Source organism: Pagrus pagrus (assembly GCF_965226575.1).
Source record: "Pagrus pagrus genome assembly, chromosome: 23".
Taxonomy (NCBI): Eukaryota; Metazoa; Chordata; class Actinopteri; order Spariformes; family Sparidae; genus Pagrus; species Pagrus pagrus.
In genome coordinates this window covers 19,654,253-19,726,341 of record NC_140205.1, presented here as the reverse complement: position 1 = coordinate 19,726,341, position 72,089 = coordinate 19,654,253, and the positions used below count along the sequence as shown (strand labels likewise).

The 72,089-nt window shown below is 41.9% G+C and overlaps 1 protein-coding gene across 2 annotated transcripts; it reads left to right on the top strand.

Moving 5' to 3' along the window:
- Positions 1-29,173: 29,173 nt before the first annotated feature.
- On the top strand, positions 29,174-66,841 carry net1 (neuroepithelial cell transforming 1). Of its 2 annotated transcripts, XM_084345909.1 has the most exons (11): positions 29,174-29,446; positions 42,527-42,590; positions 53,069-53,131; positions 62,478-62,585; positions 62,715-62,879; positions 63,396-63,458; positions 63,694-63,867; positions 63,971-64,228; positions 64,337-64,507; positions 64,764-64,950; positions 65,059-66,841. In XM_084345909.1, exons 1-11 carry the CDS (start codon positions 29,304-29,306, stop codon positions 65,496-65,498), a joined length of 1,836 nt encoding a protein of 611 aa, XP_084202035.1. In that variant the 5' UTR covers positions 29,174-29,303; the 3' UTR covers positions 65,499-66,841. The 2 variants fall into 2 exon arrangements, with proteins under 2 accessions (XP_084202035.1, XP_084202036.1); XM_084345910.1 differs by lacking the exons at positions 29,174-29,446; positions 42,527-42,590; positions 53,069-53,131 and adding an exon at positions 59,400-59,681.
- The last annotated feature ends 5,248 nt before the right edge of the window (positions 66,842-72,089 follow it).

Below are 72,089 nucleotides of genomic sequence, written 5' to 3'. Positions count from 1 at the left end.
CACTCACCGTTAGCTTAAAACACAGCAGAATTTTGAGCTTGAATTTCAAAATGCACCATGGGAGTGTGAACTTTTCAACTTACATTTCTGGCCACAGTCTTGATCTTGGTTAATCTTGTGCACTGATGATTAACCCACGACCCATTCAAGCCAAATGCCCCAAATATAAGTAACCTAACATGTCTGTGACGTAAATGATAATACTTTTACTTCGGCACCAGCAGCACCAAAATCACAGTCTTACCTGCCTTCTCTCAGATTTCCTCTTGAAAACACACACGCACATACAAAAATGCACACACACACACACACACACACACACACACACATACTAACAGACATTGTGTTGACTCAGCACTTTGCTGCTTGGTGTATTGCTGGTGTTCCTGGAATCTGACCAGGTTTTGTGAATGGCTGAGCGGGCTGGGTGTGGCACTGCTGTACCTTTGCCCTGAACTGCAACAACATCACATTCATAAACGCTTTATCTCCTCACACACACCTACACACACAAGCACACACACACGTTGTCAACTTTATATCTTCATCCAGTAGGCTGACAGGTAGGGGCTGCATTGTTTTCTGCTCTGTTTTGTTATAACTCACCTGTGTGTGTGTGTGTGTGTGTGTGTGTGTGTGTGTGTGTGTGTGTGTGTGTGTGTGTGAATAAACAGGGGCCCCATTCTGTCAGAAGGTGAATCTCTGCGGGTGGTAGACTAGAGTTCGGCCTTATTAGCGAGAAACCTGCTCATCGCTCAGGTCACACATGTGCATTCTCGCTCTCTGGTTTACACACACACCAAACACACTTGTAGCGGTTCAACCCAGCTGTGTCTGTGTGTGTGCGTGTGTGTGTGTATGCTAGTGGCCATGGATCATGCTCTCTAATTGGAAACACAGCTCCTGTTCTCCTGCCCTCACCTTCTCTGAGCAGCTGTATTTATGTTTACCGCTGTGACCCACATACAGATAGCCTACCTCGGCTACACGCCGGAGACAGATCACTGTGGTGGGTTAAAGGGATAGTTCACCCAAAAACACTGCGAAACTCTGCTCTAGATTCAGTGTGGCTTGCTGAGGGTTGGAGATATTAGCTGGAGCTGTCCCCAATACACTGGATCTCAGTTGTGTGTGTTTTATGGTGCTATAAGTGCAGAATACAACATTTGGAAAACTCAACAGCAATGTCTCTTCCTATATGTAATGACACACATTATAATCCTCAGAGGTTACTGTGAACATTTTAATGGGGAACTACTTTCTACTGAAGTAGAGAGAGACGTTGCTGGATCTGTAAAATACAATTCATCGACTCATTTGGGTCGTAAGTAGAAGCAAACAAGGCGTCATCTGAAAAGAGACTCTGCATGGTGTTCACCAGCAGCAGAAGTGAACTTCAGATTCAGATGCAAGAAATCATGGATTGCGTGTTTGATGAGTAATGATCATAATCTACCAATTCTGAAGAACAGGCTACAGCTTCTTATCGCTTTCACCTTCATCCCATGGAGATTAGGCTGAAAAGGAATGTTCTGGTATCCCTGCCCACTTTATCTAATCAGATCAAAGAACTCCATGAAGAAGTGGTCCTGTCTGCTCGTGAATGCGCAGAGGAGGGAGGGGGATTGTCAACTGCAAAATGGACAGGAAGTTAGCTAAAACGACGACAACACTTAAATAATGTCCATAGTTGGATCAGCCCAATTGCCTGAAAAAAAATGTTGGAAATGTACATTTCTGCAAACCATGGATATTTTGAAACACAGACGATGATGTTGTCGTCTGCATACTTCACAACGGAGTTCTCTTGATGTCTGGTAGTGCAGTCATGGGTGTACAGTGTGAACAGGGGAGGTCTGAGCACACAGCCCTGGGGGGCTCCGGTGTTGAGGAAGTAATCTTTGTTAATAATCTTTTTTGAACTCTGGAAAGAGCCAGGCTGACTGTTTCCCATAACTTCCAGTCTTTATGTGAGATACACAGAGAGTGGTATCAATCTACTTATCTAACTCATTTTGGCAGAATGTGTTACTCTGACAAGTGCTTCTGGATAACATTCCCTTTTAAGTCACTTGCTTCTAAGTAAACAGTCAGTTTACTCATTTGACTGTGTTTTATGTGATTATGAGGATCATGAGTAGGCTGAAAACTTGGCAGTAGAAAAGCAAAAATGAGAAAAAAACCCATAATTTTGTGTTTCTTTTTTAGAGTAACAATAAGACAGTTCATTGCCAGTGGGTATAAAGGCAAACTGTTCCTGACCTCTGACCAGAGGGTGGGTCAAAGTCAAGAGAGTTCATTTATCCTCATTATTGACACTCAGCAGCCAGGTCTGTGGAGACGAATGTGACTGTGGTCAAGTCTGATACCCCACGGGGGTGTATGTGAAATGCGTTTGCTTTCCCACAATGCCTTGTGTGTACAGAGACGAGAAGCTCGGCCACTCGGACAGAACCGCTCTTTGCCTCTGGCATCGCCATGGAGACGGGGGCTCTTTTTATAGAGTCCCTCGGCTGCTCTCATTCTCCTGCTGTTTACCATTCAGTTCATATGTTGGAGGCTAACGGAGAGCAATTTAGCGCCCGGAGGAACTGGACTGGCTCTTGTTATTTGACTCCAGAGCAAAGATGGTTTGTGTGTAGTCCTGCTCTGTAGCTCAGAGGGCCGAGCAAGGCACTTATATTACCAGGGTTGTCTGTTCAATTCCACGTACAGTCATATTAAGTGAAATCACTGGTATTCCACTTTCTCCTGGTATTCCCTGCCATCCTTCCGGCATGACTGGGACCTTGTCCAGCTGCCTGGGAAAATGGGGCACTTGGCATCACACACACTCAAATAAACACACAATCGAACACACTCACTTGAGTTTCCCGCAAAGTGTGTGTGTGCATCCTGAAGCCAAGGAGATGCTGACAGTGAAACACAAAGAGGGAAAGTAGAAAGATGAAAACACACACACACCCCCAGGATGCCACTCATATACAGTCACACCTACTGAGTGAACACACACGCAACAGAGCAGATCCATAGTCCACTCACACGTGGGTGTGTGCTTCTTCCTCTTTACTCACATTTTTTGGCTTGTTGCGCAAAGACACACCCACTTTGTTTTGTAGGACAGGACACACACACACACACACACACACACACACACACACACACACACACAGAGCGAGAGAGAGAGAGAGAGAGGAACAGAGAGAGGGGAGTGTGTAACTCTGTCACTGTCAGGACGCAGCGTGAGGCAGGAACTACCACTTGAAGCAACTGCTCAGTTAGAGGATTGGTGTAAGATGGGACAGAGTAACACCAGAGGGGGAAATCTTCTCCTGATGGAACGGATGCTCTCACTGTGGCCAAATTCTGAAGAAAGGGAAGGTTTTGCCCGCAAGTGTTAGTCATTAGGAAAAACTGGGAGGAGACAGGAGATAAGAGAGAAACAGAAAACAGACTTTTACCTACAACATGTCACAGGAGAGGGTGAGTGACTACAGGAATAATTCTTATTTTTAATAATGTAAGGTACGTTGATGCTGGTGATGGTTTTTGGCTTGCTTACAGGAGTGCGTATGAAAGTGGGTGTGTGTGTGGGTGTGTGTATGAGTGCTCACGACTGCCCCATGCAGTACCTGCCTGGGTTTGTTTACCTGCCTGCGTGCTTTCCCACATGAACTAACGTCAGTGGAAGGTAACAGGATCCAACGGGCTCTGTTCCACCCCTCCTGCCATAAACAATTACCCTGCCATGTCTCAGTAATGCTCTGTTGTCATCTGACAAACAGCAGGTAGACAGGCAGACAGAGGGTGTCAGACTGGCGGAGGTGGTGTGTTTGGTGTTTGGGAGGAAAGGTGAAAGCCTGGGAGTATTGATGAGATGCCAAATGTAGGAAGTGAAACATCTCCTGTGGTTTTTTTCCACTCGGAGATGAGGCTGGAGGGCAGGAGGAGGGCAGGTTAACACAGCAGCTATCACAGAATGTGCTTACATAGACTGTAATAGTCTTGTATTAACATACACCTACATGCACAGAGCTGTCAGATGGGTTGATACTTCAGATTGTGTGGCTTTGTTGTATGTTTACGATCTCAACAAATGATGGAGGACATTTAAAGTGTGAAACTGCTACATGTTTAATACAGCTTGAGGTGTTTGATATAGCTAATGTGAGAGGCCATAAAAGCCAGTCTGTGGTTGTTATGAACAGTGGAACTACCATGTACTTCACTAATAACCATTCAGCGATATGACGGGGGATGATGTACAGGAGGATGCCGTCCCCCTTCTTAACTTGCCATCCCCACATTATTGGTTGTTTGGGTGAATATGTTAGTATAGTCTGCTCACTCCTTGATCCTTGAAAAATTTCTAATTGCGCCCTTTCTCTCAGTCCCGCCCTCGTAATGACACTCCATAAAAAATACAGAATCAAAGAGTCGTTTGTGAGTCAGTTCACAGTGGTGGGTAAACAGAACTAACCGATTTCCTTTAAAAAATGGTCCTCTCCCAGTGGGCCATCCTAGGTAAATAATAAAATAATGACTTTATAAAATAGGTATAATGTATTTTTAAAAATATACACTGTGTGTTCCATATAATATCCCCTCATTGTCTTATTTCATTCCTCAGTTCCTCATGTAGTACTTTGGTCATGTGGTTACCACGTGGTTACCAATTGGTAACATGACCACAGAATGACCAAAAAAATAAATAAAAAATGTACACAGTGAGTTCCAAAACTTCCTACACTTTCTTCTTACAACAATTGTAATCCAGCTTTTTTTGGATATTGGAATACGGCTCGAGTAAGGTGAGAGCAATCGCTCATGTGCCAGATGTTGTGTTTTCAGTTTGTCCACTGCCCTCTGACAACAAAAGTGCTGCTTTTGAATACATTTCACTACTACTAGTACTCAATCAATTCCTTATCATTTCCTGTATTTTCAACATAATCAATATTACTGTAGCCTGTTATTATTTATTAACTGCTAAATAATAAAAAATACATGTCTCTTAACCAGTCAGCCACTTACCACAACCACACACCACCAGTATTTAGTACACATGGTTCCTCATATTTTCAAAAAATACAATGTAACTATTAGGCTTTAAATGGACAGTTCGCCCCAAAAACCAAAATACAGTACATATTTTTCCTCTTACCTGTAGTGCTATTTATCCATCAAGATTGTTTTGGTGTGAGTTGCCGAGCCATGAAGATATCAATCATAAAGATGTTTGCCTTTTCTCAAATGCAGTATATGACAGAAGGCGGCTGCCTGTGGCATAAAGAGGCTCTTGCTTGTGACAGCACAGGAAGTAAACATTAATACGCTACGTTTGTTGGCTGAGCTGATTTGCGAACATTTTGTTGGATTTTATCACTATTAGGAAACATTCTCCAAATAAACCCTTAATAAACCATAATATCATCTTAATGGAGCTATTATTGCAATACATTGCCAGCAAGACACGTATAAAAAGGTAGCGGTTGAGAACTTAACTTCGTAAAGATGAAATGTATTCAAAAGTTTGGGGGATTTTCCCAATCACTTCAATATATTTTTTGGTTTTTGATTCCAGTATTTAACAGCCATCAACATGAGTCATTTCCTGAAATATGTGTCTCATTTTCCTTCTCCTTCCATATTTCTTGTACCACTGTTTCTTAAATCAGTGTGTCCTCTGAGGTTAGGATGAATGTCTTTTCTCCTGTCAACCAACTTAATAAGTTAGTAACATAACTTGCCGAGCTTTAATATACACAATGAAAGAAGAAAGAAAGAAGAAGTGAAGAGTTTGCTTGTGGGAGGCTGACCATTCATTGTAGCCTCTGTTTAGGCTGCCCTCTTCTCACTTTGAATGTACTTTAAATCGAGTTTATTGTCATTTTTTTGTCCTTCATTGTTCTACACATCAGGGCTCTGCTCATATTAAGTTAGACACTATACATGTGTGCCTACAGGTAATTGTCTTCTCATCTGTCACTGTAATGTAATTTCTTATCTGTTGAAAACAGATAAGAAATATTAATAGAAATAGAAATAGAATCAAACCAAAAAGGAACAATAAGTCATTCATTTCCAGGAAGAGACTTCATTTCTCAGGCGTCAGATGACTAGACTGAAACTTGGATCAAAACAGTGATATTGTCCTTTCATTTACCTAGGGATTAACAACAAATAAGAAGGGGATTTCCACTGGTAATTGATGGCGCTTATACCTGATTCCTGGTGCATTTGTCCAATTGCCCAACCCTAATTCCTTTCCTGTACCTACTCAGCCTGTCCAGTGCAAGAGATCAGAGTCGAAAACAGGTTATCATCCAACCCTGGGGACATCTGACACCTGACCATTAATAGACGTCAGAGGAGCACCCTCAGACTGAGGCCAGAGTTGTGACGTGAGCCTTACTGACATCATTTCCTGCTGGGGTGGAAGCTGGCAGCGGTTAGCCCAGCCCTTTGTTTGAGTTGGAAGTGGCGGCGGAGAGCCCATGTCACAGCGGGGTGTGTTTATATGCAGTGGTGGACGTTAACATGCTGTAAGAGAGCCTCTGACTCGGCAGCTCTCAGTGGGAGCACAAACACTACTGAGGAGCATGAGCTGTGAGCTCATGCTGTTGTTTGTGTGTGTGTGTGTGTGTGTGTGTGTGTGTGTGTGTGTGTGTGTGTGTGTGTGTGTGTGTGTGTGTGTGTGTGTGTGTGTGTGTGTGTGTGTGTGTGTGGTCCTAGTGGTGGTTTTGAGTGAGGTTGTAGATGAAACATTATAAAATTCATCATGATAATGTAAAAACAGCCTGTTGGAACTACATCAAGGGTTCCAATACTACCCAGATTTTTTAAAAATCTAGGTATGCTTGTTTTCAGGCCAGTCCAACTGAAATACTGTAGTCAGACAGGATGGCGATACAAAGTATATTGTCATGCTCTGGCAAGAGGCTGCCAGAACAGGAAATAATTTGGGCAGATTACCAGCAAAATCTGCAGCTACCAAGTTAACTTAATCATTCCAATAGTTAAAATGATACACCTTTAAACAAAAGACCAATAGTGCCTGAATGATCTGAAGCTGATATACTGGATATGAATTCATTCAGACTGTAATTGTGTTTAGTAATAGTCCATGTTGAAGGCAGGACCATCTAACTGGCATACTATCTGTTTTCTACACCCATGCAGAATAAAGAAATAACCAAAGCAGAGATGTGATGCGACTACAATCGGACAGATCTGAGGTTGAAACCAGTAAGTCATGTTATTATATGGGACAATGTGAAGAATATTTCATATGCATGGTAGAAAGTGATGGTGGAAAAACTGTCCCAATGACTTTCATGACCTGATAATGTCGTCTGAATTAGCAACGCTGGTGTCTGCTTGGCTCAGATTGTTCAAGCTAGGTTGAACAATTGATTATCAGTGAAAACGCATTGGTTCAAACACGAGTCTGACTTTATTTAAAATCTCTATGCCCATATGTACATTAAAAATGGTTATTGTACTCTGTAATTGACCCCTCATAAGTCCTGCCCATTTTTGCTCTATGCTAACATTAAGTAGGAAGTTAGCTCCAGTCCTTTAATGGCATTAAATGAGGGCACTGTTCTTCTAGTGCAAACTAAAAACTTTAACTGTTTTGCCGAACAAAAGCTCCACCATGGTCTTAATTATTTACATTAATGATAGTGAGCTAATGATGCTAATGTGGCCGAATTAAGCCTTTTGAAGCACATTTGACAGTCATTCATAGATATGGCAGTAGCTACTGTGTTTTTCTTCTGTCCTTACAGTACACTTTTTGTGTGGAGTTCTCACAGCTTAATCTGTCTCTTAAATTGTTCGGTTGAATAAAGGATTATATCCATGCTATCTGGAACTGAGCCAGCTGTCAATGACGTCTCTTTGTGCCTATCATTCTGTCATCACAGCCATGCTGCCATTGTTGTATAACCCGACAGAATCAGGGAGTCAGAATGTGACGTGGCCGAGTAAACCCAGAGTTCCTGTTTCCGTGCAACAAGAGAGGGCCTTTTGTTTAGTCACACACCCTCATGTCTTAAATTAAACACACAGTTGTGACGTTTGACACTGGTGCAAGCTGCCACTTCCTCAAATACGGTACTGTAGACAGTACAGTCTGCAGTGTGAAGACATGTCATGAGAAAGTGAAATCGACTGACAGCCAAGTGCATGACGTTAGTGTGTCAGACTTCAGTGGGTGTGTGTTTGGCGTTTGTTTGCTGCTGATTGTAAGTTGTATGACTCAGCTAGAAGGATGTACTGAATGTTGGTTGCCGACATTACACCTACAAAGATCTCTCAGTATTACTGTGGTTTCTTGCTGTCTTTGTAGTTGAACTGTGTCTGAAACCCCTATTACCAGTGTCAAAATTGGAGGGAGGCTGCATCTGACAATTTTTGTACAATATCCAAAATTGACAATCTGAAAAGCGTGCCTATTTTAAACAGCCGTGAGAAAGTAGTTCTGGTTTTTTACACAACTACCTCGGTAACTTTTTATGTACAACTGAGAACAACATCACAACACTGAGCGTATAAAGACACGGGGTTCTGAGACCAGGGAGGCGTTGTGATGCAACCAGGAGAAGACCACGACCTCAGGCTTTTTAACCCTGCCTTTGAGTCTGGCCTTTCAAAACAGATATAAAGACTTTTGCCTAAAGACATGATCAGATACGTTACATGACCTAATTTGTTTCAAGTGTACTGAGCCATTAAAATTCTATGCCTTAGAGCTGCATCCCCATCCCGACCACCACATACTGTGTTCTAACCTTAGATGTCAGCATTCAGTCCTGATTCAAAGTGAATATGAAGTCTGCTCTCACTTTTATCTGACTAAACAGGTGATTTGAAACATATATTAAACCTAAATAAAACAGAATACCTTGGCCAAGGTCCAACAGTCCCCTTTAATCCAATCAGCCTAATTCAATATGAAACTTGATAGCCCTGTATCACTTTAAACCAACCATAACTGTTTACCCATAGTTTCAGCTCACCAGATCTAGGATCGTGGAAATCCTTTTAGTGTTTTTTTTGTAATCTTGCCAACCAACCAACAGACTGACACAGGTGAAAACATCAACTCCTTGGCAGAGGTAAAACATTTGGGACAGGGGCTACAAAAGCCTGGGAAAAACACCTGGAACATTCCACAGGTAAACTGGTTCACTGGTAACAGGTGATAGTGATTGGGTATAAAAGGGGCACCCTCGAAAGGCTTAGTCGTTTAAAAGCAAGGTTAGGGTGAAGTTCACCTCCTCGTCAAACACATGATTGCATAAAGGATACTGCATGGACTCAGGCATAATTCCTAATAGTGTTTAGTGTCTGTAAACACAGTTCATTTACAAATGGCTGCATTTGTTTTGTTTTTTGATGTTTACACAGCATCCCCACTTGTTGGTATTAGGGTTGTGAGTAATGTCAAACTAAGTACTGTACTGAAGTCTGAGCAAGCAAAGCTGTAACGTGAGGTAAACAGGCAAGGACACCAGAGCTCGTCAACTGCATCAAACAGGTTAGGTGTTAAAGCAACCATGGTATTCCGGACTTGACTTTGCAAGAGAGAACCAGACTTCCAAAAGTAACAATGCTTAACATTGAAAGCAATGGGGCAAATAAGTTATACCAGTTTCTCAAATCTAATAATACATCTCCTTTTGTAGGCTTAAAATGTGTATGTGCATGTCGTCAATTGATGAATGACGGATCTACATCTTTTTCTTTGCATTCACTCAGCAGTTTTCCCTTTAATAAACTGCCAGGACTTTCTTTGATCAGGTCTAATATCTGACATATTCAGATATTAGTTTGTGGTAGTCTGTGGATGTTAATTATTAATGAAAATGTTGCCAACGTGTAGCTGGGGGTGCTTTTCTTAAGGTGTGGAGGCCTTTGAGACAGAGCTCTCTTTGTGGTCTGATTGGTATCTTTTCTAACCAGAGATTTGGTATCGCATCCTGGCGTGATGGGAATGGCAGATTTTGAGATAGACAGGCAGGACATCCTGCCATTATTGATTTTATTTCAGAGGGGCATGGCTCAGGAATGTTACGCTCTTGCTTACTTATTGATTGTTAGAAGACAGAGAGAGTAGGCATTGGCACTCATGGGAGCGGCTCAGCATTACTGAACAAACGCTGCTCAATTTTGACGGGAACCCACACTTCTTTAGACAGTGAGGAGGAGATGTGTTGACCTTACGTATTCATGCTGCAGGGTGCTGTGCTGCACTGGGAGCTGTTTTATTTCAGCAGGTTTCTGAAGTGATGTTTCTCATGGTGGACGCCTCTGGGTTTGAAAAAAGCCATTAATGAGAGAGATGGATAAATTATTTGGAGGTCTCAAAGTTAGTAGATGCAATGTTGGTTCCATGATATCTACATTTGTAAAACGTGACACATTACAGACTTTCCTCTTGGATTTAGATATGTTATCCAATAAAACTTGATTAAGCTTTAAATCCACAATATTGTCACTCCTTTGGAGCAGTGGTACAAGCTTTGTTGGTTTTTTTCACATTCAGTGGAACATTGTGTTTATGTTGAGTCATATTTGTGTCCACCCGATGAACGATCCGATCTAATATTTACCCTACTTTTAGCTCTGTTTTTGGTCTCCACCAACTCCTGTCTTGGTCTTCAGCTGCTAAATGCTCCACTGTGTTTACCAGCTAGCCACTAAATGTAACCATCAGCTGTTTGGTGCTTGGAGTGTGTTCATTAGAGCTATTTGACTGAATTCAGTGTCTTTTCAGCTGGAAAATTGGATACTTTGGATACCAAATGACAAATATGCCAAGCTTTACATCAAACCAGCTGTTTGGTCCATTGTGAATACAACTACAAGCAAATTCACAGATCAGATCCTCCATAAAAGAGATATTGAGCGCTGGACTGCTGCCAACAGTTTTGAAAGAGGTCTCTTCATTTGCACACAGTCTGTTTACACTCTTGCCAGCAGACCTTGACGTGAATCTTTCAGTCGCAGTCAGTTCGCCTACATTTTCTAAACACCCACACGCCCGCAGCACAATGAGATGTTAGGAGGCCTGTTTGGAATCGGGGGATATTTTGCTTCAGATGAGGAGGTTTTGGTATAGTTATAGTGATGTGTCACCAGACAGGACATTCCAGGAACGTAACAGCTCTTACTGTAACATGCTGCCCGTTTTGGGAAGCCGTCATGGCACCGAGCCATGGGGGCAGCAGAGGGGAAGTTGAAGATTTACAATTTGGCTTGTGGTTAGTACTTTTGCTGACTAACTCTGTGTGTGTGTGTGTGTGTGTGTGTGTGTGTGTGTGTGTGTGTGTGTGTGTGCGTTTGTGCGTGTGTGTGCATCCCGGATGCATTCATCACACGGCTGCCGCATGTCTGCCCAGCGAGGCCAGAGTGTGTGTGTGTGTGTGTGTGTGTGTGTGTGTGTGTGTGTGTGTGTGTGAGTGTGAGTTACGTGATGAGGTACATTTGGCACTGCATCGGCAGTAAAGGCTGCTCTTTGTAATTTAAGAGTGTGTGTGTGTGTGTGTGTGTGTGTGTGCGTGTGTGTGTGTGTGTGTATGTGTGTGTGTGTGTATGCGAGTGTTTTCTGAGTCACTGCTCAGTGGGCTTTAGGAGAAGTGTGTCAGACTCAAAAACAACTGCAGTGTAAACTAGAAAAGTCTCCAGGGGTCTTTTGAATGTGTGCATGTTCGTGTGTGTGCTTGTGCGTGTGTGTGTGTGTGTGTGTGTGTGTGTGTGTGTGTGTGTGTGTGTGTGTGTGTGTGTGTGTGTGTGTGTGCGCGTGTGTGTGTGCGTGTGTGTGTGCGTGTGTGTGTGTGCGTGCGTGTGTGTGTGTTTAAGCTGATAAGAGGTTGGGGGTATGAGTAGGTGCTGTTATTGGCAAAGAAATGACTTAATATCTTGCTTTACTGTAAGTGGGTGATGTGTCATGATTATGTCATGACCTGCTGTCTGTCTCTCTCTGTCACACACACTCTTTCTCTTTAACAAACAAGAGGCTGAAAGCAGCATCCTCTAAACTCTGATATCATTCTGTATTGTGTAATCTCAGACTGTTGTCATGATGACGTACCCATCTAACCCTACACCTCCTCAGTGGTCACCCCACATCACACCATCCATCCATACATCCATCCATCTAATCTGAGGCCAGCACTTCTTACATCCCACCATTGATTCTCTCCTCCTCCCTCACTGATACTTCCTGGCAGTGTGCGTCTCCGTTGAGTAAGAGGTGAAAAGCTTTCCCTGCCCCCCCACCCCTCCTCTCCTTGAGGTCTATTTTCCAGTGAACTTCAAAACCATGAGCAGCAACATGCTGCTATTTTTACCCCTGCTTCAAATTGGCCTGTTAAGATTGTTTATCTGTGTCCAGGGAGGAAGGCCTCTCGGCCAGGCCGGCCGCCGCAGTGCTGGGAGTGGACTTCAGTTGTAATCCGTTCCCGGAACTGAGCCCAAACAAAAGCCAGATGTTTGAAATTCTCCAGAAGTAAAGAGTTTTGTTTTGTCCTCTCTCCTTTCCAGGATGGAAAATAGGGTGAGGAGAAATACGTCAGCCTTGTTTGTGTTCTCGAAGGCAGGAACTCTTGAGGCTTATCCTATGATGTTGCTCTTTTTTCCAAAGGAGTATTAATGACCTATGAGCACAGTAGTGTTTGCTCAATGGATTATATCAGTGTTTGTTTTGACTCTTTGAATGTGTGCTAATCGTATAGGTTAGCTGTCTTTTATCCAATCTTCTTACACACTGATATCTGTCTACCATTCATCTTTTACCCCTCTTGAAGTTGGCCCTGTTATTTAGTGAATTTGGTTCACTTAACACTTAAGTCCAAAGCACTACTACAGGCCAGATTAACTTTGATTTATTTGTCCCCAGAATATGATTCCTGCTGATTTTGGTGACTTCTTTATGTTATATCTTGTTCCAACATCATGTCAAAGCTCCCCCTGGCCCAGTTGTGACCTCAGCACTTCATTCATTACTCTTTGATTAGGTCACATATTGTTCTCTACCCTTAGGGTAGAATTTAAAACCTTATTTTTTTTACTTGCTATTCCAGCAGTGGGTTGTCTCTCCAAAGGTATTTCCTACAGGTCTACTCTGCTCTGAATAGTAAAATGTTGGTGAAACCAAGGTTCCAGCCTACACAGAAATATTGGATTCAAACATTGGTTTAGCTCTAAAAATTTATTCAGTTGTTCATGTAAAGATAGTAAACAAATGTCATCACAAAAATACTATAAGGGCTGAGTAGGAATCATGGAGTAATGTTTGGCATCTGTGGTCACAAATGGAGCTACGCTTCCCCTTGACCAAACTTTACAACATAAAGAATCTTAAAATCTAATTGCTGGGTTTTCACAAATTTGGTCATGAATATTCAGCCAACAGAGGATGAATTCTTATGATGTACAACTTCACATCGAAGTGCCCTTGGGCAAGACACTCAATGGCTGTTCAACCGGTTGGTGCTTTGCATGGCAGCTTCCGTCATCAGTGTCATGGACAGTGTTGGAACTAACGCGTTATTAAGTAACGCGTTACAGTAACTACGTTACTTTTGCGGTAAGGAGCACTGTAACTAATTACTTTGTCAAAATCAGTAAAGCGTTTATCATTACTGCAATTTAAACAGGCTTGTTACTCGTTACTTCACGTGCATAGCTCAGGACTACAGTTTCCGTGGTGGATGTGAAGCGGACGTGAGTCACATGACACAGCGATGTGCAAGTAAATAAATGAAAAGAACAATGGCGGCAGTCAACGACAGTCCAGGCGTTGGATTTCTCTTGTGGAAATATGCACATTATTTTTCCTTTCTGACGGTAAAAGACGAGGAATATTATTGATTCCTACAGTTGCTAAATGGTCTGAGGCAGTTTAATTTTTGCACTGCCAAAAGTATACTTTCTACCTGTTTCAATGGCTACAATAAATATGCCTATCAAAAGTTTCAAAACATACTGTATGTTGTGTTTTGTTGATCCACTGCTTCATCGTAGTGATACTGGGTACAATGATCAAATTTTACAGTTGTTTTGTCGAACACTATGCCACATCAACCCCAAAATAATGTGTGTGCATTTATAGAGGGTTGGAAACAGTTGGAAACAATAGAAAATTTTCATTCATTTGCACTCACACTACTACACTGCTATGGCACGTTCAGGTCACTAGGTGGCGCATTGCGCATGTGCTAGGATAGGACTTGCATGTAAGCAAGCCAGAGGACTGGCAGCCTCCCTAGCTATCCAGTTAGGGAGGCAACACATTAATAAGAGAATTTAGAGTTAAAAAAAATAAAGTTACTACGTCATGAGTGAATGTGACAAGTGTTGTAAAGCATTTGGAGTAGTCAGTAGACCAGAAAAGGTGCTATTTAAATTGCATCAAGGTTTCCTGAGCACATTCATGCTTTTAAGGTGACAAATGGCCCATTGGCCTTTCCTTAAGTACCATCCTCAACACAAACCTACCACTACTTACTTACTACTAATAAGTCAACAGACACAGAGCAACACTAGCACTCATTTGGAGATGTGTTTGTTTGCACCTGATGAACGTACATTAACTCACTGCACATTTTAGCTGTGTTTTTGGGTTTCCACCAGCTCCCAAGATAAATATCTTGCTTTTTAACTACCACGTGTTCCACTGTGTTCACCAGTCCAGTTGCTCTGTCTATTAATCTGTTAAGAGCTAGACAGGTAGTGGACAGGGGCTTCATCAGAACTGAAAGCAGCTGCCCACCAGCTCTGGAAGTTAACTTTGGGACAGCTGTGAGACTGAACCAAAACAGTGAAGTTTTGGGCTTTAAAAACTGTAACGATGAGTTGATAGATCCTGACACCTGACATGCTAGCACTCTGTAGAGCTGAGGGGGGCTCCATAGTGATCGTTCTCAGTTGGTTTGTCACAATGATTAACACCATTTACATCACAGATACAACAAAGATCTACTGTTCGTACAAAATTATTATTTGAGCAGTTCTAAGAGGACTAAAGATCAGGGCAGTGAGAGATACAGTTGCATCTTCTTTGATTATTCCAACACTTTTATAGTTAAGGGGTTAATCTTTCAATCATCTAATCTCTCACGTTCAGTGGATGAATACAGTGGTTAGAATTGCAAGGGATCATCACAGTCTGGTGTCAGTCACATGAAGCCCTCATTGTGTTGCTTGTTTGAATGTGCCTGAGTTAAATGTTTTCATATCAGTGCTGTATTACGTTACGCTCCCGTCAATCAGCTGACGTTCATTATAAGAAATGGAAGTCTCCTCCAGGAAATAATGCTCACCAAACATGCTGTCTCACACGCTGATTTGTCACACTCATGTCATCTGGGGTGTCTTTGTTTACCACGACAGCAGTTAATTATAAGCTACAGTAGGTTTGAAACCAAGCCATGAAATATGGGTTAAGAAAAACTGCTTATAGCGTGAAATGCTGAATCGACAAAGGCCCAGTAAACTGTAAAATACACTGTTATTCTCCATAAGTGTGTCTCTGCCTGTGCAGTTTCTTTGTCAGCTATGTGTCAGCTGAGTGTGTGTGTGCGCGCGCGTGTGTGTGTGGCACTGTGAGGCTTAGCTGCCTTGCTGACTTAAAGTATCGTCATGCTCCTTAGTCGAGATTGATGCTCTCCGCTGCCGCCATCAGCAACGCTTCCATTAGCATAACTCTGCACGCCGGGGCTCACGCCTGCCTCTCTCTGGGCTTTTACTCTGCAAGACCTCCGCCTGAACCACATCACTGACGCACATTAACGCACACAGGGCCCAAGGCTTTACACAGTACTACAGCACGAGCAGCTTTATGGTAATGTCATCGCAGCGGTGGGCTGTCTTCGAGCCTGACATTCATCCATAACTTCAGACATTGGTTAAGAATAATACAGGGCCCTATAGTCAAAAGCAATGTGGGATAACAAACTGTGTCCAATAGGAACTGTCCCCAGAGACAGGCCATTATGTTTGCTGAGAACCCTCCAATTTTTTGTCATCGTTTGATTTAGTCTCGTATGATGCATTTTGGGACTAGGTCTTGATGCTGCTATATGGAAATGATTGAGGTGGCCTTTTTAACACAAGTTAGAACTATTGATTCCATAGACCATCTCATTTGGTAAGATTTGCGGGGACGACGCGTCCCATTTTGAGTGTACAGTACTGTTCTGATGGGGGCACTGGAACTACAGGCTAAGATTTTAAAGTCAAATATGATATCAATGAAACAGAAACTGATTTGTCAAGTAATTGGAAGCATGATGCATCTTAGTGTGCAGCATTTTCACTTGTCTGATGGTGGCGCTGTACATTCAAAAGAAATATTATTGGTGCAAAACTCCTTTGAGGAACCACTGGCAGCTACAGGCTTGGTTTGGAAGTGATGACCAGTGGGAGAAGCAACTGTTGGAAAACAACAATGGCGACAGCTCATGTGTCCAATTTTAATGTGTTCAAATTATTCTGCTAGCTTAAAGCAACATTTATTGATTTTCTTTGGCCACTTGGGGGCAGCATAACAAGCAGTTAATATAACATAGACATATTATCAGCGTATAAAGCAGCCATCACAAATTTGTTAGCCAAAAGTTGTTTATATACACATCCAGCAGACACAGAGCAAGTCTGGCATTCACTCTTCTTTTAGCTCATTTTTGGTCTCCACCAACTGATGAGGGTCACTATGGTCAGCCCCTTTCATATAACACTGTCATTTGTTTCTGTATAAATACTAATTACTGCAGCTTTAAGTTTTGTTAGTATAAATTTGACAATCGCAGCAAAAATATGTACAGGCTACACTAGTACTTCATTGATACTACAACTAACTAGGGAAGGCAAAATCATACATTTTAACATCCTGCAGTTAAAGGTGCAATATGTAGGAATTGGCCACCTGTCAGAATCATCCTCAAAACAAATAGGGGGCAGCATATCCCTAGAGTAACCGCTAACTGCTGTGTACTGTAGCTCCCATAAGGTAGTTAGCTCAGTTAGCTTTGCAAGTAGCGGTATGGACTGGGAGCAGGGGACCAGGGGAGTGTTAGTGTGAGCTGGGCCGGGCTAGCTGCTTAGACTGTTAACTTCATTAAATATCTCTGCGACACAATAAGTAGACATCAGAATGTCATAACTGCTATTTCTTCATATTTCCTTGAACAGTTAATTAAGGATTTTAACTTAAATTCATACATATTGCTGCCTTTAAGTGCCTGACAGAAAAGGAAATTGCAAGGTAAAAAGTATAATTACAACATAAACATTCAAAAGTAGTCTACCAGGAGCAGCCGTTGGTATAGATTTAATTGACAAAAGATGACTTGGCATGGCATTACAGTGAAAAGTCAAGCCAGAGTGAACTTTTTTGCTCTGTGTGTGTGTGTGTGTGTGTGTGTGTGTGTGTGTGTGTGTGTGTGTGTGTGTGTGTGTGTGTTTTAAGCCCTCTGTTTCAGGGCCCAATCAACTCATTAGTATAATTAAGATGATCAAGGGGGCTGTGTTTTTTCATACTGTGCTAATGTTAGTCTGAACACAGCCCTGGTCATCTTTGCCATCACCGCCACATATTGGATAGATTACAAATAGCAACATTGCCAGTAACTGTATAGTTTTTGCTATTGCCACTGATTGGCCCACTTCCTGGTGGTGTATGCTATCAGTCAGTGAAAGAGCTCATTGTAGAGTAGAACAGGCATTTGAAGTCGGATAACAATTTGAGTCTGTGCACTTTACACACACACCTACACACACACACACACACTCTCCCCCACAATGCAGACAGCTGTATGCTGTGGCTGCCTTGCCAATGTTGAAGGGTTAGGTTTGTTTCAACTTTCACCCTTTAACCCCAAAATGAAAAAAATCATCATTGATTACAGTATCGTACTTGTATTTTATTGAGGATGGGTATTATAAATATATTGGTTTAATCAGTAATGACAGCTCAGCGGTGACTGCTCTGTGATTCACCGTCTGTGAAAACGCACCGTGGAGTCTATCAAGCATATTCACTTCTCCATGTCGATGTCAAGCCAAGCTCTAATTTTCCCGGAACAGATACATATGAACAATAAGATGGCTCACAGGGGGGAGGTTTCTTGACGGGAAAGGAGGTTCAGTATCAGGTCAGCAACCCTGAGGTGCCGGATCTCTCTGAAAAGCTGCCTGCTGGAGGAGAGATCCACTGGGAGAATTCAGAGGAGCCACAAAGCAGAGGGTGATTAATGGTTTGTAATACTGCACATGCGACTGAGTCTTTCTTCTCTCTTACAGGAGCAATTGAATGGTGGTTTCATTCCACTGCACTACTGTGCATACCTCCTCTAGGCAATACATGTTAAGTAATATTCATTGGCAACAAATATGATAGCTATTCAAAGCATCTTGAGTAATAGTTAAATTTTTCTCTCATTTTACGAGAAATCAAAACCAAACATGTTATTACAGATCCAATTGTCTCTGTAATTTCTTATAATAATCTTATCATCAATATTACCTTATAATAAAAACCTACTCAGGTTGATGTCCTCGGGCACAAATCTTAACAAACTGTGGTTTATGGTCTCAGATGTCTTGTGTTGATCTCTGACATGAGAAAGCTTGAGACTGCACATGTGCAGAGATTTTGCCTGTCTTACATCGGCATGGATGTTAAGGAGTAAATCCAGTCGAGGGCAGCACAGAGTCCAGAGTTTCTGACAAGAAACATGGGGACAGTGTAGGAAGTTGTAAAAATGAACCTGTTAAGAAAGAGGCAGAAGTAGAGGCAGCGTTGTAGACGGCATGGTCTGTGAGGCCAATAAACACATTGCAATGTGTCAATGAATGTCGTTTCCAGTACTTCCTGATGTCTGCCATTGTTCAGACTTCTTCATCTTGTCCCATGATCGTCTCACATGAACTGCTGGTCCCACGATTTCCAGTGGTTCCGCTCCGTCTTGTCAGCATCCATAAGTTTTGAGAAAACATGCACAAAAACGTTAATGATGCTCAAAACATGTTCAGTCCCAGTCTGTGTGGTGAACTCCAACATACTGCCAAGCAAGGCAATCTTGAAGGGCTTTGTAATACACATTTATTTGGCATGGTGCAATTGTGAATGAGGTTTTGTTACCAGAAATTATGCCAGAAATTGAATAAATCATTTCTTCCTACCTCATACCATTATTACAATAGATCAAAGTTCATGTTCTTTTCTTTCATCCACCACCACACTCTGGTGGCTGGAATGAGCCGCCTGTAACACCAGAGAAGCCGTGATGCAACGCGGCATAAAGGCTAATTTATTATGGCGATTCCTCATGTGTCACCTCATTGTACCAAGAGTGCACAGAATGTAATCTTTTCAAGCTGTCGAAGTCTTCACAAGTTCGAGGCGCCGAGACTAACAATAACGTCGACAAAATGGTCGTCTTGTTCTCCAGGGAAACTTGTCACGCTTGGACAACAGAATATCCAGTTTAATTATCAGCCACTCACCCACACACACACGCACACACACACTTGTATGCTGATCACTCACTCTCCATTTCTCACCTGAAGGTGTGTGATGATGCGGCCTGTGGCAGGTGGTTGAGACAGTGGTGTGACTAATAGACGGTGCTAAACGGCGTGAACATCCTGGATTAATGCTGCTGCTCCCCCTCCTACACTCAGCTCCCCATCCCTCCATCCATTTAGTCATTCACTTATGCATCCTTTCCTCCAGGTTAACTACCGTACAGTTAACATGAAATCTGTAGTTTACGATGATTCATGAATGACACAGCTTTGACCCCGAAAAATATAAGTTATGAAAGGAGCCTAATTATCAATTCAGAGTCCTGCACCATGACTCAGCAACACTAGAAACAAGGAACAAAAGAATAAATCTTACATAAATATTTCAATCGTCATCATTTAACGTCATTTCTACCTCTCTCTTTCCAGGCACAGAGGCAGCATGGACGGATGGACGGAGCAGCAGGGAGGATGACATCACCGTCACCCGTGGGAGCCAGAGTCTGCCATTCATGCCGGAGTGTGTGTGTGTGTGTGTGTGTGTGTGTTTGTGAGTGTGTGTGGGAGCCTCTGTCTCTACGTGTCACTTCCTGGGAGAGAATAGAACAGGAAGCCCAAGTGAGAGCCGACAACAAGCACTCGCCTCACCTCCACAAGGAAGCCTTTCTCCCTAGAGAGCAAAAAAGGAGGGGTGTGTGTGTGTGTGTGTGTGGGAGTGTGTGTCCCTCACTCACTTCTGCATTCATACTGCAGTGGGCTGGTGTTGGTTTGGGGTTTGCGTAAGCCTCTACTGTTTCCATTTTCTTTTAGTTCAAGTCTGACTTTTTTTAAAAACCTTTGGATAAATTGTGATCACGTTTTCTTTAAAAGAGTGCTGTGCACAGACTTGGCAAAAAGGGGTCATCCACCCCACCATGCAGGATAGATGCTGGTCAGACACTGCCTAGCTTTGGCGATTGTTTGAAAGGAACTTGAACAACTCACCAAAAGGAGAGCAAAAGAAGGAAGACGAAAGAGAAACAAAAATGAGGGAAAAAGAAAAGAGATACATTGGAATTGTGTGAAGACAGAAGGAGAGAGGTGAAACTGAAACTTAATTTCATCTGGTCATTACTCATTCTAATTTACTGTTAGTCTCTGGTTATGAGGAACTGCACTTTAGAATTGAGTTCCTGCTAACAATGACATCCAGAGAGACAGCTGTCTCATAGGAATGCAGCTGCCTTAAGGACAGAGTCTTAAATCTTTTCTTATTCCCTCATTTTTACCAGCTGTGGCAGCATGGACTGGTGTTGTTTTCACCGTGGGAGTCTGGTGTGTGTGTGTGTGTGGTTGTTGAGTCACCTATTGTAGCGGGAACTGTCACAGAAGTGGTCGTAAGCGCTTGTTTATATGTGTGTCTGTGGAAGTGGCTAAGGAGTGAGACATCTCACTTCTTTCTCATCTCTGTTAAGTGCTGCGCATTCACAGTACGGATCAGAACAGATCAGGCAGCAGGGAAGCCACTGACGGTGGCATCAACATTTCTATCAGATCTTCTCACCTTGATCTGGATTGTGGTGGCAGGACATGAGAACAAACTTCAGAGAGATATCAGCATCCTTTGTTGGATTGCCTGACACTTCATATGTCATAACTTTATATTCACTCCTCTATCTGCCCTGTTCTGCACTGTTTCCCTGCATTAAGTTGTATCTCTGCCAGATCTGCTGCTGACCTTTGACCCCCTCCTAAGCTGTCCCTGTGTGCATATACAGGCAGCCACATCACCGTAGTAACTATCTCACAAGGTGGCATGGGAGCTTCTAGCTGTCATGTCGCCCTCTTGTGCCCAGAAGCAGCATTACAGGATTCAGGCAGTGTGTTTAACCACATATGACAGCATGACAAAATATTATGCCATGAATTTAAGTGCATATCAGTGTGAGGTCAAATCTGCCTTATTAGTTTAACTATGAAATGCTGTCCAGCTCCCTCCACTGCCCCCACCCTGCTCAGCCAACTGCCTGAGGATGCCATTAAACCCAGAATAATGATCCAACCTGGGCGTGCGGATCGTCGTGCCTTCTAACACCTCTCCTAGTACAGGTCATCTGACACTCGTCTTTCAAACACCTGGATGGGCCACTGGGACAATGCAGCATTTACTGTAGCCTTGTTGTCATGACGACCTGGCCGGTTACATAAGCGCCGGGCGCTGGTTCCCACAAACGGCTGCCTACAGAGGTCTTTGTGCTGTGACACAAGACACCACACACACACACACACACACACTGTGACTGTTTGTACATTCCTGTAGCTGGATGTGCTCCTCTGCCCCACAGAGTTAACACAGGTGTGAGGACGGCAAAACAATGAGCCGCTTTAGCCAGCCATTTAATCTGGTGTCGAGGTTTCAATTCAGATTTCTCTCCTAGCGAGTGATGAGAATTTGCAAGCTGGGTGGTTCACTTTGCACTCAGCGTAATTAGGCTCAGCATTTTTCCTGATTCTACTCAGTGATTCAGACTTATTTGAAGCTTTTGTCACTGAAAATTCCCCCGACAACTAATCTCACTGATTGTCTCAAGCTGGACAGACGCTGTGCATTACGTTGTGTTGATTTATTTCATGTTTTAATCTGCCTCTCTGACCAACATAAGACTTGAACCCCTGGTCAGTTCTGTTGAGATTCAGATTATGTGACAAAATGTTGACAAAAGTGAGAAGGGCAGCATTACTTTGTGTTCAGGGCCTGTTAGCTTGCTTAGCCTCAGTGTTTTAGCACAGCATCATCTATAAAGCCATTGAGTGCATATTAAAAGAGGATACAGGTCAGGGGGAGACGGCTCATGGAGCTAGCTAGCTAGCTGCAGCTGTTAAATCTGCCAGCAATAAGTTGTGTTTCATCTGAATAGAATTGAGAAGCCGCTTTTGTCTGCCTTCGTGTGAAATTAAGGACTAACTGTTGCAAACACCATCATGAATGGAGCGGGTTTTAGCAAATTCTCCTTCAGAGCAAAATGACTTGGACAAAGCTGACTTGAATTAAAGTGGCTCTGTGGAACTTCTCCTTCTGGAAGCCGGTCGTTTAGTTTATGTTAGCGGACTCCATTTCTAAACTAACGCTGTCTGTTAATGGATCAGAGAGAGACACTGAGACGAGGCACTTGAGAACACGTGTAAAGTCACATCGTTTGGACTGTCGCAGAAAATCTGCCAAAAGTCAATGAAATCCACAGTCCAGCAGCATCAAACAACTCTAATTTTTCACGTCACGTTAGAATCCGCTCACAAATGGCCAATAAAAAAGTGGTACATTGACAATACAACAAAATGTTTGTACAAATGTTTACATAGGGCCCCTTTAATATATTGTCACTGAAAATTGCTCTGACAAGTGAAGCACTCTCACTGATTTGCTAGATTTAATAGGGTAATTTCCCCATAATTATGTGGTTTGGGAGTGTTGTGGCATGTGAAAGGTGTGTCACTGTGACATGAACAGGCGTGTGTCACGTGTCCATCCGTACCTGCAGGACAGGTACAATCAGTTGCGTTCAGCGTCACATAGCTTTAGCCCAGGGGATGCCAAATGAGCTATTGTTGGAGTTAAGGGTGTGTGCAGCACTATCATGAACGTGCGTACACACATTCATTCACGTGGGCTTTAGCTCTGTTGTCATGTTATTCTTCTGTCTTCTTGCCTGTAGGATCAATGGCAGCGACGATGAGGCTGTAAGTACCCAAACATGGTTTGGAATAAAGTGAGTACACAGTATTATACACTGAATGTTTCAAAAGAACACGGCGCGTCAGAATGCAGCTGACAACACCTCCTATGAATTTGTCCATATACAGGCGTTGCTGTCATGGACTGTCAGCCTTGTTTGTTGTGATGTCTCTTCTGTTTGAATCCCTCTCTGCTGCCGGAGGCGAATTTTCACGTACCAGCCGTCCGTGTCACTGCGCTGCCATGACAACCACACTCATGTTTAAGGCAGTCTCTAAATAAGAAGCGCCGTCATGTTACTCCTTCTCTGACAGAACAGCTCATCATCTGACTGACCGACGAATGGACATACTGCAGGGAGGACTCTACTAACTTGACTACCTGTGATGCCGCGTGTGTTTTTGAAGCATGGTTGAATGTCTTTTCATGGCTCTGCGTTTGCTTTACTATCATAACTGCCTCTGCCAACGAGGTTTTTGCCTGTGTCCTTTGGTCGGTTGGTTTGTCAGCCGGATTACACAAAAACTATTGTACAGATTTGCGCTTAACTTGGATGGAGGATGGGTCTCAGCCTAGAATAGATCCCATTAATGTTTGGTGTGCATCCAGATAAAGGGACAGACCCAGGCATTTCTGCTCGCTTTCTTTAACGTGGTGAGATTGGGCGTTTTCGTTAATTTCTCAGGGAATAACGCATGGATCTTGATGTTAAAAAATCAGGCGTATTTAGGTGGCTGGTATCTATGAGTGAGTACAATTTGATGCTGATCAAAATTAAAATCAGGATCTACGGATTTTAATGTTTAATTTTTTTGATATTGGAGCAGGCTTGATTGAATTAAAGATGATTCTTGGGCCTTGGCAGAGGCTTTCTTGACCTTGGAAATTGTAGTTTACTGGGTTAAGTGTTAAAGGAGCCATGCCAAAAATGTTTAGTTGTTTACGCATGTGGTGGTTTGGTCTGGCACAGTGCTGACACTGGGGTAAATCCCAGATTAAGGTAACCAGCCTGGTAACATCGTTTTACTTTGTTGCTAAAAGTGGCGCTGCCAGGCTCTGGCTTGACAACTGGCCAGGACTCCTTTTCAGCATCAGGTTCATCTGACCTGTCAGGACCAGCGTAGGCAGACAAGCTAACGTTAGCGCTGACAAGTGACAGCCGGACACCTCTTACATAAGAGAACTTCACGACTACCTGTAAGTGCTGACTGGGAGATGCAGTCCAGCAAGATCCGTTCTCCAGCGCTGACACAGCAACAAAACCAAGTGTGGACTGGAGTTTTTTGAGTCATCGCCTCTTGTATTTCGCATAATTTTCCTGTTTTCTATTTATTAACCAAAAGCAAAACTAACAGAAACAGACACCCCTATTCACCCTCCTTCAAAAACACTTCCTCAAAAGGTCACTGCTCTTGAACACTTTCGATTGCAGCCGTGATCCTGGTCTCTTCTAAAAGATAAGTAAGTAATTTCATCTAAACGACTCAAAATTAGTGAGGGATATTGGGATGTTTTAGTGTTTCACTTGATTGTTTATTCTGTGATATATCTGAATTTCTATTTTGTCCCTAACTAATTTTGAGTAGTGTATTATGTATCGAGAATCTTGAGGCTTTGTGCTGTTAAATGATGAACATGTTAAGCGTGAGTGATCCCAAATAATCCCCTCCCAAACGAGGCAACAAACCTTTATCAACACGTCACTCCCTGCCGTCGGTTCATCTCACCGCTGCAGCTGTGATCCAACACTAAAAACGTCTTCCCCCAGAAGCTGGTTTCACGTGGTGGTTTAGATGTGTGTTCCCGTTGTCTAGCACCATTTGAAATCAGTGTTCTTGAGGACAGGAGGACAGCTCCGGCAGTGAGTGAGCCTCAGGATGACGAGTGCAGGACATCCCTTCCTCCTCCATCCTCCTCTTTCCCCACTAAAAGATAACTGATTTCTTCTGGTGCTTAGAGCCCGCTGCAGCCTTCTAGCACCATTTGAAATCGGTTATAAAACTGTGGATCAAAGCATTTGTGAGTCGTCAGCAAAACGCAGGACAAGCAGAAGAAAGGAACAACTGGATCTTTGTTTCCTGACCCAAGCCGGAGGAGATCAATCAAGATTGCGTAGGGTTCTCGTGGCTGTTGTTTTTTTCAAAACTTGAGGAGTGACGATCTGTAATAAATCTATTATATCTTTTGTAACAGAGTTTATTATTTGTGTCGTTCACACTGCCATAAACCAGTCGATGTTGACGCAGTTCCTAGTGAGTACCACTAGAGGCTGCCAGAAGTCACAGAATGCCTCTTTAAAGTTGCTGAGTTTTTTCAGATGAATGTAAAGGCCTTTTAAAATGCATACAATGAGTACAATAATGCAGATTTCACAGTTTAAAATGTTGTTATTATATCCTAATTATAATAATATCCTACTCACTTATTGTTTTCCATAGAAATTGAAGATGCTATAGAACTAATGTGATGCAGAACGTTTAGAATTTTGTTTTATTTCATTGTTTGAAAGATGGCTACACACAACAACTGGTGATGAAACTCTGATGGACAATTGAAAAATAAAAAACCTGAAAATTGAACAACTCTCCACACCACTGTTTCTGAGGTCAAGTAATGTTGGAACTGAACACCAGAGTTGGAAAGTGGGATGAAATATGGAGATCTGTTTCATGATCTGTTCCAAAATATAATAATGTTTATGCTGTTTAATTGGATGACTCATTATTAATTACTTTTCACATTCTGAGAACGGTGGGCAGAGTGACACTTTGCATAGGAATGATCAATGTCAATTGGAATTCTATACATTTTTGCATCTTAACAATGTAATACCACATAGCACATTTTCTGCAATAATCTCATAACGTCCTGGCTGTTTAATCGGTCTAGCTCCACTGTAGGATGTTTGACACATCTCGAGATGCTTGAAAAAAACGTATATGTTACCATTGTAAGAAAACCATGCTGACAGTGTGAGAGTGAATAACATGTATTTTTCATATTTAAAGTAAGCCTTGTGCTCAGGCATGAAAGACGTACTCACCTTCTTTACTTACACTGTAAACTTGCAGTAACTAACTTTTTTGACCACTTGGGGGCAGCAGAAACAAGCTGGAGACACCATTGATATAGAAATTTTTAACTTAATATGTAGATGCATACAGGTGCTTGTTTATACATCCAGCAGTTATGATATGGTAAATATAGGTCTAATATTTTACCTTTTTTCACTCTCAATCAACTCATATCTGGCTCTTTGGCTGCTAAATGCTCCACTCACCAACTACTTGCTAAGTGTGTCCATCTGCTGTTGACAGGTAAAACAGCTAAGTTTGGTTCCGGACAACTAAACGATAAACTTTACTCATTATAGACCTCTGTAAAGCCAAGGGGGGGCTGCAGATTCAGCTGATGATTCTTTGTAGATTAATCACTACAAGTGACCCCTTTAAAATTGTTATAATACATTGTTATATAAAAATATAAACTCTTTTCAGTAGTTATACCAGTTGTAGTAAAAATGTAAGAAATACAACTAAAACTCCCAGCACTTAAAGGTCTAGATAGATAGATAAGATATTGGTAGCATTTTTATGTAGACAAATCATTTTCAGTACATACAATACAGATAATCTACAGAGCTTGTAGAATGGTGCAGAATAAACGTATCTCTTTTCTTTAAAAACATTATTATGATTGTGAATTAATAATTTGCTTCTAATAAAGTTGCTTCTGGCTTCTAACAAGGTTTTTCAGCTAACAGTAGAACACCGTTGGTTGAAAGTTATCAGTAACACCTTCAAGTAAAGAATTATCAAAACAGTGTACTTTGTTATCAGCTCAGAAAAGGCTCTCCTTCCTCAGAAAACTTACAAAAGCTCAATTCCTGTGCCAAGTTCTTGTCAAATATTTACAGTGGAGCAAAATAAAGTATTCTGACAAAGAACATCACACACTGGCATGGTTCGTGCACGGCCCAGGACAGGTAGGGGCTGATTAAAACTGCCCAGAACATCATTTGTACCCATCTGCTGAGGATCAGCAATATCAGTGACGTGAGATGTCTGCACAGACCCCAAAGGATATTAAAAGACAACAGCACTCCAGTCACAGTCTGTTCACCCTGCTGCCATCTGAGAAAAGAGACAGAAGTATCCGCTGTCGTACCACCAGACTACAGAGCAGCTTCAGTCCTTAGGCTGTGACACTCCCAAACTCATCACCAGTGCTCTACCATGAATAGTTTATTTTTGAGACTTGATTATTAAATGCATTAGTCTGTATACGGTTTGTTTTTTGTGTGTGCTTACACATATTGTATATATAATATAATACATATTTTTTATACAATCTTGTGTTGCATAATGACAATCAATCAATCATGAATCTTTAAATATTAAACATAAAAGAACAATATGCAGAATGCCCCCTGTCAGTGTTAAATTATCATATACAGTATATAATTTTTACCATTGTAGCTGGTTGAGGTGGGGCAAATTTACTATACTTGGCATACTGTTGGGTACTCTTCGTATATACTCTGATTATTTGGTATATGACATTACATTACATTTAATTACCAGATGCTACAGTGCAAAAATATATTCTGCACATACTCTGCAAGTAAAGCAATTTGGTCTTGCAAGTGTCTTTCACATGCTGAAGTGTCTTTCTTGAAGACACTTGAGCATGTGAACAAGAGAAGTCAGGAATAAAACCGATAACCCTGTGATCAGCTGCCTGTAAAATATTAATGTAGAAAGTAAGTCCAGCTGTTTGTTAAGAATGTAGTAGAATAAAACATACATGATTTGTAGTACAATACAAAGTACAACAATATTAGGCTTAAACACACAGTATGTAATTTTTGCCACTGGGAGTCTCTCAATCAAAATAAAACAAAAGATATAGGCTACATTGTGTGGGATCATGGGAGGTGCTGTCTTCATTGTTAAACAACCACCATTGATGAAAATCTGTCTTTGTCACTATGTCAGGCAGAAATGTTCACAGATTAGGTTATGTATTACATTTTTATTCACTTAATGTTTAATCAAGTTCACTGACTCCCTTCCACACTGTCTAAATCTCTCCCAGAAGTCATAGTGACAGGCGACCAAATGAAATGCACCATGACCATGGGTAAACTTCTCTGGTGAACATTGTTGGAAACATTTGGGATACTTAAAGTACACAATTCAAAATATATAACAAAGGTCGAGATGTTTTCAGACATTTTAATGCACAAATGAAACATATAATACTTTAAGTACAGTACTGAAGTGAATGTATCAAGGTACATACTTTTCACCACAGCCACCATGCATGCAGGCAATATCTCATCCTGTATTCTGCAGTGATTGACACATTTTATTAAATCATAAAAAGTGTGAATGGGCTCAACCGGTTGATATTCACAAACAATAGCTCAGTTTAACGTCTATAAATGCTACTATTTTTACAAATATGTAGTGCAGTATGTACAAAGTAATGTCTGTGAAACATATACAGGTTTTTTTGTTTGTTTTTTCAATGTCAATGATATTCAAGCAGCAGCTATCACATGTGTGTGTTTCTCTTTGCATGCTGTGCTACTTTGCATACTGTTCTCATTAGAAAAGTATTTTTCTTTGCTTTTCTGTGAATAAACAGGAATAGAAATTAGTTCATTAGACACTGAGGACTGTGTAGAACCTCAGTCATAGTTGCATTTTTCATGAAGTGAGTGGAAACGTTTATTAATACTATGAATCCTTAAATAAATTGCATTATAATCACTCCCAACAGTGGACTAGAATAATCCCATGCGTTATCATAAAACAACACCAGCCCTGAGGTTGAACCACCCTGACCCCGCCCATTTAGCGTAATATCCTAGCAACGAGTTCTTCTGTTCTCCTCTCATTGGTCGAAATTTGGATTTCCGCCATATTCAAAAAAAAAAAGAAAGTCACGAGCCTCTTGCTATTGTGGTAAGAGTTATTGTTATTATTCTCTTTAACCATTTCATTAACACGGAGCTCAGTACCGCGGGCCTGAGGCATTACAAATGGGGGAAACCAGTGAAAACCAAGCTCCCGTTACGACCTCAGACAAACCCAAAAGGCAACCGAGCTTCAGGAGCCTGAAGAGGAAGCTTTCAGCTGATGAAGAAGAGGCTCCCCTCGAGAACAACAACAGAGGTTTGAGACGGTGAGTCCATGCCTTCTGCTCAGACTCAAACTCAAACCATCAGACTCGTCTGTTCCTCCGGGACAGTGTTTATAATGTTACGTTACTTAAGCTAATGGTGCGAACATGCTATAGCAGATGCAGTATAACCTGGTACATCGCTGCTTTATTGCTAAGCGGTGTATTTTCTTTAAACGGAGGGTTTGTAACTTTGAAATAACCAAGTTAATATGAGCAGTCCATTCAAACAAGCTCTGGAATACCATAAATCCACACAACGCGTTTTCTATCGTGTCAAACTCTGTGCGGCTATTTGTGGTTGCGTCAAAATGCCACAAGATGGCGGCTAAGGGCCACTGTCTGTCATCCTCAGGTACAGTTTAGTGTGGCCTCTGCAGCTTGATGTCTCCTCATCCAGTAATGTCTGTTGTACCATGTGTCTGTATTGTATTGTATCTTATTTCAGGTTTCTTTAGTTGCTTTCGTTCTATGTTTCCATCAGCAATTTGAAATCTATATCTAGTGTGTCTGGGAAATATACACTTAAATCCGCAGTTATTTGGGTTATGGATGCAGAAGAGTTGTTTGTGCATTTGTCCATGCTCCAGTTTTGAGGTGTTCTGTGGTTTATTCTGCAATATCATCATCATCATCATCATCATCATCATATCATCGCTTTTTGTGTTTTCACAGCAGCTTTGGCTTTGTGATACAATGTTTTTATCATGTCTGTTCAACTGATAACAATATGTGGTTTGAATTCTTAGCACAGATTTATATCTCCATAGTGGATAAGTGATTTATTTAACAAAAAGGTAAAAGGATAGGTTCACATTTTTAAAAGTCTCACAGCCACCCATGTGCATAGAAATAATTACTATGTGTTACTGTCTCTGCAAGAAAACCCTTGCAGTAACATTCATTGTAAGACGTCTATTTTATGACTCCTGCTTCATATAAGCTCTTCATATTGCAATTTTTTTCACAGAATTGTGGATTTTGTCCCCCATCTCTTACATTGGAGGTGAGCTAGGAAAGTATCAATTCACAGCCAATATTCATTCAAAAAAAGGGAAGGTTCACCCCAAAAATTACAGTTCAGTCATTATCTATTCACCCCCATGAAGTCGTGTGAAGTTTCATGGTCCACAAATCATTTCTGGTGCTTCACAGCAGAGCAGCGTTGCAGTATTCTCCTAATCAACTGAAGTAGATGGGGACTCCTCCGGCATAATCCAATTCTCCAGAAGCCCCAAAAAGTTCCCAAATAGATTTGATAAGACGTTATTTACGTCTTGAACGTGCAGTGGAGTTTGTGTAATCACTTCAGATGAGCTGTACACTAGAGCTTCTAGCTTAGCAGTTGCAGTGAGTTTAAGCTAACAGAAGGGTGTATTTTCAAATCAATTTGTGATCTCGGGGCTTGGGTTTTGTTGGATGAGATGTCGGGTGCCTTTTTTGTTTAGCAGAATGCTGCAATGCTGTTTTTCTGTGAAACTCCAGAGATGTTTTGTGGACTACGAAACTTCACCTGACTTTCCATCAGCATGGAGGTTAGTAGATAATGGCTGAATTTTCATTTTTGGATGAACCTTTCCTTTAAGTTAGGCAATAATGGAAATGCATCTTTTGCTGGTGTCTGGCTTGTGTAAAAATACAGTACATTACATATGAGAGCATCAAATGAGATGGGCATGTGAGTATTGTTTTAAGACAGAGCCTGTTCTTATAGTAAAACCTTTAAAGATACTTTACAACAATGTCAGTTCCAAAATCAGCTGTAACATTAATTCTTCACAATATAATATTGTTTCTTGAGCAATAATATCACAGATAAGCCAATTTATTTGTGCATCTCTATTTATTTGGTGAACTTTGAAATTCCCATGGCAGCACTCATAATAGTAAACCTATTGTCCAAGCAGTGTTTTCACAACCCTACTTCTGTGTATAACTTGATGAGCAGAAACTGGTTATTCTGGATCCAGGCAACAACAAAGCACTTTTTGTCTCTCGAAGTAATGTCTTTAATTTACTGGTCATAAATGTGACCAGTACCCAAATAGCGTCCAAGAGGTCATTTTTATCAATACATTGAGATTTATCTGGTAAGTTGGCAGCTAAAGTACATTAATAGTAATCTGTATGTTTTGGGATAATAAAACCCTGCGAATGTTTTTGTTGGACTCTTCTGAAAGGCTTTCCATGTTGTGTGCCAAAGTGCCCCAGCCCAGCCCAGTGCTGGGGCACTGGCTCTGCAGACAAACATGGAAAAACATCACCCAATATTTGACCTCCATAACAAGGTTTATGGAAAAAAACATTAGCTGTGAGTGAGAGAAAATGAGGCTTGATTTCCCAAGTGAGACTGGCATTAAATATTAGACTGGCAGTGGAATTTTTCTTTCGAGTGGCCTTGTTGCCAAGCACGTGCAAAATTCAACCTCGAAATAAACAAGGTTGGTCCCAAGCTTGCGAACTCAGCATTCTAAGTTCATTGTCCATGTAAAGCTTTGTGGTTAAAACATCACGTTGAGCAGGCGGAGACAGAGTCAAAAAAAAAGGTTCTTCTGGTAGGGTTTGTGCCTCCATAAAAATGGGAATGCTTTTCAATTAACTTGACTTCATGTAACACTTCATATGTGCCCTGTGAGATGTTTTTATCAGCTACTGCTATACTTGTCAGCTTCATGAAACAGTGTGTGTGTGTGTGAGTGTGCTTTCGTGTGTCTTCCACGGAATGGTGGAACATGTGGGCGCAGGTGGGGCTATTGCTAACGTAGTTCAGTTTCAGAGTTAGCCAGCTTCAGCAAACAAGGGCAGGGCTACCTGGGATGTTAATCCACTGACTCATGAGCCACACTTCCCTTGACACATAAGAGTAAGTAGAGGAGTAGAAAGTACCTTTGTCCCCTGGCTGGAGGCAGTGATGAATGTGTAAGGATTTCAATCACATATTCATGAAAACATTACACTTGCAGGGGCTATCAGTTTTCAAAATAGCTCATGGGAAACATGACATTGGATAAGTCTATATCCAATGAGTCATTCTCTTCAGAAGTAGATATTTATGACCTGATCATTTCCTCAGATGTCTTCAATCATAGTACTTGTTCTTTAAATTGCACTCAAATTTGGTTTAAAAAAAAAAAATCAGCCAGATATTCTTGGCCATTATTAAGAGCTCTCATTCTTTTGAATAATCAATGTTTAGTTGTTGCTGATCCATCCAACTTACAAAGAGTGAGCAGGGATTTGGTTTCTCTCTCAAAAGGATTCAAAACTGTTGACGTACAAACCTTTGTTGTTCAAAGGATTGGACCTGCAGGGTGGTGGTATGATCTCACCAACAACAAGGCCAATGTTGGAACTTTAATCTTTAACCTTACTCTCAGGTTAAATAGGCTAAGAATGTGTGAGAGTTCGATGATATATTCGCTACATTATGAAGACATCACACAGAGCCCTGGCACACCTAAGACACTGGAATACAAACTTGTGTGCCTTCATGAAAAATCAGCCAAACTGTCACATTGTGATGGTGAGCCTGCATGATCAACACCAGGACACCAAAATTCATGCAGCCATTATTAATTTCTCAAACTAATCAGAGGTTACGCCTTTGTAATAGTATGTGCACTTACGTTGAGAGTGACTGATCAATGTGCACAGTATGCGAAGCTGTGTTTTGGCCATGTAGAAAGACCAATTGAAATGCGTAACGCATCAGACTGGCAATACGTCATCCAGAGTAGGTTCTCATCGCCACACTCCTGGTTGGGGGTTAACAATCCACTTTCCTTCATAGACAGCAATGGTGTAAACACTTTAAACAAGCCAGTTTAAATTAATTATGCCATGGCGAAGAGTTCCTGTGTAGTTGGTTGTCCTTACACTAAAGTAAAAACATAGAACTAATAGAAGGGCTTTATGGCTACAAGCAATATAGGTGAAGCTATGGGACCCTGCATCTCCTCACACTCATACAGTATGTTGGGAAAACATTTCATATCAGGTAATGGCTAACTTAACTAATTTTTTAACTTTATGTTTGTTCCGTTTCGTACTGCTATTTTACATTAAAAGTCAATGGCGAGTGTGGTTTATTTTTCACCAAAAGGGGACGGGAACGTGTTGGAAGCCGGATGTGCCTGGCTGTATGTAAGTTAAAGGCGCAGTTTTTAGGATTTAGTGGCATCTAATGTTGGGGTTGCAGATTGCAAACAGCTGAAAACCTCTGGTCTCACCCTTTCCTATGGTGGCTGCCAGAAACGCAAAAGGCCCTCTCTAGAGCCAGTATTTGGTTTGTCTTTTCTGGGCTACCATAGAAATAGTGTACTCTGTGGAAGAAGATCTGGACACAGTGTTGAAGGCAGAGCCCCATTCATTCCAATGAAAGCTGCTCAGTGGCGCATGAAGCCAAAATGGCTTAATTTCCCAGCTACAAAATTACCCGGATCTTCCGTGTTGTGGGGCCCAGAGAGCGTGCGCACTAGAGACTTCCGATGTGTATGTATGTATGTATGTACATGTATGTATGTTTGTATGTACGTACAGTATATGTATGTATGTATATATGTACGTACAGTACAGACCAAAAGTTTGGACACACCTTCTCATTCAAAGAGTTTTCTTTATTTTCATGACTATGAAAATTGTAGATTCACACTGAAGGCATCAAAACTATGAATTAACACATGTGGAATTATAAACTTAACAAAAAAGTGTGAAACAACTGAAAATATGTCTTATATTCTAGGTTCTTCAAAGTAGCCACCTTTTGCTTTGATTACTGCTTCGCACACTCTTGGCATTCTCTTGATGAGCTTCAAGAGGTAGTCACCTGAAATGGTCTTCCAACAGTCTTGAAGGAGTTCCCAGAGATGCTTAGCACTTGTTGGCCCTTTTGCCTTCACTCTGCGGTCCAGCTCACCGCAAACCATCTCGATTGGGTTCAGGTCCGGTGACTGTGGAGGCCAGGTCATCTGGCGCAGCACCCCATCACTCTCCTTCTTGGTCAAATAGCCCTTACACAGCCTGGAGGTGTGTTTGGGGTCATTGTCCTGTTGAAAAATAAATGATGGTCCAACTAAACGCAAACCGGATGGAATAGCATGCCGCTGCAAGATGCTGTGGTAGCCATGCTGGTTCAGTATGCCTTCAATTTTGAATAAATCCCCAACAGTGTCACCAGCAAAGCACCCCCACACCATCACACCTCCTCCTCCATGCTTCACGGTGGGAACCAGGCATGTAGAGTCCATCCGTTCACCTTTTCTGCGTCGCACAAAGACACGGTGGTTGGAACCAAAGATCTCAAATTTGGACTCATCAGACCAAAGCACAGATTTCCACTGGTCTAATGTCCATTCCTTGTGTTCTTTAGCCCAAACAAGTCTCTTCTGCTTGTTGCCTGTCCTTAGCAGTGGTTTCCTAGCAGCTATTCTACCATGAAGGCCTGATTCACACAGTCTCCTCTTAACAGTTGTTCTAGAGATGTGTCTGCTGCTAGAACTCTGTGTGGCATTGACCTGGTCTCTAATCTGAGCTGCTGTTAACCTGCGATTTCTGAGGCTGGTGACTCGGATGAACTTATCCTCCGCAGCAGAGGTGACTCTTGGTCTTTCTTTCCTGGGGCGGTCCTCATGTGAGCCAGTTTCTTTGTAGCGCTTGATGGTTTTTGCGACTGCACTTGGGGACACTTTCAAAGTTTTCCCAATTTTTCGGACTGACTGACCTTCATTTCTTAAAGTAATGATGGCCACTCATTTTTCTTTACTTAGCTTCTTTTTTCTTGCCATAATACAAATTCTAACAGTCTATTCAGTAGGACTATCAGCTGTGTATCCACCTGACTTCTGCACAACACAACTGATGGTCCCAACCCCATTTATAAGGCAAGAAATCCCACTTATTAAACCTGACAGGGCACACCTGTGAAGTGAAAACCATTTCAGGTGACTACCTCTTGAAGCTCATCAAGAGAATGCAGAGTGTGTGCAAAGCAGTAATCAGAGCAAAAGGTGGCTACTTTGAAGAAACTAGAATATAAGGCGTATTTTCAGTTGTTTTACACTTTTTTGTTAAGTACATATTTCCACATGTGTTAATTCATAGTTTTGATGCCTTCAGTGTGAATCTACAATGTCAATAGTCATGAAAAGAAAGGAAACTCATTGAATGAGAAGGTGTGTCCAAACTTTTGGTCTGTACTGTATGTATGTATTTTTGTATGTACGTACAGTATATGTGTACATATATGTTTGTTTTTTGTTTAGAAAACTAAACTTGCATCTAACTTGGCAGCCCCCCTGTTAGGACCCCCTAGGGGTTGTGGACCACTTATTGAAGACCCAGGATTTTGTCTGTCACCATAATAACTTTCTAGAGTGGTAAGATCCAGTCCCGCAGTATAATAGACTGCTGTGCTTTGTAAGGCGTCTGATAAGCATTCACTTTCAGGACTTTCTTAACAACAGGACTTTAACATGGACATAAAATACAACAGGAGCTCATCTCAAGTGTTTCTTCAACAAGGGTCCAACTGATGGTGGACTTTTGGTGATGAGCTTACTTCCTCTAAGCCCTTTTATTGCTAATATCATTGTCTGCTCCAGCACCACTCACTCTAGAAGAGTTGTTTGGATTTAGCTGTGAGATGTTAACTCAGTGAGCGGAAGAGTGGTTGCATTAAAATGCTCAAGGCTCTCATCTCCTGTGAGTTTCCCAGCATGACTTTCTACACTAGTGTGAGAAGTCGGCTACACTTTGGCAGAAAGCCTGGTGATGTAACAATTGTCAGCCAATGCGTGTGGCCCAGCCTAACTCCTGGGCCAAAGCTTGACATTTTTCAGTGACATGCCATAAACCAGTGTGATTCTGTGGAAGCTGCTCATTGCTCACTCTGCCTTACTGTCACTGCACGCAGCCCCTTTTCTCGGTAAACATCAGTATACAATTAATTTGAAGTGCCACCGGGGCGCCAGTAATTACGTGGCTTTCTTATTTACGTTAGTTCTGCCGAGCACAGGAAATATCACGCTATAATATTTTCCCGTAGTAACCTCCCCAGTGACTTCCTCTGGAAGTGGATATAGTAACATGTTAAAACCAATGACACATTAATGAAGCATCCTTTGTGTAGTTGTGCACTGATAGGTTGACTGTAGATTGATTTACAGATTAAATGAACAAATGTTGGCTCAGGGGTAGAGCCAGCGTCTTGTTATCAGAAGGTTGCTGATTCCCCTGGTCCGCATGTCGAAGTGTCCTTGGGCAAGATGCTGAACCCCAAACTGCTCATGATGTGATGGTCGGCACCTTGCATAGCAGCCACCGCCATCAGTGTATGAATGTACGTACGTGCATGTATCAAATCAAATAAAACTTTATTTATATAGCACTTTTCATACACAGGCGTGCAACACAAAGTGCTTTACACATAAAAGATAAAACAATAACAAAGAAAGCCCGTCCCTCCCACTCTCCTTACTACACGCACGCGCACACACACACACACACACACACACACACACACACACACACACACACACACACACACATACAAACACAAACACACACACACACATACATACCTGCACACACTCACTACTGACAATAGGGAGACATGTATGGCCTTGCTCAAGGACACTTGGACTGGGCGTGTGGGACATATGCCTAGATATTTTTTGTATGGAGCATCAGCCCAAAGTAATTTTACAGCACAAACACGCCCTGATGTGTATATCATTGCCACAGAGATGTTTGTCATAATCATAAAAGCCAAACCACATTGAGGCTAATAATAAAATGTTCCTGTGAAAGCTCTGTTCACTTTTATTCTATCTCTGTACACTCATTTAGTCAGTCATTTAGTCATGTGAGGCTTGTATCTGCGGTGATGAGAGTTGTACATTAGCAGAGTGAATGTCAGATCCTAGGTCATCAAAACTACAAATAACCACAAACAGCATCAAAACCACAGGATGGTGTAATCACTGAGAATATGTTGAGGCGCACGTCACCACAGATGTAGAAATGAACCGGGTTGAAACTCCTTAAAATGTTTATGTAAATCACTGGATACCTCCTGATGTAGTCACGGAAACTGTTGTGTAACAGTAGTAGATATTTTTTTGGTTTCTTTCTGTTCAACATTTAAAATTTCAATTGGGACAACTGATTACCACTTGAATGAGTTGATCTGTCTGTACCTCATCTCCACTAGAAGTTTACATTTTGAATGTCAAAATAGGGGGTTGTGGAGACTTGGACTGTGTGTCAAGTTAATTATTTGACAGTTAAGTCTGAGCAACACCTGCTTTGAACTCTGACCCCTGACTTGCCTCCAGGACACCCAGGGAGCTTCTCTTTTTCCTGCTCTCTTTAGCTGTTGTTGTTGTTCCCCAACACATGCTGTTTATCCAAAACAACTTACAGTAGCATCAGTGCAAACATTTACAACATAGGTGGTCCAACAGAAACTCTAACCTAACTTTGTTAATTAGTCCGTGTTTGTGCTCAGTTCAACCCACGGAGATCCACAGCACCTGTCTGCTCCTATTTTCTCCCCTTTGCTTGCTGGTTTTCATTTTATTGTCCAGCATGTGTGACATGGCCTCATTAAATACTACAGCAATGTTAAACACTTCCTGTTTTGTGGTCATTTATGAGAATTAACATTAACAATAGCAATAACAGCTTACTCACTTAGCTTCCCAGAGATCCCTTGTTAAGCACTGAGAATGGCCTGTGACAGTTGATTTTCTCACTCTTCAGCTATGCTTAATATTCACAGTTAATGTCAGCTACCCTGCTCTGTTTGTCCAGACAAAATGCTGCTGCTGTTACTAAACCAGCATTTGTATTTTCTCAGATGTGCTCAGTGTTGCCAAATCATATCAATGTTGAACAATTTTATACCTCAATGATCCACCACCCAAGTGCCATCATGCCATGCGGTATGTGGGCCAGATGAATGTATATGGTGTGGGCCAGAACTGGTCCTCGACAATTTTGCTATCTGGGATGTTGGCCCACCATAAGGTTCATTTGGCTAGCCAGATGTTTCTAGCGAAGAAAATAATTTACAATTAATTAGAAATAACTTAAACTTATAATAATGCTTGTGCTGTTTTATTTTTTGTGTAGTAAAATGTTCTTCAAATATGTAGTGAACCTAAATATTAGTTATTATTCGTAATCTAAGCGCAGCGGGCTGAGCGACACTGACTGACAGCGCAGGAAGTCAGTCAATTAAGGGAACCTGGGATCCTAGTACCATTTTACCTCCTAACAATACAATGCAATACAATAGGTGCTTGCTTTTGGCCAAAAGCCCAACATTAGGTTTTAGTTTTGGCCCTCCAGGGGAAAAGTTTGGGGACCTCAATCAATTAATCATATCAGCTCTACATCAGTGATAGGAAGTTGTAAAATTGAAATGTCATAGATGACCTAAAAATTATCATTTCCATTCCATTGACATTAAATGGGTAGAGCAGCAATGATTAGTTGATTATTCCCGCTTATTAAATGTGCAGATTTGCTGCCTTTCCTTGTTGTGTATGACAGTAAATTAAGAGTCTTGGGTTTTTGTACTGTAAATTGGACAAAGGTAGCAATTTGGAGATTTAACTTCTACATTTTATGACAGTCTATAAGATTATTAAATTCATTGTGATGATTCAATTTCCTCAACTTATACTGGAACAAACAATTATTTTCATTTCCAGGTAATCTGACAATAATTTTCTCCATTTATTGGGTTTATTAATTGCAATTTAAACTAGAATGGCACTCAGTAGAGCACATACCTACGTCAAGGCCCAACAGCCCCATTTTGATCGTACTCACAGCCACTTAATTATGCCTGATCTTTTTCATCAAGATCCATGCATTATTCCTTGAGAAATAAATGAAAATGTTGAAAAACGCCCACTTTGTAATGTTAAAAAAAGTGAGAAAAATGTACTGGATCCGTCTCTTTATCTAAATCTGCACCAAAAGTTAAAGGGGTCTATTTTGAGACCCAAACTCCATCCAAGTTTCGTGGAAACCCATCACAATTTCCTCGAGAAGTTAAAACCAGAGAATGTTTGACATTTGAGCTTAAGGAATATTTGTTCGTAGACTAATAAATAAATGAACTCATTAATCTGTCACAAGCCCTAACCCCCAGTTATGAGGTGTCAGTGTAGAGTGAGCGGGTGCCATGACTGCTGCAGCGGCAGCCTGCAGAGCTGACTGTAGATGGACAGTTGTCTGTATTCCTGGATAAATGCCATCTGGAGCAGCAGTAGTAGAGCGACAGTATGACTGGAATGACTCAGACTTACGAGCAGCACTTGCCGGACACACACACAGCAAGTGTTTCTGGGCAGCTTAGCATTCTCCGGATGCTGATGCCTTTTTAGGTCCCGTCATCTAAGACCCCAGGACATACATCTTCGGTTTTATCAACTGCTCTGACACCATTTCTGATCATGGGGATTATGTAAGATGAGCAATGCAGAAGGTTCTGATTCATCGTGCCTTCATGTCCGCTGAGTGTGATGCACTATTGTTGCATGATAGTTCCTTTAAACAATCTCCACAATGTCTTAACATTTCATCTTTTGTTTGCATTTTCACAGGAGTTCAATTGTGGTATCTACATTTATTAGGAAAGCAGTTTTTCTTCATAATGTTTAAAACCAGAGGCGTAAATATTCTTCCCACCACCGTTGTCAATCTTTTAAAGGGCTGATGCGTTGTGTTTTCTTTAGGGGTGGTGATGATTCTACGTCTTTTTACTCTTTCTGTGGGTGTAAGAGAAAATATCTTTAAAAATAAATAAATAAATAAACAAATGTTTTACTGGCTTCATATAGGAATAAAAATGAGGTATAGGCCTGCATGTGTTTGGGAGGAGTAGCCTGCCCCATAATGTAGAATAATTAGTCAAAGTTTTGTGATTTATTTTAGAGTTAGACAAGGGACAAGATTAGGTTAACCTGCAAAATAAACAATAACCTACAGCAATGGCAAAACTTACTGCTCCAAGTTGAACTCGGTAAACATCCATCGTTGAGCTTGAGTCTTGAGCGCATCCTGCTTTTTACACTGCTGGCCCTCCTTGATAAAGCCGTCTATGGATAAATGGTTAGAGAACACAAAGCCCATAAGAGTTTTCCAGTTGTTGTGGGGACTGTTCAATCACAACTAAAGTAGATCCACCAGGTCCTCACCTCCTCAGATGGTAGGAGTAGGTGAAGATGTTGGTGTTGGTTCATACCTTTCAAATGCTTCCAAAGTCACCATTAGCAAGAAAAACAGTAGTGTTTTGGTACATGGTAAATTTATTTGTCATTTAAAAAAACAAAAAAAAAAACAAATGTAAAACAATAAAAAACAAAATAATGTTAGAGTCCTTGAGTCCTGCTGCATCTATTTTATGGAGTGTTGACTGCTCTTGTTGAGGATGAGTTCAGGAGTCTCAAGGCCTGGGGGATGAAGCTGCTCCGTCGTCTGGTGATATGGCAGTGGATATATCTGTATCTTTTACCGGATGGTAGCAGGGTGAACAGGGTGAACTGTGGCTGGGTGGGTGTCGTCATTTAGTATCCTTTGTGCTCTGCAAACATCTCACTTCACTGATGTCACTGGTGCTCTGTAGATGGGTACCAATGTTGTTCTGGGGAGTTTTAATCACCTGCTGTAGAGCCTTCCTGTCCTGGGCTGTGCATGAACCATGCCAGTTTGTGATGTTCCCAGTCAGGAGGCTTTCTATCGCTTCTCTGTGAAAGTTGACCAGAATCTTGCTCTTGAATTTAGCCTTCCTAAGTTTCCATAGGAAGTAGAGCCTTTTCTGTGCTTTTAACCAGGGTTGTGATGTGTGATGACCAAGATAGGTTCTCAGTGATGGTAATTGTGTCACCAGAGGATACAACTTGATGGCACACGTTAGCTTGATGTCCCTCCTTTTGATACTGCATATTGTCTGTTCCGGACGTGTAGTGTCAATTTCTATTTTGTGCACAACCAATGCTCTATCTAGACAATTGGCGTTTAATTTAAAAGTTGTGTTTTTGCAGCTGTAAAATGCTATCTAACAGGATACACTCCTCTCTCTCTGCAGTCTGTCATTACAGTACAAAGGCCAGCCAGTTACTTGGTTTCATAAGTTGCACAGTTACTTAGCCTTGTACGGCAGTTGTTAGACGGACTTCTCATTGAATGTATTTCATCAATGTGAAATAGTGCTTCAATAAAAATCCAATTTATTGTTGGTACAAGACAGATCTTAAGGCCTGCTTTGATGTTTCTCTTCTTGCTGTGTAACCATCCATTCACTGAGCCTGATGTGTTGTGTAATTGTCCTCAACGTGGCCTTATCCGGCCTAACCTTGTTGTAATACTTTAATGATCACACAGGTTGAAGATTAGTCGTTTGACATGAGAAGGATTTACAGTATGCATGGCTGGTTTGGGGGAGTGTTCAGTCCGGACAATCTGTGGAGTCCCAAAAAAGGCAAAGCTGTCCCCTGCCAGACAGTTCCCAACAGAAGAGACAGTTGGGCCACGTCCAAATCTTTGGAGGGAGGAAGGTGTGGGATAAAGGACTCCTCCTTCAAATCTCACAGGGGTCTTAGGTCTAAGGACAACTTTGCGGTTAATGAGGCCTCCTTTGAGGAACAACCAGGGTCATGTTCCCCGTCAGTCTCTGACTGAGAAGATCCTTATCTGTCAGTCCTGGTCTGAGTTGGAGGACATTGCTGCAGCTACACCATGCTGAGGCTGTGGTAGGTAATGGGAGGTGAATGTTTTCTCAGGACACCACTGCTCCCTGAATCACAGTTCCCTTTTTATCACCTTATGAATGCTTTGAAGTGAGGTCATCAGCTTTACTCACTCTCTAGCTGGGACTTTGGGTCAGAGTGGTCTCTTAAAGATTCTCATGGTTAGTGCTGACTCATGTGTGTTCGCAGTTGTGGATTTTGAGGGATTACTAGCACGCTCATTGTGACTTAACTGAACAGGCCTTGATGTTGTTTTTTGTAGCTGAGGATACATTGTAGCTCTGCTGTAATTGTAACCCTCCCCTCTGGTATTGTTGTTCAGGTCACTGCGAAGAGGAAGCTCCTTCACCTTCCTCACCCCAGGACCACAATGGGACTTCAGTCTGGTGAGTACAGGCCTCATATTTTTAAGTTTGCAGATCACATTAGGCCACTTGAAAGATACAGACATACAGTTTAGTAAATGTAATCAAAATAATCTCCAGCAGAGGCAAGCAATCTGGTCCATAGCAAGACACAATGCGCCAAGCAGCAAGAAAATTACATACCTTCAACTTTAAATACACTGTACAGTACTTGTATCATTTACAGTATGTACAATCTGTACATTTCTCCAGGCTGTCTTTTGGCTGACTTCTCTCCTGTTGTGTGCAAACCGGGTGCACCGCTTCCCATCATAACGATGTGTTCTGGCTTTAAATCTCTCCTCGGAGTTTTCAACAAAGTTTCGGAAACGGTAGCACTGTTCATTGTCACAGCGGGGAAAGGCTGCTCCAGACCAACCAGACTGGAGGACAAATGTCTTATTTACCTTAACTGGTTTACACTTGAGCAAAGCCCTAAATGATCATTATCCTAAATACAAAAACTCCTTTCAGACAATTGTGTATAATTATTTAAGAAACTAAAATTCTTCATAATGGCAAAAAAAGGCTTCTTTTTTTGTTGTACCAATGGTTCAGTTTTTAGTTTTTTTCATTGGGTCAAAAATGGATAACTTATATCTCATGTGAAAATAAGGTCTATACGAAAAATCAAATTAACAAAATATACATGCACAACAGGACAAAGTGTGCATTTAAAAGCCCTAAAAAATCAACTATTATTATGTGTGATGGGGTCTCACATGAACACACTATTTTCTGTCCAAGTTGCAACAGTTTGGGTTATTTTACACCAGAGGTCATTTTAAATGGATTAAAGTGGCCTCCATTGGAAATTGTATTTCCTTTCAACAGTTTAGGAACATTTTAGTCAAAAAGTGGTCGTGGCAGTGGGGTGGTTTATGTTGCCAGCACTGCTGATTAAATCTGATCCAATCACACAGTCCTGTTAAAGCTTTCGAGAGTTTCGACTGTTAAAATTTTAATACATAATAGCAAATTATGTTTTTTCTTCTTCTCCAAATTTAAAGGAATAATCGGTGTTAAAGGATAAGTTCACCACCTCCAAAAAGGGTTTTGGGAGGTCACAGTGGCCTAAACATTTAAGCACCAAATTCTAATCAGTTCATTCCAAGGAGACGTTTGTGCCACATTTAAAGAAATTCCCTCAAGGTGGTCCTGAGATATCATGTTAACGAGAATGGGTTAGACAACCTGAAAACAAAAAGCCTGTAATGCCAGCACTAAATAACGTCTTTTCAAATCAATTTGGGATCTGGGCTTCTGGAGACTTACATTATGCCGGACATGTTCTATGGAGCCATTTTGTGGTTCCTTTTTGGTTGTTTTTTATTTTAAAAGTCCCCATGTACGTCAGTTGTTAAGGAGAATGCTGCAACATTGTTTTGCTATGAAGCACCAGAAATGTTTTGTTGACTTTGAAACTGCCCCTGAATCTTTGTGTTAACTTATCCTTTAACTTTTATTGTTCTTTATTTAGTCATAGGCAAAGGCATGTTGCAATCAAGTTTTTGTGGCACCAATCCTGATCCAGGTCCTTTTTAATATTGGATATCTGCCATTGCCGAGTCCAATCTGATACCATTTACTTAAGTGGTAATTAACTACTTTGCCATTCTAAATTTATCTGATCGACTTTTATAGACGCCACCGATCAAACTTTTGACAAATTTCGACCAGTGGCTGATCAATCTGAGCACCCTTACTTCTACTACTTCTTTAAAACAAGACTATTACAGTGCCTCGAGTATGCCAATTTCTGCTAAATGCAGCAAAATTAGATAATGTAACAGTCTGGCTGTCATAGTACCAAATTATGTAGGAAGTCGTCATTGCACCGACATAACGGTTACATTTACCAGTCGTTGTTGGCGCCAAGGAGCGTCTGTGGCATTATTTGAGATTTACAGACTCCTTGACACAAGGCCTGACTGTCTGTGACTTTTCAAGTTATTGTAATCTGTGACTGTGTTGTTGCAAATGCTGAACTAGTTTGAAAGTTATTACCCTGTGGAGAGCATTGCCTATCCAAAATCTTGGCCTTGTGTCAATTAGGTCTGCTTAAGATCTGGGCCTCCATACTCAACATTCATAGCAATCACCAGCCTTGATGCTCATACCTTGGTTTAAGAGTGCTATCAGTGAAGTGAAATCTATAAAGTCTACATTCCAGGCCAGCTTTCCCCTTGGCAACTCCCAGCACTGAGTGTGTATCTTCATCTAATACCTCACTGAGGGACTGTGATGACTGTTCAGTGGCTCCCTCATGGCTGAACAAGGCCTGTTCATGTAGCCAGAGTCCAAATGCTGGATAAAGGAAATCCAGCCTGCTCTGATTTCTTATCCCCCATACCAGAGGAACATAATGGCCTACAAACCACTGCTGCCTCTAATAGACTGGCCTGCTTGTGGTTTACAGTCAGCCTTAAATAAGACGAGCTGATTAGAAACAGAAAAGAGCGAACAGATTAGACGGCGAGCAGAATGACGAGTGTGGAGGCATTCCAGGACTTAGAGCTGCCTGAAACACAATCCATCGCTCATCTGAAGGCAGAGGAGGAGAAATAAAAGCAGGGTTAGAGAGAGGAGGCCAGCGACTCTTTATCTCGTGCCAGCCTGCTGCCTTTGATTCGCAAACATGGCACGCTTAGCTCATCCACCAAAACCATGTGGATCTCGTTAGCTCATTCTTTCAATTTACTCCCCCCTCCTGCCCATTTTATCTGTCATTTATAAATCTACCAAACAGCAAGCGATAAAAGAATCCTGAAAGTGCCTTTGTCTCGTTGCCCCTCTTATCTTAACCCCGCCACTTTAAGCTTGAAGGTTTTGCCAAGGCTTTGAATAAAGTTTAGCCAGGTCTTTGAAGTGGTTAGGGGTGATTTTTTTTTTTTTTAACCCTGACTGGGGCAGGGCCAGGTATAGGTGGGGGTGTTTTGGCCCCCAGGCAGACCTTGGAAGCAGGCGAAGCGAGCATTCCCCAGGCGCTTGGTGCATTCTCTCAGACTACATCAGGTACGAGGCCTCGAGGGGCTTTCTGTCATGGTGAGAATGTGAGTCAGGTTTCCAGCCCAATGCCAAGGTGGAGCAGATCAAACCAGACTGCCTTTTGGTGGAATGTGAAGGTAATTAACAACAGTGAGAGTCGGATTCTGCGGATTCTGTCTCTTCTAGCAACAAGTTCAGGCGGCCAGAGATGTCAGCCTCAAGAGTGGCCTGTCTGATAAGCAGCATTCCAGCTTTAATCAGATGTGATTTAATATGGCTGCCAGCTGCTGAGTCGCGTCAGGCTTTTCACGCAAACATTGGTAATTATTGTGGGAAGGCCTTGCCCATATCAACAGCAATTTATATTCAAACTAAAACTGACTTGTTTGACCGCTGACTGTCTGAGGATTCCTCAACATTCCACAGAGAGCAGGATTTATGTCACTGAACATTTGATAACACATAATACATTCAAGGTGCTGCACCCCAGTGGACGCTCATCCATTTCAATAAGAGAACCTAGTACAGCTGTATCATCCCTCTGCAGATTTGTCACACTTTGATGTTGCATTGCAGCTGTTCATGTTCAGTGATGTGAATTCAGGCCTCATTATAGTTAATAACACATGTGAAATAAATTGAAAATCTAGCCTGTTTTTACTTGCTCTCTGTGATGTTTTACAAGCTTTTGACCTTGTCAGGGAATGTTGTAATACTGCAGTCAGTGACCACATCTGATCAGTTTTATTCAATGAAGACACAAGATCCACGTGTTTAAAACCTGCAGTTTGTAGCCACATAAATGCATTATGACAGAGAACACAGCTGCAAAAAAGTTTAACTGCCTCATAGTATCGTCATCGTCTTTGTAATTCACAACTAACTTCTGTACACAATTTTTATGCCTCCACGATATCTCAGGAACAGCTTGAGGAAATTTCTTTGAATTTGGCAACGTCTGCTTGGACTCAAGGTTGAACTGATTAGATTTTCGGTTGAGGTCACTGTGACCGCAAAACACAATTTAAGGTGAACTTATCCTTTAACTTTAGTAAGAATTCATATGGTTATTATGACAAAATTTCATCCCAACAACACATCTTCGTATTCAAACACAATCAGCTTTATTGACCAAACGTGGACATTTACAATAATTTGACTGTTTTTTGTTTCACTCAATGCATTTACACTCTAATAGACATACAGCAGTTTTCAGCCACTTGCTCATGAATGAGTTTGCTGTTATTGATCTTCAGGTGATTGTTGTTGCACCATCTGATGAAGCTTTGAAGTTTGAACACTGTTTTAGCCCCTCTTAATAAGCTTTTTAAGCTTCCTAGGGTGTCCCATTTCACATAAGATTATTACAGATTTAAAAGAGTATGTTATGTTATACATGGTTTTAATTGATGTGAATAAAGAAAGAAAGTTAGGTCTGGGTTGATGTGAACTCTATCGGCAATCCAGCTCATGGATTAACTCTCATTTACATGTGACAGAGAGGAAGCCGAATAGTAACGGGTGGGGGACTGCTCCACCCAGCTGGTCCCCACCCTCATAAAAACATTAATCTTTCAGACTTAGTTTAACTGTTACACATGCAACACAGCTAAAGCCTTTGAATGTTCAAATTTGATTTGCAGACACAAATTCATATCTTTCTTTTTATGTGTGTTTCCTTTTTATCTCTCTCTTTCTCCGTCCACCTCTTCCTGTCAGTACAGTAAATATTTATCTTACTTTTCACCAAACTGTATGAGCTCAACATTTCTTGGCTAGTGTGGCTACTATCTAATCCAGGCCTGGGTCAGAATGAGCAGTTTGTCATCCAACCTATGGTGTCATGGTAATATGACACTAATATTCTCTCTAACTCTGTCAGGCAGCAGAACAAGCCTCTATCAGCAGGCTGGTATTTAAAGACAGAAATACAAACCCTCTCATTGTCTGTCTTAAAGTGGTCAAACTTGTGTGTAGTATTGGTCGCTGTTCATCATGGCTGTGTTTTTGTGCCAGTCTTGTCTTGTACATCATCGTCATTTTGTGTAACAAGTCTCCCCAGATGAGTAACAAAGCAACCAAGCCCAAGTCGCAACAGTTTCTATAGCCTGTGTGTGTGTGTGTGTGTGTGTGTGTGTGTGTGTGTGTGTGTGTGTGTGTGTGTGTGTGTGTGTGTGTGTGTGTGTGTGTGTGTGTGTGTGTGTGTGTGTGTGTGTGTGTGTGTGTGTGTTAAACAGAGGTGGGGGGTGTGTTTGTTGAGTCAGAGTATTTACGTTGATCCCCAGCCCGCCATTTGAACAAGTCGCTGCTTGGAGGGTGTTATTTCATCTGCGAGCTGCTGACGGAGGGATTTCCAGAGGTGGCAGGAACAGAACAGCTAATTTTCTTCTCCTTTTCCCCGCTGTGTCTGTTTTTGCACCGAGATTACTCTCATGTCATCTTTATCTCATGAGTAAGACCAGAGCTTAAGGCAATATTTAACTTAGAGGGAGCATTCACACTTAGCACGCACACATCATGGACAATGAGCTGCAGACTTCAGCTGACCTGCTGATCTGCACCCACCACCTCTCTTCAGACTTTTCTTAGTCTCCCCACTCAGTCGATGTTTTCATAACCTACTCTGAATGTTATTCTCCTCACATGTATAACTCTGGTACACACACACATCACACACAATATTGTATAATCAGCAGTGTGTGAAAAGTTGATGTTCTGCCAATAGCTGGTACAAAACCTAAAGTTTACTTCGAATAGGCCTGGATAGTGATTGTGTCTGGACTGTGGCAGGAAAAACAGTTTAAATAGGTACTAAACCTTGACACTGAACACTTGGTCAGATTCTTCATGTTGTGTACTTTTGTATGTGTTAAAACAGCAGTGGATTGGATTGGGAGGTCAGATGATAGGACAATGAGGGATGTTCTTAATGACTGTTTTCACTGATGTTTGAACTGAAGGTTAAATTTAGACCTGTCAACTAGTTTAAGAGTAAGAAAACATTCAGAAAACAAACAGTTAAATCTATGAGGTTAAACATTGCTGGAAATAATAATGCATGTATAATATCTTGGATACAACAAGTAACAGGCGTCAATTATTATGCCCCTTATTATTATGCCCCTTGTAGAACTGGACTCTGCACTTGCTCTTTTACCTTTTTTTTACCTTTTACCATTTACCACCACAACCAGCCTGCTGCTATTGATATACTACAGTAGATACTGAGCTCCGTTTTTTTGCACATCATCTGCACTGATATTGTATTGTATTGTTTTGTTTTTGTATAGTATTGTCGGTTGTACTTTTTAAAATTATGTAATCCCCTTTTTCTTTTTTTTCCTTTTTAGTATTATTACATTAATGTCATACCGTGGGCCTTAGAGAGCACTGCAATTTCAATTCCTGTGTACTGTACATATGGTTTTGACAATAAAGCTGACTTTGACTTGACTTTAACACTCTTTCCATAAATAAAACAATATTTGGTTAGGTCAACATCACATTTCAGTGCAAATTATGTTGCTATGTAATTTTAATTTATACTCATAAAATAATACTTGTAACTGACTCGTAATTCTGGTGCTGACTAGTGACTAATTGCACACATCAATAATGACAATACGTACCTACCTAATGAGGCAATATACATTTTTAAATCTTCACACTTTTTTCTCTACTATACCATTGTAGCTCACCTTTAAATAACTCATGATGTATTGACCATTGTGGGCATTGAACATTAGCCCCTTTTAGTTAGAAAATGTGCGGCATTTGCAGCCAGGTAAAGGCTGCAATCTGCCATCTTGTCTATGTGAAACGGAGGTGTAATGTTCCTCCTTTTCAAAAAAGCTGCCACTGGGGTAGGCGTAAACATGTGACGTGACGTGAAACACGAAGTTGGGCGTGAACAGTGACAAGTGATCTGGTTATTGACGATTCTCTCGGCTGTGATGGTTAGCATCACCCGGATCTCAGCAGCTTTCCAGTTGCTCATCTTGACGTCCGCGGATGAAGTGATGAAGTGACTGCTGTGATCAGCTGTTTCCTGCTTTTAAAACTCCCGGCTGTGGGTCGCACAACAGTGCACGTCATCGACACCTCTGCCCATGTCACGCAATTGCCGGCACATCGAAGCCTTGGATTTACATAGCAGTGGAGGTGGCAAAAGGTGTACCCTCCTAGGCGTCATATTGGCAGACCAAAACAGACACCCAATATGCCGCTGTCTGTCTAAATTCACGGACCTAGCCGCAAAAAGGACAGCCAAATTGGCAGGTTGCTGTCCAGTATAGAAACGCTTAGTGTTGCACATCTTGACGCCGGGCTGCTTTACAGTCATAAAGCTGTTTTAATAGGATTTTCAGGTCAATGTGGTAACGTCGGCAACTAATACCTTGAAGGTATTAAATTTGTTGGATGAACCAAAAACATTTTTTCAAATTAATTTTGCTGAAACTTTGTGATATCATGATAATAGTAGAGGCACCCCAGCTTATCTGAAATAAAAAGCAGGCCTGGTATTAAGTCATTTGGATAAATACAATCAAATTTCAAATAAATACAAATTTATTGGGGCATTGTCGCCAACATATAGGGCACCAAGGCCAAAATCAGTGGGGACATCCCTGATTAAATTTATGTTTTTTCCATAAATTCAATAAAAATACTGTCTTCTCCTGACCTGCAGAAAGATGTTCTGATGCTTATAGTGTAACCTTCAATCTGCTATGTTACTACTGTACTGACAGACTCTAGCTGGTTTCTTTCCAGCATGGCAAACAAATGTGATAAGCATGGGCTTGTTGTTAATATACTTTACGGCCGCTATCTCACCACCTAGCTCTTATGTAACAATATAGCATTAAGTAAACACTGAACACTTGTCTCACACTCAAACCACTGCACTGTTATCTGCTCAGCTACAGAAAGATGCTCTGGAGCCTAGCTTTTAATCTGCTACGTTATTGACTTTACTGACTGTACTATAGCTGGCTAGCTAGCTACCTTGCTAACATTAGCAAGCAGAAGTCATAAGTCATATAAGCATGAGTGACATGGGTTAATGATATATTGAAAAAGGGAAATGATGGGCTCACTGTTTGTTAACTTTCATGTGTGTGTTTCACTCACAAACCAGTTGGCAACTTACCATGAAGACGCTGTTCACTTCACTCCATCTTTACCAATGTCTAATCAGCTGTGACACACTCTTGCTACATATAGAGTGGTGTAGGGATGACATATTTTTGTAGGCTAACCCAGAAGTTAGCTTCACCCTGGTTCCCTCAACAAAACCCTATGGGATTTTTGCATTGCATTTTGGAATATCGCAAAACATAACACTAATTGAATGGTTAGTGACATCATCTCATTGAACGGTCAACAAAACCCATGACTTCAGCATTGTAGAGCTGGTCCTGTATAAAAGCTTGCTCACCAAACTGACAAACTCTTCTTTCACATAACTCCAGTTGTCAGTAACACTAGATTTACTTTGATTTCCGTCTTTTTGTAAACCTTTTCTGTGCCCAGTTGGCAGCCATGTTGGTATTGGTGCATGTGTTGAGCAAGACGATGTAGTTCACTGAGCTCTTTAAGACAAAACTAGATGACATTGTACTCGATTATTTTACACATTTACGTCAAACTGCAACTTTCATGGCTTTGAAAATTATCTTTTAAATTGACAAACATCATATGTGTGATTCATGGCACAACTAAAAATGGGATCAAAAATATATTTGTCTCTTTCCATTGACTACTGTACAGTTTTTTTTCTAGAATAAGGTCCCATGAGGTCCACCGGAAGGGGTGTGACTTGGGCTCCCTATTCGACATCTAAACAATCCATAAAGACAAATAAGTAATACATTTTTAATTCTGGGAAGAAAAGATAAAGAGTTCCTTAAAGTTTCTGAGGGGAAACCCTGCATCTTGAAAGATTATTTCAGCCATATCACCTGTAATCACAATGACACGACAAAATCCCAGAGAAAGTTAACAGACAGTTAACATTGATCCAGGCTGTACATGAAACGCATAATATAATACGTTTTAAAAACCTTCATTCTATGAGGATACATATATGTGTGTGTGTGTGCTGTTTTAAAAGTTTTATACAAGCTAAGAGACGAAAGTTTTAGTTTACTTGTTATCACAGTGCTATCACTTATGTTTGAGGTGCCTTTGAAAAGCATCATAACAGAACACTAAACAGTCGCTTAATATGTAATTCGTCCCATCGTATTTCATATCTTGCTATATCAGTATCTCTGCTGTCAGTTATTCCTAAAACCAACAGTGACACTGCTCTGTTCTGCTCCGCTGTGGCACTGAAACTTTGCAGAGTAGAGTGAATTACAAAATCTTATTTGACAATCAAATTTGTCATTTGCTGCTCTGAACAGCCCCCTATTGAGATGCAACAAACTTTGAACAAACAGTTCCATTCATTGCTATGTTAAGGCTACCAGTCAGTCACAACAGCACCTGAAATGCACCACTGGTGAAATATTTTAAGTTGTTAAGTACAAATGGTTGAGCAGATAGCTCTTTAATTTTTATGGATGTGGGAAAACAGGTTAGGCTGCCAGAGAGGAAATGGCCCACACACAACACAAACACACAGCTCAGTCATTCAGCACCAGCCACCCCTGACCATTATGTGTCCATTTTGGCCCTCCTCACCTCGCTGGTCAATCAGGTCTTGACGTCCTGTGTGTCCAGTCAGAAGCAGTCTGGCCCCCATGGTTAATGGAGCGTAGTCACAGACCCTGGGGTCCTAGAGACCACCAGTGTTCCTCAAGGCTTTAACCAGCCTCAGCTTTAACAGGCCAGACTACTGTTCTCACCTGCTAACTGATTCTCTCTGACTGACTGACAGTCCACATACAGGTGTTAAAGTGTCCCGCATCTTAATTAACACTTTCCTGTTCCCAGCAGGACCTCCAGCAGTGTCTATTGTAGCTTTACAACAGAGCTACAGTGGCAATCAACATAATTGGCCTGAGGTAGAAGCAAGGAATGGAGCGGTTGTAAATTGCTCTATATGTTAGTCTCGCTGATACCCAGACATGGATGTGTACTGCAGCGCAAAGCAAAGAAAATCTATGCAACATGTTAGTTGTTTCCATATGCAGGAGCTTTATAGACTTTCTTTAATCAGGGCTTTCCAAAGAAATGGATCAAACTTTGCATCATGAAAAGTGTATGCCCAGAGGATCCCAACCTGATATTGGTTAAATTTTGGGAGAGAGATCAACAATCTCAGTTGCTACTATAGACTAAAGTGAGGGTGGGGAGACAGCCAGTTTGAGTGTGTATTCCACATCCATAATACTTGTGTAAACGTCCATGGTGGAAAGGACACCTCACATTCTGACTCATGATACTTTGTAATGATACACCGCCATATCAGGAATTCATGTTGAATAATCCAGCTAAGATCCTGCCTGTTCTTTTTTCCACAGAAGCGGAAACGCAGAGAGAAGGATGACAGTGATGCAGTCAGCCTCTGCAGCTTCGACTTCAAGGTAAAACACATCAGACATTTACCCTCATGAATGGTAATGCGTCCAGCTTTCCACACCCTCATTCAGTGAGAAAAAAAATTGCATTTCTGAGAAATCATTCTGTTTCAAGAACACTAATTGCCACTTTGTACCATAAGATGTGATAGTCTGGTAGCCCCTGTTGTTTCAGCTGGCAGATATGTCAGCTATTAGTGTAATAAATTAACAAAATAAACACAAAATGTCAAGAAAGGAAATACTATTTTACAACACATTCTTGGTTCGTCTTTCCAGAAGCCTGCCGTGTTTTCACATCCCTGAAATCATAGTCGAACTAACTGTAAATCACCTGCGTACTGTATCCCTGTCTTCAAACTGACCTCTGTCATTCTTGGAGGCTGTGTTCAGTCCCAGTTTGGTGTCCAGGCGTGTTCAATCTCAGACTGCCAAATCCAGTTGAGCTAGGCCCTGTTGGCAGTATTGACTCCCCATTATCCAAGGTCCCAATCCAGGTAAACACTAGGGCCACTGGCTCCACAGCTACCGGAACCATAAGCTAATTAGCGGTATAACAGTAGCTCGCACAGACCAGTTGGCGGTTACTCTGGCGATATGCTGCCCCCTATATTTTTGGAGCAACCTTGGAATTCTGGCCATATTTTTACAAATTGCACCTTTTAAGGAAGTAAACCTTTTTAAGTTTTCCAGAATCACCGTGTGCTGTTTCAAAGGTGTCTATCAACCCCTCTTTGAGAATCAAACTAACTCATAAACCATTTGTTTTATTTCAGAAAATTACACATTAGGAGACACGAATAAAGTCAGACAAAGGCAACTTGGGCTAAAAAAAAATGGCATTAAGGCATTATACCAGAAATTAGTGTCAACTCAATTCATTATTGCTTTGTCTTTTTTTTATTGGGTTGATGAGATCTGAATGTAACTGAAAACTAGGGGCCATATCTGATCTATTGCTGTATCTGTAGTCTGTGAATCTTCTGTTTACTTAGAGCATATCATTAAAAATGAGTATGCTTATCACCGGAACTCATCTAGATAAAGCCTGTGTTTGGTTGGGGAGGTCTGCGTCAGTTACGCCAAAGCAGGTTCTTGGATGTAGAGTTATGAGTGGCAGGACTGGCTTGGTTGGAAAATACACCTCATTTTGTGTGTGGGTGTTAAATAAGCACACCCACCTGTGTGCGCACAAAGATCTGTCAGTGTTGTTCCAAAGTAGGATGATTTCGTCATAAGTAAACACCCCATCACTAACTGGTCTTATTTCAAATCTTTATCTTGGGTTGCGCTCTCTTCTTTGAAATATTTGGGTATAAAACTCCTCTCGTGCTGAGGGTTGTACCAATGAACCAAACCGTTTATAATCAACCCGTGGCCCCTCTCCATCTATTTTGTCTCCACGCAGGCTGTTTTTGTCCTGCACCCACATGAGACGGATTAGCAGAGACATACAGCCTGGACTTCTGTAACCAGTTGGATCAGTTGCTCTGATTTAGCCAAACAATGCTTAAACAGTGTTGTGGAGAGTCCTCGGGGCCACTCCTTGATTCAAATCAGAGCAGCACTCAGTGTTCTGGTCTGACTTTATTGTATTTTCTAATTGAGTCGCTTCCAGCACAGTCCAAGCCAGTCTAAGGTCTTAGAAAGCAGATCTTTTGCAGTTTCTCAGTTTTGTTGTGAAATGTTAAATTAGATTTCTTATGGTTAAAGGAGCAATATGTAAGAATGAAAAAAAAAATTCAACACTTCACTAAAATTCAACAGAATGTGAAGGAATAACAGTTTTGACGTTATGACTTGGATGGATTGTGACCAGCTAGCCCCAGCCCATCAGGGTTTAACCAACTATTTCTGTGAAAATGACGCACATGTTGTCATTTACACCTCAGCTGTAATGATACCCTGAATTCCCTGTAAATCTCAGTTTAGGAAAACAAACCTTCTTCCACTTTCTTTTTACTAGAAGCACTGAATGTTTACTTGAAGGTAGTTGTGGGTGGAGATATATAGATATGATCATCTGCAGGCAGCTGTTCTCTAAGATCTTCCTTTGCAAATTAGTCAAAGTCCTTTCAGGCAAGTCTTGCCACTAGCAGGCCCCTATCTAAATGTATGGGGAGAGAGCCACAACTTCACTTTCAGTGGTCACCTGAACAAAAAAAAAACTACATGTATAGAATCACCAGTCAAAACTTGTTTTTATAAAACGCTTAAAAATGTGTGTCCCAAAATACGATTTAAAATGCTTTTTCTCCCCCATGCTTGGCTTTTTGGGGAAGGGGCAGGATATGTGTCACACAGTTGCCATGTCTGGCGTTACTGACTTTTGTATTCAAAATGCTTGAAGTGGTTTGTCTCCTCTCTTAACGTTCTCTGCTATAGTGCTGGTCTGTCATTCCCTTTGCTATTACTACAGAATGTACCTGTGTGAATTGTTCTTATGAGTCTTTCCCAATGCCACAATGACTGATTAACTTGGCAAATTATGTTTTCATATCTGTGTCTGTCAGTGCAGCTCTATCAGTACATCAGTTTGTTCTGTCTACAAAGCGTTGGCGGTTTCACTCTGAGTCTTAGTAACGTTGCTGTGTTTGGTAGCAACCAGGGCAGCTCTGGGGGTGTGGACACTTAGTATACAAAACAAAAAAGTGTGAGTAACCCGAGGATGTAAGTCTGGTTTGAGAACTGTAGTTTTCATTGTTTCTACAGGCTGTTGTGTGATTAGATCACTGTCTACATATTCTCTGTCTCTTCATCTTTATTTAATTGTACCTCCAGAGGAGTGTAGGTATTTATAGTTCCTTATAGAAACTTACTGGATTAATAGTAGTTTAGATCCCTCAGACACACCCTTACTGGGGGCCGGATTTAGAAACATGCTTAATCTTAAACCCTCTGCTGGTGGTGGTTTTGAACTTTACAGCCAAAGAACATGTGTTGAGGTTCCCCTGGCGTCAAAGGTTTTGTTTTAATAGATGAAGTTTGAGAAACATATCAAAGCATCCAGTGATCCTCTGTAACTTGCATTTGTTGAGGATGAAAATTATCTGATTCATGTTATATCACCAGATCTCAACTCAAATGAACACAAGATTTTGGAACAACAGACCCTCTTTTAGACCTTGTTAATACAGTATATGGAGTTAGACAATGTAGTTGACTTGACTTGACTTGAGTTGCAATATTATCATTTAAATTCACCTCTGTACTTCAACATGGCTCAAATCACAACTGAATGCAGCAGTATTAACTGTAAAGGCTGCAACAGAACATTGTGAGACATGCACAAAAAGACATTGAATGCATGTCTTATTTAGCTTTATTGCCAGCACTGTTTTATATTTACAACAAAAAGACTCAAATCTGTACTTACAGTATCCCATGTGTTTACAGCAATGTCCAACTCAGAGAAATCCATAATTTTACACAGAATAACGTATAACGCATTTCTTTCGGTCAGGTGTCGCTTTAACTTCCAGGAGAGAGTCAGAGTCTGTGACTAAACATAACGTGCATAAAACTTTTATAAAACATTGCTTTGATTGACCAGCTGAAATGTATTCTATGATTTAAATGATGATATTTGTGAGAAAATATATGAGGGGAAGTGACTGTGATATGCAGAGGCAGTTCCACACACTTGATTAAAGCTTCACCAGCAAAATAGGAGTGTACTTTTGATGCAGCTGTGAGAAAGCAGTAGAGACTCCTTCAGAGTGACCAAGAAAGTCAAAAATACCTTGCAAAATATCATGCTAGCATTGAGGCTCTTTTTGTGCTGGCCTAAAGTCATAACAAACATTTATGTGACAGTGTATTTACTTTAAAAGATAGATGAGGCCAGCAATGGCACATATTTCATTTCTGTTGTGAAAGAATGGTGTTTTTCCCTCCAGTAGAGTTCAGAGGAGCACTGAAGCTTATCTGGAGGTTTGTGATGAATCAGCACCTCAATGATACATTACATGACGCTTTTTCCTTAATTCCATGAATCTTAAACCTTGATTCTTGAAATACAGAATGTGACCAATGTGGGAAATCAGCTGTTGCTACACAGAAGGATGAAGTCGCTTTTCTGTTGCGACTGACCTCCATCAGCAGAGGGCAGCACCAGCTCCACCTCCCTTCTGTTGTTTTAAGCACAACTCAACACTTAGTTGTGTTTCTTTGCCCTGAGCTGCCTACCTAATGCCGTACCCAGAGCTGTAATTAGCCTGTGCGCGTCCTGTACTCACTACCGCTGATGTCGAGGTGATGTTGAGCTCAGCCCCTCAGGCCTCGAGGCTCAGTCCGTCCCCAGCACGGCATAGGTTAGACAGCGGTGAAACTCCACCGCTCACTGCATTACTCATCCTGTTCCGCCACTCTGAGTACAGACTGGCATGTGCGTATGTGTGTGTTTTGGAGTGTAAATCACGGCTGTACTCCAGCTGCAGCTCGGCATGACTAGGGGCGAACAGGCCAGGCAGGCCGAGCCATGTTGTGTTTGGTTTTTATAGAGGCTGGGCTAGACACACTGCTGATTCAGCCTGAGGTCTCCCCATACAGAGTGAGTAACAGCAGGACTTCACACAGTGTCTTCTGAAGGCACGCATAGACTACACACAGACAGACATATTCATTTTTATTAGATCCTCTCTGACTCCTCAGTCTGCATAGTTTTTCTATCTGTTGTCTTATTTCTCACGTGAAACCCAAATTTGTTCGGAGGCATATGGGTGATTTAATGCAGCCTCAGCGTCCTGTTGGTCTGCAGCAGATGAGCCCTCCTGACTGCTCTGTCAACGAACCCAAAAACCGAGGTGTCAACATCAATACATTTCGATCTGCACCCGTGTTTTGTCACCAGCTCACACACAGCAACAGCATGAGGCCTCTGTCCTGTTTCACACCTCCATGTTGACCCAGGAGGACAAAGCAGAGCCATGAACAGGCTTGTCCATTTGCCCAAAACACTCAGCGTGACACCCTGCCTCGCAGCACCTCCACATTAGCTGTTCCATCAGACCCAACACCTCCACTTTTTGCTGTGCATTTGTGCAGCAGCTGTAAGGGTGTGTACAATCTGTGCTTCCAGGTGTTCTCGTCCTTCAGCCATGTGTGAATCTTCCTGTCAGGGTGAGAGTGCACACATGCATGTAAAGGAGCCACAGGTTTGATTTCAGATTCAGAATGCTGCTTTGTCTTTACTGAAAGCTGCCTTTTTCTGCCCTATGAGAGCAATCAACATACGGGTTGCTGTCGCACCCCACCCCCTTAGTGGTCGTCAATATACAGGTTTCAGTCAACATCTGGCAGAGTGTGTATCAGTGACCCCTCTATTGATATTCTAATTGATCACCTCCCCCAGTTCAGCTGATGAGACTGATAACAACTGTGTTATAAGCAAAGATCAAGGAGCACTGCCCCAAGAAGCAGAGTGCTTTGAGTAATTACGTAACAAGAAGTAGCCAAGTAATAATTACTTTGTATTTTATTCATTTATAGTAGATTAAAAAGTTACATTTAGTTGTGAACATCTTAGTATCTGATACAAGATATGACAAAAGACAGTGATTTAAGATATAGATATATAGAGATATTTGTCCTCAGTTATTGTTCCAAATAAAATGTCAGATAACCCTAAGCTTGAGTCAGAGAATGTAGACTTTTTTCTTAAAATATTACTCTAACTGATTAATCAATTATCAAAATAGTTGCCTTAATTTAATGGTATACAACTAATCAATTAACCCATTAATCGTTGCAGCTCTAAAAAGTATAACACTTGCTCATACTACTGTCTTTGATAGTCAAGCTACTTGTTCAACTGCAGCATCAGAATCTTCTCTAAACAACTGTGAGAAATCTTTGACAATAAAGTTTCTGTCAAATATCTGCTGTCTGAGAATATGAGCCCTTTTTAACCCTCAAATATCACATGTTGTCCTGAACTTGAAATTCATGTTTCAGGATTTATTGCAAACCCAGTTCCAAGAGAAAACACCCATATTATGTTTTGATAAGGTTCAGTCTTCTTCACCCACGTCACAGTTGTCTGTGTCCACTCCATTTAGCAGTAAGCGCTACGCATGATCTTAAAAATTCTCACTACTGTTTTCACTCTGAGTGGACAGATCAACAGAGCCTGTGGGCAGCCTCATCTTACTTCTAAGTAAACCCGATACCGCCTCATCTGTAGCCATGAGGGCTGAGCTCCTCCCCTGTCTCTCCTCCCGGTATAAAGCCCTCCCTCCCTCAGTCTACCTCAGACCAAAGTTTAGAGTGTATGTGAGTGGAGCTTTCAGAGAGCTCCGTCCCCTGAGGGAAGAACAGAAAGGGGGAAGACGTATTTATTTATTTAAGGGTTTTTTACTCTCACACAACCCTTGATTTTCATCAACTTATTTTTCTCTGATGTGGATTACTTGGAGCTGACCCGCCAGGATTAAACAAGGATATTGTGTTTTTACTGAAAGCTATGGTGGCTTACGATGAACTGGGTAGCTTGGTGCCTATCAAACGGACTTTGCAAGTGATAGACTGCCAGAACCAAGCCAACAAAGAGTCTGAGGTGAGATGCTGAAACACACATGATGGTTGGAAATATTTCTGCTGTTTTCAGGTGTGACCTGTGTCGCTGAGTAAATGTTTGACCGGAACTCATTTATATGAAGTCATATCTTTGTGAGTGAATCAGTGCCTAACCCTGTTTTTATCTCACTTGGGCACACAGTGTGTGTGTGAGTGTGATAGTAAGATGAGACTTTGAACTTTGTGCCTGAACACAGTGCTTGAGATACTGCCTAACCTGGAGAAGTTAATCATTGGATTTTTCTCCACCTATGAAGCTGTAAACAGTGAGCTGACCCCCCTCAGTGTTGTGTATTCCATGTCTGTTCTTAAATATGCATCCCATCAGGCAGCTTATCCGTGGAGGGGATATGGAGAGGTCAGGAGATTCAAAGTAACAAAAACAGTGAAGCAGCAGGGGGTAATCTATGCATCCTTTTAGTTCGGCCCTGTCTAGGATTACTTTGCTTTTGACCTGTGACATTTGAAGTTAAACAACAAAATATTCAAAGCAAATTCAGCCCAGCAGCCTGAGAGCATTCGCTCTCAACAACACAATTAAAGGGACGCAGTTGTTGAAACCTAGGTGTGCTCTCTGTACTTTGACCACCTTCCTTCCCCTTCTGTGGCTTGCATGTTTCTCTTTCGGAAGTGATTTCAGGAAGATGTGGTTTCATTGACAGTAAACCACTTGATAAAGGAGAAGTCTCAGGACAATTCATGAAGTGACTCCCATTCTCACATAATTGCACAATCGAGACACCCTTCCAGCTGTACACATGTCTTTTCCTCCTGTGCTGACTTATGATTGACCTCGACTCTTTCATTTATGGTCTGGCTGTTCTGTTCTCAGCTCCTATCAGCTCAAGCTGTGGTGTAATCTCAGGGACACATCTGGAGTATTAGCTCACAGCACACACAAGGGTTACATCAAAGGGGAAGCACAGGAAGAGAGCTTTTGGGATCCCTAAAAACTCCTGATGTTTATGAGGTTGAAGTCGTAGGTTAGAAGTTTAAGGAGCGCACCGCACATGTATAAAAGCTGTATGTCTGGAGGGTCATTGTTCCACTCATAATAGTAATCAAAAGCAGCAGCACAAACCCCGGATCTGTCTGGTTTCCTGAAGTGAGCCAGACTCGCCGAAACTGATCTCCCAGGTCAAACTGCCAGGAATTGAAACTTTCCCTGTTTCACTGTACAGCCAAAGAGTGGGACTTGTTGGCTTTTTGTTATTCTGGGGCCAGTTACTGAAGGACAGGAAGGGCACAATGACCAGCATGACTTTCCAGCATCAGCCTTGGAAACCCCCACCCTCATGCAACTTTTACTTTATTTTCGTTTTCTACTGACATTAAATGGTCACCGATTAGAGCGAAGCAAGTCTCGCAACAGACGAATAAAAAATGTCTTTGCATGCAGATCAGAGACAAAGCAGTAGACATGTGGCATTCAATTGCTGCCCCCGGCCACTAGAGGGCTTGCTGAGTTGTCAGTGCTGTCTGGCTGTCGTGGTCAGTGTAGAGACCCTGACCACAGCAGACCGTGACTCGACCGCAGCCACAGCAGACTGAGCGGATCTGTTCCACAGCTGTGTCCGCAGGGCCTGGAGCCTCAATGGCTGCTCTGTTTCCCAGATTCGCTGAGCCAAGGCAAAATCCCATTTGGCCTGAGTCAGGAGAAAACACAAGCAGCTTTTAGCAGTGCAGTGCTCGATTGCTGCACTCTCATTAGTGTGAAGTTCTTGAAATGAAAAATGTTTTTGAGGGGAGTGCAAACTTTGGCAATGCTAATTATGGCTGTGGTTGTCTCATCATGTCATCTTTTTGGAGAGGCTTTGAAATCATTACCTCAGATCTTCAACTCTTTGATTTCTGCAGCCTGTTGTTTTTGGCGCAAGGCCAAGCAGCTCTCTCCTTTCTCCCGGCCTCAGGGCTGGGTGAGAGGAGGGGAGAGGGGGGTCACCTGGCCCAGGTGTAGTGCTGCTCTCACGCGAGGACTGTTGAAGAGCCTGTCTCGACTCGCAGCCATAAACACCGCTGTGCACCCCCTGCGACGCCGCGCTGTGTAAACACTTGAGATGGGGCAGATTCACGGTGTGTTTACGACTGCTGCTCCTTTCCCTGACTCACAGCGGTGGTCTGTTTTACTGAGCAGACCTGACACACTGCTACACTGTCCTCACTGCTTTGTCTCTCTGGGAAAGGCGGTTAAAGAGCAGCAGCAATCAGGAAGCATTTATCTTACACTGTTTGAGTGAGAGTACAGATACACTCTCAAGTGGACTTGTTGCTGTTGTCAAGCCAGATAGTAGCAGAGTGTGTGCGGGGAGGGGTGTTGAACAGCTGAGAGCAGGGTCTCGTGCATTCCTGGCATTCCTCCAGACCCCCTTCCCCTCCAGATCAGCAGTCAGAAAGGGTCTTTGTGCTCAGTGGGCTGGCCTGGCTCAAGACTCTTCACATGATGGAGCCAACAGCTGCTGGAGTGTTTCCTGCTCCTCAGTATCTGTGTCTGTCTGCTGGTCCGCCAGTCTGTCTGCCTGCGGCTCGACCTCGGCTCCAGCTACTCCTATTTCCTCGCCCAAAAGCAGGGAGTGGAGTAAATAATGAGGATTTATGACTCGAATGGATGTGTTTTATCATAAGGATGTCACAAGGGAGCGCCTGGACTCACAGCTGAGGTCTCTGGGGGAATCTCCCCAGTTGGCATTACTGATCAATTCGTTCTGTGTTCCTGCACATGAGCAATGATTCATTGCCTGACTAATCTCTTCTTCCATTTTTTTGCTTGCTTCTCCAGGAACCCAGCACCAAGCGTGTCCGTCCTCTCGGCAGGGTGACGTCGCTAGCCAACCTCATCTCTCCGGTGAAGAATGGGGCCGTCCGGCGCTTCGGCCAAACCATCCAGGTAAGCGTCTGCACGATCCCACGAAAGGGGAACTCCTGTCAAGGGCACCTAAGCTGTTTTGCATGTTGCACTACTCAACTTGGCTTCCACTTGCAACATATCTGACTTCTGGGGCTTTCCCATCTGCAGGCCTCGTTCAGGGGCGATGGCAAGTCGCCGGGCGTGCCCCAGAAGCCTTGCAGCAAGGCAGCGGCCCCAACACCGCCAAAAAGGAGGAACAGCACGCTGTGGTCGGAGACGCTAGACGTCCACCAGAAAGGAACTTTCTCCACCAAAGAGATCAAGAGGCAGGAGGTGAGAATCAGCACTGAGACATGCAGAAAGCCAGTTGTAGAGCACAGTTAGGACGCCAAGGGACAAAGTTTAGTTGTAGGTGAATGAGCTTCAGGAATCCAGGCAACGCTGAACTGTCCCTGTCTACCAGACTAGTTTAACACATCCCCGTAGTATTTGTGTCAAATAGTCTAAATGGGGCTAAAAGTCATCCAGGGATCATTTCCCAGTCGGTGTAAGCTCACATATACCTGACGAGCCAACAAACTGGCGCTCTCCTGCTCTACCTCCCCACTTGTCCTGCATATGTCAGACATCTTAGCCAACTGTCAGAAGCCATAAACCTTGTCAAGTTTTAAACACAGAGAAGAAAAGAAGGAGAGAGCAGCCAGATAGACTTCAAAGTTTACCTCAGCCATTTGGCAGCAGAAGTTTCAGATTTAGTCAAATGGCTGTCATTTGCAATAATGTAATGACATCCTGATTCATACGTTTTGCTATAAAAAGTATCTTTTTGTGTCTCCTCCCTTTCCTCAGGCCATATTTGAGCTGTCTCGTGGAGAACAGGACCTAATTGAGGACCTCCAGCTTGCACGCAAGGTTTGTACTTTTAAAATCTCTGAGGCAGAGGGAGTACATATAAAGCAAACAGATTAAATCAAAGTCTGGCAGGCTTTCCACACAGCTAAGCCAGAAACTATAAAAAGACAGGAATTATTCCTCTGTCTTTCTTTTGTACCCCTAAAGCTCTTCAAAAGCTATTCTTAGTATCCACCCCCACTTGGCCTAAAGGGATGTTGTTATTTGACCATTTTGGCTCTGCTCCTGTACACAGGCGTACCACGACCCGATGTTGAAGCTCTCCATTATGTCCGAGGAGGAGCTCACTCACATCTTTGGCAACCTGGACGCCTACATCCCTCTGCATGAGGACCTCCTAGCGCAGCTCTCCAAAGCCACGGGGCCAGACGGAACTGTTGGCCAGATCGGACAGATAGTCGTAAACTGGGTAAGAGTCATATCAAGTACCTCATCCTCTTTGATTCTGTCAAAACTCAGCTGAGTTTCAATTAAAGAAGGCAGCATTATTAAAGTGTCCTCTCTCCCTCCAGCTGCCCAGGCTAAATGCCTACAAGGACTACTGCAGCAACCAGCTGGCAGCCAAGGCGCTGCTGGACCAGAAGAAGCAGGACCGGCGGGTGCAGGACTTCCTGCAGCGCTGCCTTGAGTCCCCCTTCAGCAGGAAGCTGGACCTGTGGAGCTTCTTGGACATTCCACGCTCTCGCCTGGTCAAGTACCCACTGCTGCTCAAAGAGATACTGAAACACACTCCACCAGAGCACCCAGACGCTGCCGGCCTGGAGGAAGCGGTAAGTTGAGGACATAGATTTAGTTAATACAAGACGCAGCATTATCTTTATCTTTTGGTTATCTCAAAACACGGCTGAAGTTAATCGTTTGATTCCTTGTGTGTTCAGATCACCATCATCCAGGGTGTGCTGTCTGACATCAACATGAAGAAGGGAGAGTCTGAGTGCCAGTACTACATCGACAAGTTGGAGTATCTGGACGACAGGCAGAGAGACCCTCGCATCGAGCAGTGCAAGAGCCTGCTGTGTCACGGGGAGCTTCGTAACAAGAGCGGCACGGTGAGCAGAACACACACACTTTTCTGTAATCAACACAATGCTCCTTTGGCTGCCTCTTCACTCATCAACACAAGCCTCACACCCCATATAAGGCTATAGCTGCCTGCTTCACTGCCCCACAACCAACCTATGATTTAACTATGCAAGTATGAGCTTTGATAACAATAAACATCTTCCTGAAAACATTTGTTGGTGGTTATGTAAAATGTCAGTGCTCTGGTTCTAATTTTTGTGAAATTGTTTTGTTTTGTTTCAGAAGCTGCATGTGTTCCTGTTCACCGAGCTGCTGGTTCTGACCCGCCCTGTCACCAGGAACGAGCGCCACTGTTTCCAGGTTTACCGGCAGCCAATCCCAGTGCAGGATCTTGTGTTGGAGGACCTGCAGGATGGAGACGTCAGAATGGGCGGCTCCTTCAGGGGTGCTTTCAGCAACGCAGACAAAGGTGAGGCTCTTGTCAAAGTTAAAAGTTTATAGCAGTTCATGTAACAAAACACAGATCGTCTTTTGTCAAGTATATCAATTTGCTCATTCTGCGTTTTTTTTCCCACAGCCAAGAACATTTTCCGCGTGCGTTCCCAAGACCCGAGCCAGGCACAGTCTCACACGCTGCAGGTCAACGACGTCTTCCACAAGCAACAGTGGCTGAACTGTCTCCGCAGCGCTATTTCCGTCCACCGGCCCCTCAGCGAGCCCTCCACACCGACCCCGCCTGGAAGCGATGCTCGCTCCAAGCGCCGCCCTTCCTCCGTCTCCGCCATCGTCCACATGGAGGAGACAGACGAGAACTGCCCGCAGCCGACCTCTCAGTCTGCACCCAGCTCGCCATGCAGCAGCACAAACCCCAGCCCTACCACAACGTCCCCTTCATCCAGCTCATCGTCGACGACGTCAACATCTTCGTCGACGTCACCCTCGCCCACGTCACACAAAACCAAAAAAGACAAGAAGTCGCTTTATTCTTTAGGGAAGAGAAAAGAGACTATGGTGTGAGATGAGGTGGAAGGAGAAAATGGACTCCTGGGTGGACTTTTTGTATATAAATGTCAAAAAACAACGTGGAGAAGCGTGGGACTTGTATTTATGTGTGTATGCGTGCGTGCGTATTATTACAACAGTGTTCTGTGTTACTGTCCTCTTCGGCAGCTATTTACCTTACCCCTCCATCCGAGTGCATCCCACAGAGACTCAGTATTCTGGAGGGAAGCACTGCTTCCACCAGCTCTAAAAAGGGAAGCATAATGAGAGGCAAACACACTTTTCACATGTGAATCTGTGTGTCATGACTTTTGATTTCTTGAAGATAGAGGTGGTGCATTCAATCCTGTTTACTATTAATTTGATATTTAAGCATTATTTTAGACCTTATGGGGGGCTAATGAAAGATTTACATTTTTATATTCTAAAATTTATTGTAGTATTTTTTTAGGTATCGTAAAGCAGCACTGTTTTAGCCTTAGGTGAAGTTATTTGAAAATTTGAGCATGTTCAGTAGGCAAGAAAGGAAGAGAATCCCTAAGAACAATGAGGTGTACTACACAAAGCTACAAATATCTCTGTAAAAGTCTGATTTTTAGATCAATCAGAAGATGCATCTTATTTTTATACATTCCTTTAAATCACAGGTGTTAAGATCAAGAAACAATTTTATTTTTTGCATTTACTGCAGTCAGAGGCATTAATTTAAATCCAGTAACAGATGAGATTTCAGTTTCTCTCTGTTAGAAAAAGACATCACGATGTGTTCTAGTGTAAGAAGATCATTCCGATTTCAAAATCATGTTGGAGAAGTGATGAGGAGTTTTGTTTTGAAACAAAATTTTGAACTGAGCCATGTTGGTTTTTTAAAAAGCTGACTTTTCTGAATGAAACATCACTTTTCAGTGTAGCATCTTGCATGGAGCTTTAGTTGTGGACACTGCTTACACCAGTAGAGGCAGCAGGATGTATTTATCTGTCCTGAGCGACAGGACAGTTAAACATGTAAAAGACGAGTTGATGAAAGTAAGAGAATGTTGTTGAAGGCTGAAGAGAAAAGAGTAAAGATGGATAAAGAGGTTTTGGAACTGAAATAGATTGACAATGCAAGATGATAAACTCCATGGACTTTCTGTAGAAGTCGATGTGATATCTTGCTTGTAGATGGATGATTGATGGTAAACATCAAGTGATGGAAAACAGTATGTAGGGGAAGGGAGACAAAAATGAAGGTTATTGTATGTGTGCACAAGGTGCTTTTGTTGTTGAGATGGAAAAAAGGAAAGGAGGCAACTTGTTTGCCGTAAACTATATGTTATTAAAGAACAATAAAGATCTGTGTAAGATTTGCAACTGAACTTTTGGTTTTATGTCTTTCTTTTTCTTCACTCTGACTTAATGCGTTAGCTCAACATTCTGGGAAATGCTGTTATTTGCTTTTCTTGCCAATGGAGATGAGAACGCTGATACCAGTCTCATGCCTTTGAGATATGAAGGGAGAGCAAGAAGCTGCTTCGCTTAGCAAAAGACCGAAGGCAGAGAGAAATAGCTTCCCTGGTACCTGCTGTAGTTTTAAGCCAAAATAAGCTAACTGGATGCCAGTTTTCATGCTAAGCAATGCTAACTTGGTGCCAGTTTTCAAGATAAGTTAAGCTAACTTGGTGCCAGTCTTCATGCTAAGTGAAGCTAACAGCTGACAGTTTTCATGCTAAACTAAGCTAACCAGCTGCCAGATTTCATGCTACAACAAGCTAACTTGCTGCCAGATTTAATCCTAAACAAAGCTAAACAGCCACCAGTTTTTCTTTCAAACTAAGCTAACTGGTTGCAAGCTTTTGTGCTAAACTTAGCAAACTGGCTGCTAGCTTAGTTTTCATGCGAAACTAAGCTAATGGGGTGCAAGTTGTCATCCTAAACGAAGTTCACTGGCCGCTGGCTGTGGCTTTGTGATGACGAAACAGATGGGAAAGTAGTATACAAAAAGTTATCTGACAAGTCTAATTATCTAACTCCAGCCGGAAAGCAACAGCATGAGTCCCAAAATGTCACGCTCTTCTTTTAATAGACTTATAAATAGACAGGAGGGCTTGCATGTCCTCATTGGGCTAGGCTGTGGGCCTATGACTCACATGACACTGAATAAAGGAGTACCCCAAATGAAGGCAGCAAAGGAGATACCCGTTGATTTATGATCCTGCTTAACTCTTAACTAAACAGTCAGTCCCATGTAGGTGCCAAGAGAAACATTTCCAGTGTAGGTATTAGCCAGGATTTGCATTTTCAAACTGCGACATCGCTGCCTGGTTCCTGTTGTAATGATCTTCTTTGTTGAAAGAGAGTCTTTACTCAGGGGAACTCCTCATTTTGTCAGGTCTGTGATTTCCATTTGGGTGACCTGACAAATGGTCCACAAGAGCCCCTCAAATGTTTTAATAAACATGTTGGGCTTAAACGGTTTAAGACTGGAACGGCTGCTCTGTTCACACTGGTCACTCAAAAGAAACAAAAAAAGGAGAGGGCTTGTTTTCAGCCGTCACTGTGAGCTTTTTAACTGTGAAACATTAGTCTTTGCTGGAGCAAGGCAGCCTTTCTTAACTTTAATTTTGTCTGCCTGGCAGAAGCCAGTAATGGCCTCATGTCTGCCTCTCAGAAACTGAGAGCATTCTCCAAACATTTGCTCATACTCTCCACACAGACACCCATTTACTTTAATGGAAGTTGAACCTGTACCAGCATGAAAGCTAGTGAAATGGGCGCTGTTAAGTTCCTGGGCAGCAAAGTAGCTCGGCCTTTGACTGTGAACAGATGAGCTGAGAGAAGAAGTGTATCTCAAATGCTGTTCTTTGTACAGAAGTACAAGTAGTTTCACTGTCTGTTAATGATTTTAATGGGCATGCTAATACTCAAGGATAAGTTCGCCCAAAAGGTTTTGTAGTCTACAAACTTTTCTGGAACTTCACAACAAAACACCATCGCAGCATTCTCCTAAACAGCTGACGTAGATGGAGACTTGTTTTAAAATGTAAATAAAGTAATCCACACCTCTGAGAGCCCAGAGATCCCTCGACACACAGTTGACAGACGGGGTGCATGCTAAAACTTTTAGCTTAGCAGCTACAGTGAAGAACTGGGCTTCAAAGGGGGTGTAAAGAATGTCTTTTAAAATCAATTTGGGATCTCAGGGCTTCAGGAGACCTGGATTATACTGGGCGAGCTGTACAAACCTTTTTTTTTTTCAGCTGTTCTTTTACATTTTATAACAAGTCCCCATCTACCTTAGTTGTTTGGGAGAATGCTGCAATGCTGTTTTACTACTATCCCAGAAAAATATTGTGGACTACGAATCATCACCCAACTATCCATCAGCATTAGTAAACTTATCCTTTAAAGCTGTGTCATGACCTTTGACCCTTTAAGGTCTTTTTTAAGGTTCTTGTCAGACAGTGTGATTGTGTATCTGTGACTTCCCTGGTTGCATTCTACCCAAGAGACCTCTGTTGCATGTCTCTCTCCTAACAGTGAGAATAGAGGGAATAAATTAAAGGTAATTAGATGCATTAAAAGGCAAACCTCATCTTGTCCATGACCCTTGACATTGTACTCATCTGTTCACCTGTGAAGGCATCATCATTGTGAAAGCATCATATGGAGGATCCTCTGTTTTCAGACAGGCTCTAAACTACTCTCTTAAAGATGTGACTCAAAGAGTTTTATTTCACTGTGGTTAAAGTTTAAAGACAGACCCTTTTGTTGAGACCACCGAAAAGCTTTAATTATTGAACGAGTACAAACTGTGCTTAAACTTAATTCTGCTTAAATTAAATCTAGCTTTGTTTGTGTTTCATCCTCCAGTAAACACAGTAATTGGGTGCTCGAGGCGTTGATGGGCAGATGAATGAAGTGGCCGTGGTTCATTTTAAAATGCCACATACTCTCTTAATTTAACCAGCTGCTGTTACATAACAAAGCGACTCTTGGGGAAGATCTTGCACTTTATGTAACAAACACGTGTGGCTTTTAATCGGCACCATAACGTTCTCTTTAAGCTTAAACAGCTAAATAAACCAGCTGAGAAGCGGTCCAGACACAAACACATTAGGATGCTCTCCCCGGTGTACCAGAGACTTTTCTCTCAGCAGCTCATCTGCGCTATCAAAAGAGCTTTGGGCCAAAATATTGACGGAAACAGACAGCTGAGCCTCCTGTCAGTGATCCGTCACCGCCACATCCTTTGACACCCGTCTTCCTCCACCAGACAACACACCCTGACAGCTCCAAACTGCCTTCAGCTTCAGGATCTGAGCTGTTCCGGTGCCGCGGCTGCAGTCAGCGAGAGAGATTTACCACAAAAGATCAGATAAACCAGGGGAAGCAGCAACTTCCCTAACTGGTCTGACTCAGTCTGCTCGTTTCTCTTTTACCATAACTGCAATGTGGATGCGAGAAGTGACAATTCATTCCAGTCATGAGGTAAAGTCACAATGAGCTGCAGTGGAGGAATCACCTCAGAGCATTTCCAGGAATAAAATCTAAATCCATATGATTTTTTTTAGCACAAAATGAAGTCAGTATTTCAGTTCATCAACTCAGAAGTGAGATGTATGTGTGACTCACCTAAACTGGGACCAATATATCCTTTAATGCCTGTAAGTCACTGTCAGATCAATTGTTATTAAAGGAGTTTGTCAGTATTCACCATGTTACTTTGTCATCTTTTCTTCCTTTTACCTTCACCAGTTTCTCAAAGTTAGTATTTTCAAGCCATTTTAGGACATGCTCACTGGTAATGAAAGCTGCACTGATAGTTTTTTTTTTTTTAAATGTATTTAATGGAACATTAAACAGCTAAAAAGATGGATGTTCTCTACTGGATGTGTAAAAAGGAAACTGTTTGGTAGCATGTAGCCGTATAACTTTATGTCTGGCTTGTTTCGTTCCCCCCAGCTGGCCCAACTTCCCTACCTAAATCCATATTTACACAACAAAGCCATTAAACGGAAGTTCTACATACCATTAAACTGATGGTTGGTAATGAATACAATAGTTATCTTTTTTTAGTTTTTCAACTCCAAGAGAAAAGTAGCTGCTGCACTAACCCTGGCATATTTACATGAATGTTTTCCAAATGTCACTGCTGATTAACAGAATAGTGACATTTTTGGAAATACACTTGCAACCTTTCCTGCTGAGAGCTAGAAGAAAAAGTCATTGCCACTGGTTAAACAAACAAGATTTAACATGTGAACTGTTGAGTTTGTGAGATGCTGGTAGGCAGATGTTAGCTTTGGACGAGCCTGTTTTCAGTCTGAGCAGCACTCAACTGAGATAATTGGCTGCTGGCTAGCCTTTTATTTAGCTTACTGACATTAGAGTGGAATCAGTCTCTTCATCTAACTCGCAGAAAGAAGGCATGTAGTGTTTTCCTATAATTATTCATCTGGCTTCATCACTGTTGGGCAATGACTTTGAAATGCAATGTATTACTATTAGTAGTTATTATCACATACTAGACAATATTACTGTCTGTGTAAAGCACATTACTTTTACCAAAATAACCACAGAATAGACGAGGCACTATAACATGGAATTGGGTAATACTGTCTCACTTTATATAAATAGCCATTCCTTCACCACTGTTGATGTGTTTGGGATCATTGTCCTGTTAGAACACCCAGCTGCACCCAAGACCCAATCTTCTGCTGATGATTTTAGCTTTTCCTGATTTTCATTATTCCATTTACTTTCTTTAGAACAGCAGATCCACTGGCAGCAAAACAGCCCCACATCATAGTACTACCAGCACCATGCTGGACAGTAGGTGTGGTGTTGCTGGGGTTAAAGGCCTCACCTTCTCTCCTCCAAACATATTGCTGCTCATTGTGGTCGAATAACTCAGTTTTGGTTTCATACGACCACAGAGTTTTCCTCCAGAAGCTTTTTTTCTTTTTTTCAAGTGATCAGCAGCAAATTTCAGTCGAGCTTTAAGGTGCCTCGTCTGGACCTTCTTTCTTGCAGGGCAGCCTCTCAGCTCCTGTTGATGTAAAACACACTTGACTCTGGACACTGACCTGTCTTCCAGCAGCTTCTAATTCATTGTAGACTTGCTTTTTGGTGTCTCTTGACCATCGTGGCAGTGACACAACTGTGCCATGCACTTTATACTTACAAACAGTTGTTTGCACAGTTGATCTTTTGACCTGTAACTGCTTTGAAATGGCTCAAAGTGACTTTCCTGACTTCTTCAAATCTATAAAGCGTTCTTTCAGATCAATGCTGAGCTCCTTAGACTTTCCCATTGTAGTGTTTGTGGCTGAGTCTAATGGCTGTATCAAACAAGCCCTATTAAAATGGGCCCAGAGTCACCAGCTGGTATCAACCAGAATCACTCAGAACAAGTTAAGAGGCCATGCTATGAAGAACATTTGATTTACTCAACTTTCTATAATCACCAACAGTGATCATTCAAGTTACTGTATGTATATTCATGACCCAGCAGATTTGGTCACATGTTCAGAAGACCTATAATAAATTAAATTACTGAAACAAACTTCATGAATGTTTTTGTGACAAAGTAATTTGTGTTCCACTCATTCATCACAGAAACAT

What these genes read in the sequence shown, in the direction of transcription:
- net1 (XM_084345909.1), top strand. Translation starts at nt 29,304, where the DNA reads ATGGGGGAAACCAGTGAAAACCAAGCTCCCGTTACGACCTCAGACAAA. An exon ending in CACAATGGGACTTCAGTCTG is followed by an intron (nt 42,591 to 53,068) that starts GTGAGTACAGGC and finishes TTTTTTCCACAG; the next exon opens with AAGCGGAAACGCAGAGAGAA. An exon ending in CTGCCGGCCTGGAGGAAGCG is followed by an intron (nt 64,229 to 64,336) that starts GTAAGTTGAGGA and finishes TTGTGTGTTCAG; the next exon opens with ATCACCATCATCCAGGGTGT.